General features: G+C 36.1%; 3 protein-coding genes and 1 pseudogene across 3 annotated transcripts; all 4 read left to right on the top strand.

The window, feature by feature from the left end:
* The first annotated feature begins 16,699 nt into the window (after positions 1 to 16,699).
* Positions 16,700 to 17,665, top strand: LOC138420498 (olfactory receptor 52N4-like). The gene has a single exon (XM_069553737.1). It carries the CDS (start codon positions 16,700 to 16,702, stop codon positions 17,663 to 17,665), a length of 966 nt encoding a protein of 321 aa, XP_069409838.1.
* Positions 17,666 to 34,251: 16,586 nt separating this feature from the next.
* On the top strand, positions 34,252 to 35,202 carry LOC138420996 (putative olfactory receptor 56B2). The gene has a single exon (XM_069554731.1). The coding sequence runs from the start codon at positions 34,252 to 34,254 to the stop codon at positions 35,200 to 35,202; it is 951 nt and encodes a 316-aa protein (XP_069410832.1).
* Positions 35,203 to 45,681: 10,479 nt separating this feature from the next.
* LOC138420994 (olfactory receptor 52N4-like) lies at positions 45,682 to 46,667 on the top strand (annotated as a pseudogene).
* Positions 46,668 to 47,542: 875 nt separating this feature from the next.
* LOC138420993 (putative olfactory receptor 56B2) lies at positions 47,543 to 59,825 on the top strand. The gene is made up of 2 exons (XM_069554729.1): positions 47,543 to 47,546; positions 58,861 to 59,825. Exons 1-2 carry the CDS (start codon positions 47,543 to 47,545, stop codon positions 59,823 to 59,825), a joined length of 969 nt encoding a protein of 322 aa, XP_069410830.1.
* Positions 59,826 to 72,089: the final 12,264 nt, after the last annotated feature.

The following is a 72,089-nucleotide window of genomic DNA, read 5'->3' as shown; positions in this document are numbered from 1 at the left end:
GTTGGACTTTGAAGAAAGCTGAGCACTGAAGAATTGATGCTTTTGAACTGTGGTGATGGAGAAGACTCTTGAGAGTCCCTTGGACTGCAAGGAGATTCAACCAGGCCATTCTGAAGGAGATTAGCCCTGGGATTTCTTTGGAGGGAATGATGCTGAAACTCCAGTACTTTCGCCACCTCATGTGAAGAGTTGACTCATTGGAAAAGACTCTGATGCTGGAAGGGATTGGGGGCAGGAGGAAAAGGGGACGACAGAGGATGAGATGGCTGGATGGCATCACTGACTCGATGGATGTGAGTCTGAGTGAACTCCGGGTGTTGGTGATGGACAGGGAGGCCTGGCGTGCTGCGATTCATGGGGTCGCAAAGAGTTGGACATGACTGAGCTACTAAACTGACTGAACTGACTGAACGTGACACTTTTGAGGCGAGACTACGCTCAAACTGAAACATGTACGGCAGTCAGGTGTGCTGCGTGTATAGGTGTGCTCAGTCGCTTCAGTCGTGCCTGACTCTCTGCAACCCCAGGGACTACACTGTCCATGGAATTCTCCAGGCAAGAACACTGGCTTGGGATCCCATTTTTTACTCCAGGTTATCTTCCTGGCCAGAGATCTAACCCAGGTCTCACACACTGCAGGCAGATTCTTTACCATCTGACCTACCAGGTATATGTAGGACCTAATGTACTCTTACATTGTCAAGCTGTTAGCTGTGGTTTTCAAAATCATGATGTTACTCTAGCTCTAAATATTGAAGTAACTTGGTAGCAACACATTACTTCAAAATAAAGGATTTATGTAATAAAGAAAAGAAAGTCAAGCACATGCATTAAATATGTAATGTGCATTTATTCTATACAAATGTCGACTCTTGAGACTGGAAATCAGAGGGTTTCTTCTGGTTTTAGGAAGCAGAATCTCCCTTAAACCAACATCAGCCACAAGTATGTGACTTAGGAGGGTACAGTGGCTTATCACAGAAGCCAGGGAGAAAGTGAAACTGGGTTTCCGAACACAGAAGTTTGAATTCCCGTATTAAGTATTTTATGCCTTTGAGCAGCATGGTCTCTTACCTTCTCTGTGCCTATGGGAGAGACATCGAAAGAGAACTAGCCCAATTTTCTCTTCATATAGGTCAGTTTTCTCTACTTCTCTATGAATATGGCTAGGCATACATTCAGGTTCTAGATTCTGAAGCACACACAAATTTAAGAATCCACTTAAAAATTAACCGCAAAATAAATATTTACTTAGAATTAAGAAAGAATTAATAACACAAATTTAATAGCTGTAATTTCACATATACTACAGAATCCTGAAAAATATAATTACCAGGTAAATATCAATAACAAAATTTAGATATAGATTTTACTGCTATAATTTCATGCTTAGAGAGTAGTTGTAGAAGTAAAACAAGTTCTGCATATTGTTTCACAGATTTCCCAATAGGTCGCATTTTGCACCAATTTTTTTTAAAAATTTTCTCTCTTTCCATTTGTATATGTGTATATTTATATACTATTTTTTTTCTGAGCAGTTTTGAAGTAAGTTGGAGAGACTATGACTGTTTACTTTTACAAATTTTAGTATGTATTTCTAAGAATAAAGACATTTACTTGTATAACCATAACACATACAACAGAATCAGGTAAATTATGCTGATACTTTACAATAATCTAATCTACAGTACACATCCAAATTTTGTCAATGGTTTTTATGATGGCATTTGTACCAAATCTTTCTAGGTTTGGGATAAAATCCAAACATTTCAGTTGATTGCTCTATGTTTTCATTTTGATAAAAGATTTCCTCACCTTACTTTGGATCTTTATATTTTATAAGAGATATGGTTCGCATTTGCAAAACATCCCTAGGTTTGGGATTGACTGGTGTTTTCTCATAATTAGTGTGGTGGCCTTGGACATGTGCCTTCAAGAGAAGCTGATTTGTGTCGCCCTGTTGATGACAGCTGACTGCTGAACCTTGGAACGTGCCATGACACTCACACCAAGATCGTGCTTCCCTTGGCTGTTCCAAGACAAGACTGAACAAAGTACAGGAACTTTAGCTAGGTCCTTCCTGCCAAAAGTGGGGCTTTATTAATGATCCGACTTTGCTTGTGGACTCCCTTGTAGCCTGGCTGAGACATTCTCAGAGCTGCACTAAAGATCTAAAGTACCTAAAAATAGTGATTGTCCCTATCCTGCTGCTGCTATGTCGCTTCAGTCGTGTCCGACTCTGTGCGACCCGATAGACGGCAGCACACCAGGATCGCCCGTCCCTGGGATTCTCTGGGCAAGAATCCTGGAGTGGGTTGCCATTTCCTTCTCCAATGCATGGAAGTGAAAAGTGAAAGTGAAGTCGCTCGGTCGTGTCGAACTCGTATCGATCCCATGGACTGTAGCCTACCAGGCTCCTCCATCCATGGAACTTTCTAGGCAAGAGTACTGGAGTGGGGTGCCATTGCCTTGTCCCTATCCTATTTTGGTTTAATTCTCCAGTCTAGCCCTTGCAGAAAGAAAGATAGATCCGGGAGAATGGCTGTAGGATACTGAAAGTTCGATCAAGCAGCTGCCGCGGTTGCAGTTGCAGGCTCTGAGATTGTATCTATGTTAGAACAGGTTAATAAAGTCCAAGTTTCGATATGCAGCAACTGATCTGGTAAATGAATTATTTACTAATTTACTTAAAAATTGGGGGGAATCAGGAATAGTAATGATTCAAGTGGAAAATGCAACTGTACTCCTTTAAAGCTTTCTCCAGGGTTGGAAAAGTTTGTATTATTTTATAAGTTTAGTACATTCTTGGTGATTTCGTGTGTACTTGTTCTATCCATAACAGAAAGAGGAAATTGAAATTTTCATTTGTATTTTTGGATTCGTCTATTTTTCTGGCAGATCTGTGTTTTTATTCCATGTATTCTGAATTTCTCTTATTAGACTCATAAGCATTATGAAATTGACCTTCTTTATCCCCTTGGTAAAATTATTTCCTCTAAGAGTATTTGATATTAAAATAGTCACTTCAGCTATCTTTTGACTAGTGTTGTTGTTGCTGTTTAGTTGCTAAGTCATGTCTGACTCTTTGTGACTCCATGGACTGTATCCTGCTGGGCTCCTCTGTCCATGGGATTTCTCAGGAAAGAATATTGGAGAGGGTTGCCATTTCCTTCTCTAGGGAGTCCTTTCATTCCAGGGATCAAACCTGCATCTCCTGCTTGGCAGGCAGACTCTTTACCACTGCACTACCTAGTAAGCCCTTTTGCCTAGTGCTAGCATTGTGTAACTTTTTTCATCCTTTAACTTTTAACCTATTTGTGTCTTTTTACTTCAACATTACCATTACTATTAAAAATGATTATTGAAATGGTTAACTTTAGTCTATCATCTTTTACTTGCTTTTTTATTTATCATGTGTTCTTTGCTACCTTTGCTTCTTATTTTTTTGCCTTCTTGAGGATTAAATAACTATCATGATTGCTATTTTCTAGCTTAACACAGTTGCAAGAAGAAATAAACAGAAAAACTAATAGTGGAAGATGTGAATACACTATTTTTTTCCAAGACAAATCAAGAGTATACACAAAAAGTAAGCCTAATAAATGACATATTTATGGACATATACCCCAATAACAGACAATATTCATTCTTCTCAGGGGCATGTGAAAAATTAACAAAATATCATGCTTTTGTAAAGGAGATTACACAATACCATCAGCAAGCCCTGTAGAGAGAAATAAAACAAGCAACTCTCATCACAGTTTATCAAAACTAGTAATAAAAAGTTTTAAAATAGCATTTTTCATAAGTAACCAAGTGCATAATTAAATGACAATAAGACAACACTTTCTTCTCAAATTGGCACATAATTTTTGGAATGGAAGAGGAGGACTCCAATACAAAACAGGAATTTGTCTTGAGGAAATAATCAGATCAGACATGTAAAAGTTTCACATATGGGTCTATTTCTATAGTGTTTAAAAGGATCTATAGTATGAGATTAGGGTATCTTTAAGTAAATTATGAACTTTTATTCAATTATAATAATTCTGAAGGGAACGGCAAGCCACTTCAGTATTCTTGCCTTGAGAACCCCATGAACAGTATGAAAAGGCAAAAAGATAGGATACCGAAAGAGGAACTCCCCAGGTCATTAGGTGCCCAATATGCTACTGGAGATCAGTGGATAAATAACTCCAGAAAGAATGAAGGGATGGAGCCAAAGCAAAAACAATACCCAGTTGTGGATATGATTGGTGATAGAAGCAAGATCTGATGCTGTAAAGAGCAATATTGCACAGGAACCTGGAATGTCAGGTCCATGAATCAAGGCAAATTGGAAGTGGTCAAACAAGAGATGGCAAGAGTGATCATCGACATTCTAGGAATCAGTGAACTAAAATGGACTGGAATGGGTGAATTTGACTCAAATGACCATTATATCTACTACTGTGGACAGGAATCCCTCAGAAGAAATGGAGTAGCCATCATGGTCAGCAAAGAGTCCGAATTGCAGTACTTGGATGCAATCTGAAAAATGACAGAATGATCTCTGTTCATTTCCAAGGCAAACCATTCAATATCACAGTAATCCAAATCTATGCCCCAACCAGTAATGCTGAAGAAACTGAAGTTGAATGGTTTTATGAAGACCTACAAGATCTTGTAGAACTAACACCCAAAAAAGATGTCATTTTCATTATAGGGGACTGGAATGCAAAAGTAGGAAGTCAAGAAACACCTGGAGTAACAGGCAAATTCAGCCTTGGAATGCGGAATGAAGGAGGGGAAAGACTAATAGAGTTTTGCCAGGAAAATGCACTGATCATAGCAAACACCCTCTTCCAACAACACAAGAGAAGACTCTACACATGGACATCACCAGATGGCCAACACCGAAATCAGATTGATTATATTCTTTGCAGCCAAAGATGGAGAAGCTCTATACAGTCAACAAAATCAAGACCAGCAGCTGACTGTGGCTCAGATCATGAACTCCTTATTACCAAATTCAGACCCAAATTGAAGAAAATAGGGAAAACCGCTAGACCATTCAAGTGTGACCTCAATCAAATCCCTTATGATTATACAGTGGAAGTGAGAAATAAATTTAAGGGCCTAGATCTGATAGATAGAGTGCCTGATGAACTATGGAATGAGTTTCGTGACATTGTACAGGAGACAGGGATCAAGACCATCCCCATGGAAAAGAGATGCAAAAAAGAAAAATGGCTGTGTGAGGAGGCCTTCCAAATAGCTGTGAAAAGAAGAGAGGTTAAAAGCAAATGAGAAAAGGGAAGATATAAGCATCTGAATGCAGATTTCCAAAGAATAGCAAGGAGAGATAAGAAAGCCTTCTTCAGCGATCAATGCAAAAAAATAGAGGAAAAGAACAAAATGGGAAAGACTAGAGATCTCCCCAAGAAAATTAGAGATACCAAGGGAACATTTCATGCAAAGATGGGCTTGATTAAGGACAAAAATGGTATGGACCTAACAGAAGCAGAAGATATTAAGAAGAGGTGGCAAGAATACACAGAAGAACTGTACAGAAAAGATCTTCATGAACCAGATGATCATGATGATGTGATCACTAATCTAAAGCCAGACATCTTGGAATGTGAAGTGAAGTGGGCCTTAGAAAGCACCACTACGAATAAAGCTAGTGGAGGTCATGGAATTCCAGTTGAGCTATTTCAAATCCCGAAAGATGATGCTGTGAAAGTGCTGCACTCAACATGCCAGCAAATTTGGAAAACTCAGCAGTGGTCACAGGATGGGAAAAGGTCAGTTTTCATTCCAATTCCAAGGAAAGGCAATGCCAAAGAATGCTCAAACTACCACTCAATTGCACTCATCTCACATGCTAGTAAAGTAAAGCTCAAAATTCTCCAAGCCAGGCTTCAGCAGTACGTGAACTGTGAACTTCCTAATGTTCAAGCTGGTTTTAGAAAAGGCACAGGAACCAGAGATCAAATTGCCAACATCTGCTGGATCATGGAAAAAGCAAGAGAGTTCCAGAAAAACATCTATTTGTGCTTTATTGACTATGCCAAAGCCTTTGACTGTGTGGATCACAATAAACTGTGGAAAATTCTGAAAGAGATGGAAATACCAGACCACCTAACCTGCCTCTTGAGAAATCTGTATGCAGGTCAGGAAGCAACAGTTAGAACTGGGCATGGAACAACAGACTGGTTCCAAATAGGAAAAGGAGTACGTCAAGGCTGTATATTGTCACCCTGCTTATTTAACTTCTATGCAGAGTACATTATGAGAAACACTGGACTGGAAGTAACACAAGCTGGAATCAAGGTTGCTGGAAGAAATATCAAGAACCTCAGATATGCAGATGACACCACCCTTATAGCAGAAAGTGAAGAGGAACTAAAAAGCCTCTTGATGAAAGTGAAAGAGGAGAGTGAAAAAGTTGGCTTAAATCTCAACACTCAGAAAATGAAGATCATGGCATCCGGTCCCATCACTTCATGGCAAATAGATGGGGAAACAGTGTCAGACTTTATCTTTTGGGCTCCACAATCACTGCAGATGGTGCTTGCAGCCATGAAATTAAAAGACGCTTACTCCTTGGAAGAAAAGTTATGACCAACCTAGATAGCATATTCAGAAGCAGAGACATTACTTTGCCGACTAAGGTCCATCTAGTCAAGGTTATGGTTTTCCTGTGGTCATGTATGGATAGGAGAGTTGGACTGTGAAGAAGGCTGAGCGCTGAAGAATTGATGTTTTTGAACTGTGGTGTTGGAGAAGACTCTTGAGAGTCCCTTGGACTGCAAGGAGATCCAACCAGTCCATTCTGAAAGAGATCAACCCTGGGATTTCTTTGGAAGAAATGATGCTAAAGCTAAAGCTCCAGTACTTTGACCACCTCATGCAAAGAGTTGACTCATTGGAAAAGACTCTGATGCTGGGAGGGATTGGGGACAGGAGGAGAAGGGGATGACCGAGGATGAGATGGCTGGATGACATCATGAACTCGATGGATGTGAGTCTGAGTGAACTCTGGGAGATGGTGATGGACAGAGTGGCCTGGCGTGGTGCGATTCATGGGGTCGCATAGAGTTGGACATGACTGAGAGACTGAACTGAACTGAACTGATGAAAATGGACTCATAAATGTTAAATAAAAATACCAGTCTGTACTGTTGCATACTATGATTTTTTTATTAAAATATAGATAATAAATATATATATAATTATATTGTATACACCTATTTTTTATTTTATTTTTTTTACTTTCTTTTTTTAAAATTTTTATTTTTACCCTATTTTACTTTACAATACTGTATTGGTTTTGCCATACATTGACATGAATCCACCACAGGTGTACATGCGTTCCCAAACATGAACCCCCTCCCACCTCCTTCCTCACAACATCCCTCTGGGTCATCCCCGTGCACCAGCCCCAAGCATGCTGTATCCTGCATCGGACATAGACTGCCGATTCGATTCTTGCATGATAGTATACATGTTTCAATGCCATTCTCCCAAATCATCCCACCCTCTCCCTCTCCCTCTGAGTCCAAAAGTCCGTTATACACATCTGTGTCTTTTTTGCTGTCTTGCATACAGGGTCGTCATTGCCATCTTTCTAAATTCCATATATATGTGTTAGTATACTGTATTGGTGTTTTCCTTTCTGGCTTACTTCACTCTGTATAATCGGCTCCAGTTTCATCCATCTCATCAGAACTGATTCAAATGTATTCTTTTTAATGGCTGAATAATACTCCATTGTGTATATGTACCACAGCTTTCTTATCCATTCATCTGCTGACGGACATCTAGGTTGTTTCCATGTCCTGGCTATTATAAACAGTGCTGCGATGAGCATTGGGGTACATGTGTCTCTTTCAATTCTGGTTTCCTCCACCTATTTTTTTAAATCAGGATAAAATACATATGAAGTTTCCTCTAAGTTGTAGACTATGGGTGCTTTTTAATATCTTTTTAAAATACCTTCTGTTTTTCCAAATTATTCAATATATGTTGACATTATTTTTATTATCTATTTTAAGCAGATAAAAATTGAATCAGTTATCTTTAAAATTACTGCTATTACCATGATTATTTTCCTAAAGATATATATTAATCTAATTTTTCCTAACTTAATATGTAAGTATAATATGCTTAAACTGTCCAAGACTTTATTTTCTAGACCACCATAATGTTTATCACTTCCCTTACTTGAAAGTAAACTTTATAAACCAGGGGTCATGCTCATAGACTTCCTAGCTTAGCTTAAAGAGTAGAAAATTCTCAATAAGCATTATTAAATGGGGAGATGAACTAATGCATGAATAAAAGAAGAAATGTTAACAAATAAATCAAGGTATGAATGAGAGAGAGTCGATACTCAATTGCTCTTGATATGTTTTCCAAAGGGCAGTGGGTAAAAGGGAAATATTGCTTGCTGTTTAGTGACTAAGCTGTGTAAGACTCTTTTGTGACTGCAGGACTGTAGCCCACGAGGGTCCTCTGTCCGTAGAACTTCATGGTCAAGAATACTGGGGTGGGTTGCCATTTCGTCCTCCAGGGGAACTGCCCGGCCCAAGAATTAAACCCATGTCTCCTGTGTCTCCTCCATTGCAGGCTATTCTTTACTGCTGAGTCACCAGGAAAACCCCAAAGGCAAATATACATTTGAGACAAAATATTTAAAAGAAAATATTTAATCCTAGTTTTCATTAAAATAACTTGTGTTTGCTTTCAATCTCTCCCCTAAGAAATATACATGTTAATGCACAAACACACATATATGAGAGTATTCACATATTTGTGTATCATTATTTCAGCACTAAAAGTGGAAAGTGTTTACTCTGTTTCTTCCTCCTATAGAGGATGTTTTGATTCCTACATCAACACTTGTGTCTTGATACTCTGAAATATCCCTTTGGGACATTTAACACACATTTTCCTTTAAAGGCTCAGTTTGATAGTACAGATAGCAAGGAAGCAAAAGTTTGCTTGCTATGCAAGCACATTTATTCTAAGATTTGAATTTTTTTTAACCAAGACCCTGAATACCTGGGCCAGATTGCCTTCAGGTCACTGTTTTGCTGTGAAAGCAAAGCACAAGGTAATTAATAAATACAAAGGAAAGAATAATGGCAGGATTACTTTTCTTTCTTTTTTTCTTGTAGGCAGTAAGACAAAGTGGAGAAGGACTATGGATGTGTAGCTATTGCTTATTATTTTTCCAGAAATAAATCTTTGATTCTAGTCACACAATTTTAAGGCAGAAGTGTTGTATGATATTGGACATTCTTGAAAATATGCATTTCCCCAAGTGTAACATTGTGGTTATGATTATTTCTATTATTTCTCTATCCAAAGAGAAATTAGAAGCAAATCACTCCCGTGACAAAGAGAAATAGGAAAATAGTTAGAAAAATGGTTCTCAATCATTAGTCTGACGGTAAAAAATGCTTTTGTTTTTCCCTGATTCTTTTCTTATTCCTCAAAATCATAATATAATATGCCTTGATTATATACTACAGAGACAGACCTATGACTTTTGTTTCACTGATTTTGGATAGAAAAAATTACATGGAGTAAAGAACCCTCAAATGAAAAGAAAAATATGAATCCAAGGATTAAACATGGTCTAATGAAGATAGGCAATAGATATATCAAAGTAATATTTTATAAGTGGCCATAGTCCTGTGTTTGTATTATTATTCCAGTAACTCTGATCACACCCCAGTATCCTATTTTTCTTCAACACAAGTAATTATTCTTTCTGCAGAGAAATTATTAAGGCACCAAACTGACATTGTTCATTCTTGTCAAGAGACCCTTTTACTCTAAGAGAAGTTGCGATATTGCATTGTGCACTATTTACAAGGCAATATACAGTTCAAGGTTTTTCATTCACTATGGCAGCAAATCTGGAGGACCTAGCAGTGGCCACAGAGCTGGAAAAGGTCAATCCTCATCCCGATTCCCAAAAAGGGCAGTACCAAAGAATGTGCTAACCATTGGACAATCACACTCATCTCTCATGCTAATAAGGACATGCATAAAATCTTGCAGGCTAGGCTTCAGCATTATGAGAACCAAGAACTTCCAGATGTCAAAGCTAGGTTTAGAAAAGGAAGAGGAACTAGAGACCAAATTGTCGACATTTGCTGGATTATAGAGAAAGCAAGGGAATTTCAGAAAAAGAATCTATCTCTGTTTCATTGACTATGCCAAAGCCTTTGACTGTGTGGATCATGACAAAGTGTGGAAAGTCTTAGAGAGATGAGAATACTAGACCATATTCCTTGTCTCCTGATAAACCTGTATGCAGGTCAAGAAGGAAGAGTTAGAACCCTGTATGGAACAACTGATTGGTTTAAGATCCAGAAAGGAGTACGATAGGACTGTCTGCTGTCACCCTGTTTGTTTAACCTGTATGCTGAGGATATCATGTGAAATACTGGGCTGGATCAGTTACAGGCTAGAATCAAGACAGAGGGAGAAACATCAACAACCTCAGATATGCGAATGATACCAGTCTAATGGCAGAAAGTAAAGAGGAACTAAAGAAGCTCTTGATGAGGGTGAAGGAGGAGAGTGAAAGAGCCAGCTTAGGACTAAATATTAAAAAACTAAGATTGTGGTATCCAGACCCATTAACTGCATGGCAAACAGAGGGGGAAAGGTGGAAGTACTGACAGATTTCCTCTTCTTGGGCTCCAAAATCACTGTGGATGGTGGCTGCAGCCATGAAGTCAGAAGATGATTGCTTCTTGGCAGGAAAGTGATGACAAACCTAGACAGTGTGTTGAAAAGCAGAGACATTACTGTGCTGACAAAGGTCCATATAGCCATAGCTCTGGGCTTCCCAGTGGTCATGTACGGTTGTGAGAGCTGGGCTATAAAGAAGGCAGAACTCCAAAGAATTGATGCCTTCGAACTGTGGTGCTAGAAAAGACTCCTGAAAGTCCCTTGGGCAGCAAGGAGATCAAACCAGTCAATCTTAAGGGAGATGATCAACCCTGAATAGTCAATGGAAGGACTGATACTGAAGTTGAAACTCTAGTATTTGTTCATCTGATGCGAACAGACAACTCACTGGAAAAGTCCCTGATGCTGGGAAAGATCAAAGGCAGAAGAAGAGGGCTTCAGAGGATGAGAAGGCTGTATGACATCGTTGATGCAATGAACATGAACTTGGGCAAACTCCAGGTGATGGTGAGGGACAGGGAGGCCTGGAGTGCTGCAGCCCATGGGATTGCAAATAGCTGGACGCAACTGGGTGGCTAAACAACAATACAGTTCAAAGCAGGTATTGAATATCACAGTTAAGAGAAACAAGAAAGGAATAAAAATCCTATTTTTCAGTTAATTAGAATTATGTCAAAATTGATAGATGGTTTAAGTAATTTATCTTTATTGACCAAACCAATATATTTGTTCTGTGTCTGTCATCTTATTCTTACCACTCTGTATTTTGTTTCCCTACTTTATCAAGGAAATTTTTATTCATGTATCTTTCTAGTAATCTTTTTTTAAAAATTAATTTTTATTACAGCATAGTTGATTTACAATATTGTGTTAGTTTCACATGTATAGCAAAGTGAATCAGCTCTACGTATACTTATATACACTCTTTTTTAGATTCTTTTCTCATATAGGTCATTAGAGAGTATTAAGTAGAGTTCTCTGTGCTATACAAAAATTTCATATCAGTTATCTTATATATAATATCTGTATATTTCAATCTTAATTTCCCAGTTTATCCCTCCCCTCCTTTTCCCCTTGGTAACCATGTTTGTTTCCTATATGTGTGACTCTAGAGATCTTGCAGAAGATGCTTTGTATTTTGTATTCTACTAGTTTATTTTATGCATTCCAAGTAATACTAATTAGATTATAACTTAAAAATTTTCAAAGTCAAACATAAAATGTCATTCATTTATTTATTTCTTCTTTCATCCATCTGTTTGAAAAGTTATCTTATATGTATCAGGTGGTTGTTAGATACCGGGGGTTTTAATGTAAATACAAACTGTCCTTTTTTAAAAATATACAAACTGTCCTTAACATAATTCAGTAAAATAATTTTACTGAATTGTGGAGGATTCCCACTACGAATTGATTTTTATAGCACCATGAGTTAAATCCAATGAAAATAATTATTATTTGAATAAATCAGTTCCTTGCCTCTAATTATGGCAGTTTATAACTATATTATTTTAAGATTATTTATAGAATGTTTCACTACTGTCACATTCAACAGGCATTCAATTCTTTCTGAAGAATTTTTTTTTAATGAATATGAATTAACTGTATTTGATGAGGGTTGGAAGATGAGCACCAAGATGGCAGAGAACCACATATCACAAAGCAGAGGATATCAGTGTGATATGAACAGAAAACAGCAGGCAGCATCCTGCGGCAGTCAGTATAGCTGTCTTAGATTTTGAAATGACACACACACACACACAAAAAGAAATGACACAAGAAGTCCTTGAAGGGCATGTGTATCAATATATGCAACCTGTGTTTCTTTTTTTCCCAAAGCTCTAACAAATCTAATCTGTCATTTCTTGGTGGCACTTTCTGAGGCAAAATTTTAAAGTGATTATATTCCCTGTAGATAATGACATTGAAATAGCCACATTTATTAATGGAAGGTAGAATGAATATTCTCTCCAATGGAACGCAGTAAAGGATTCATTTAGTGGCACCCAATGGTTTTCTAGAGCATTAATTTTTGTAAGCATTCTAAAATTGCTGTCAGTCTGAAAAAAATTTACAAATATTCAACACACAAAATGTGGTAGCATGTTTCAGTATGCTCCTTCAATGTTCTCTTCAATATGATTTTATGATTTTAGCAGCATAATGTACACATGAAATTTTCACAATTTCATCTTGATTTTTTACAACAGGAAACCCATTTCTCTCACAACTAGATCAAGAAAGATAATATTCCCAGCATGTCACTAGACCCCTCCTCCTCATGCTTCTTTTCACTCATTCACACCTGGGAAAAACACTCTTCTATGTTAATAGCACTTATTTCTTTGATCCACTTTTGTATTTAATGTAAATGGTGTTAAATATTACATTCTATTTTGTCTGCTGCTGCTGCTGCTGCTGCTGCTAAGTCGCTTCAGTCGTGTCCGACTCTGTGCCACCCCATAGACGGCAGCCCACTGGGCTCCCCCATTCCTGGGGTTCTCCAGGCAAGAACACTGGAGTGGGTTGCCATTTCCTTCTCCAATGCATGAAAGTGAAAAGTGAAAGTGAAGTGGCTCAGTCGTGTCCGACTGATAGCGACCCCATGCACTGCAGCCTACCAGGCTCCTCTGTCCATGGGATTTTCCAGGCAAGAGTACTGGAGTGGGGTGCCTTTGCCTTCTCCACTATTTTGTCTAGTTTTCAAAATTGAGTTTGTGAGATTTATATTTTTCATATTGTGCATGTAGTTATAGGTTGTGCATTGTCATCAAGTTTCACTGCGGGGACACACCAAAATTTATTTACCCATTCTGATATCAATAGAAATTTAGATATCTTCCAGATTTAGATTACTAATATATTACAAATAATATTGGAATAATCATTCAATTAATAGTTGATATGTTCTGGCAAAAATATGTACACATTTTTAGTTGGAATGGATGTGATGGCTATATGTACACTCACCATCAAGACATGCCAAAATTATTTCAAACTTACACTAGTACCAGTAGTGTATGAGAATTCCAGTCATTCCACGTCCTCACCAATACTTGGTATCTTTTATGCTTTTTCATTTTAACTATCTGGTTTGGTATGTGTTTCTATGCCATGAGACATTCAAATTGCATTCATTCTCCAAATTATTATAAAAATTGGTGACATGTTTACTGTCACTCTTTCCCTCTTTTGTGAAATATACATTTTATGTAATTTGTCCCTCCCTCCTTTTCTTATTGCTATTGTAAGAGTATTTTAGATATTTTGAATATTCATTTTTGTTGAACTTATATGTTGCAAATATCTTCTCCTAGTCTGTGGCTCATTTTTCATACTTTCAGCAGTGTTTTTTAATTTAAAAAATTAATTTTAACTTAATTCACTCTGTCATTTTTCTGTGGGTAGCACCTTTTGTGGTCTATTCCAGATATTAAAGAAGATATGTATATTGCATTTCACATTTAACTCTACATTAAAAAAAAAATGTTGTATGAACAAAATGTGTATCTTTTCCCACAATGTATATCCAACTGATCCAGTAATACTTATAGAAAATGGTGTATTTTCTCCCAATCTATAGTGTTTCCTTTGCCATAAATTAAATGGCTTAATATGTATTTCAGAATTTGGTTTCTGGGCTCTGTATTTCTTATAATAGTATTTTTAACCACATTTAAAAGGATGAGTAATTTGTTTTTTAAGGAAGTTATGGAAATTATCCTCATGCATATCTTTAAGAAATGGAAAGATAAGGTTAAAATCTATATATTTCTCCTCTATAATGCTCTTCTTGTACTACCTGATCTTGGAAAAATTGAGATGTAATAAATCTCAAGGAGATTAAGTGAACTACAAAAATCAATTATAGAATCCAATTTTCTATCCTATAGATTGGTGGGATTTCCATTATGATAGTTGGCCTTGTTTCTATGAAAAATCAGATAAACTGTTTCATATTCTGGTAATTATAGGGTTATTAAGAAGGTGTTTAATAGAAACCATTTTTTTTCCTTGGGAAATTGGCCACAGAATTATTTTCATTCTACTAAATATAAAGCTTACATACAATTTTGGTGATCTAGAGCCCACTGGCTAAATTATTATCTGTTGTTTGCAATCAGCCTTAGGCTTGCATGAAGCTCATTTTTCTTACCTGTTTAGCAGACACTACAATAGAATTAAATTTTTTCCTTCCTTCTTCTGACCTAACTCCTAGACACTGCAGACAGTATTTCTTAAGGGAGGGGTAGGAGAGGATTCTAGCTTCTTCAGTTTCCAATGCTTTCTAAGCACCATGAAGTTAACTAATGGCTCTCTGGATATTTATGAATTATTTATCACTTATTATTTAGCATCAATGAAGTTCTTATTATCTGCTAATTGCAGGATTTTTTGTGGTTTACTTCCTGGCCAAGCATCTGAATTATCACTTGTCCCCTCTACCCCAGTGACTTCTCATAAACTTGATCATTTGATTTCCACACTTTTGAATATTGATTCTTTTCTCTGGAATTCCTTTTATTAAATGTGTTTCCTTTACAGCATGTTTTCCCTTCTGAATAGGTACCAAACACCTTCTCTTCAACATAGCCTTTCTTTATAATCACCAATTCCTCCTTCAACATCCCATCAACAACAATAAACATCCACTTTAATAGTCTAGTGCTCATTTAGGAGGTTGCACATACTTTTATTTTAATTTTTATTACATTTACTGTGATAAATAGTATGCATCTTTGTCCATTAACTCTGATGTCTTTAATGAGTGAAACTCTTGTATTCCACATTGTCACATTTTAGATATATATGAGAAATTAAAAAAATTAATGAAATGATGAGGTAGCATTTACTTATCTCAAATACTTAAATTGAAAATGAGATTTATCCATAAGCATGGAATTTGGAATTAATTGATTTGCTCTTTGATGAGAAATATATTTGATGTGTGGTAAGAAATATCAAATGTAAAGTTGCATTTATTTATATTGTCTCCTACTAGAACTTGACTAACATGTGTTCCATTGTGAAATATATGAAAATGTAAATTCGAAAGATGAGAGACAACCAATGAGAAAACAATAAAAATTGGAGATTTATTGAATGATAAATATTATTAGAGAAACAAGCATAATCAAGGCAAAGTACATGAATTCTTTTAGTAAAGTATAATAGTGTGAAACTAGTTTGCTTTGTTTTTGCTACAGACACCAGATAATCTCAGAGGACAATGTTTAAAGGTAAAGTAGAAAGATTGGTAGAAAAACATAATTAAAAAAGGATTCATTACTATTGATATATTTATGCATCCTAAACAAGATTAACCACTTACAACCTATTACTGAAAGCTTATTCTGATTAGAAATTAAAAGCATTCTAATAAATGCACATAGACCATGATAAGAAAAGGCAAAAATGAGTCAATTTAAATGTGAAAAAAGAAATCAAAATTTTTCTGATTTGTGAGACCTTGATATCCATTGAGAAATGCATAATTTAATATTTACAAAAGGTTTCAAACAGTGCCTTAATAATTAAATATCAACGATCAGCTATTAAACAAGAATAAGGATTTTTAAAGTCTTCATATCTTTTGGTTCATGGGTATAGTGACCAAAGCACACTAGGATATCGTTCACAGGGAGATCTATATATTTATTAACAAATGAAGTTTTCTATCCAAAATCTCTTTAGAGAAGATATAACAGAGTTACTTTTTATTATAAATCTATGAGGATGAAAAACTAGTTTCAGAAAACAATTTTGAATCAATGTCTGTGATGTGAGCTTGAATTGCTTAATAAAAATTTGTTGAGTGAATAAATGAACTAGTCAATAAACAAACAGAAGACAAACTCACTATCACTCAGGAAAGTTGACTGTTTGATCAAATAAACTACAGAATTTTAAAACACAGAAAAAGAGAAAGTAACCATAAACTATGTTTTCTCTTGTCTTTATCTTACTCTAGGAAAAGTCACATAAAGTTTAAGTCTATTTGATTATGCTAATGCTGAATAAAACGGAGCGGGTCCCACCCTCATTCATTCTGAATGGAATCCCAGGACTGGAAGAGGTGCATATTTGGATTTCCTTCCCATTCTGCTCCATGTATGTTGTAGCTATGGCAGGGAATTGTGGCCTCCTCTACCTCATCTACTGTGAGGACTCCTTGCACAAACCTATGTATTACTTCTTGGCCATGCTTTCCCTAACGGATCATGTCATATGCTCTAGCACAGTCCCTAAAGCCCTCTCCATCTTCTGGCTTCATCTCAAGAAAATCAGCTTTGATGGATGCCTGATCCAGATGTTCTTCATCCACACCTTCACAGGGATGGAGTCTGGGGTGCTCATGCTCATGGCCCTGGACCGCTACGTGGCCATCTGCTACCCGCTGCGCTACTCAACTATCCTCACAAATCCCGTCATTGCAAAGGCGGGTCTGTCCACCTTTCTCAGAGGGGTGTTGCTCATCATTCCCTTCCCTTTCCTCACCAAGCGCCTGCCCTACTGCAGAGGCAACGTAATCCCCCACACTTACTGTGACCACATGTCTGTGGCCAAGTTGTCTTGTGGAAATATCAAGGTCAATGCCATCTATGGTCTGATTGTTGCCCTCCTGATTGGGGGTTTTGACATCCTGTGCATCACAGTCTCCTACACCATGATCCTGAGGGCAGTGGTCAGCCTCTCCTCAGCAGAAGCTCGGCGGAAGGCCTTCAGCACCTGCACGGCTCACATCTGTGCTATAGTTTTCTCCTACAGCCCAGCCTTCTTCTCCTTCTTTTCCCATCGCTTTGGGGGCCATACAATCCCTCCCTCTTGTCACATCATTATAGCTAATATTTACCTACTGTTGCCTCCAACTATGAATCCTGTTGTGTATGGGGTGAAAACCAAGCAGATAAGAGACTGTGTTTCAGGAATCCTTTCAGGTTCTAAGAATACCAAATCCCACAACATATGAGTGGGCATTCCCAGGAAAGAAAAGAGAAAGATGAGTTTGAGTTACCTGTTTAGGTGGGAATTGGCAAAATCTTTGCAAGTTCTATTTTGGCCACTAAAATGGGACTTATCTAGTAGTAAGTGCATCTCCAAATGCATGTCCTGTCATGAGAATCTCAGTATCACCTGCACACCCAGCAATCTTTCTATGAATTTCTTATTTCTCATTGCTGTGAAAGATTAGTCTAATAACTAACCCAAGTTTTCTTGAACATAAACAAATTAGACCATTTTTCATAAAAAAGTGAATAAAATGGGAGGAAATGATTTTGTTTTAAACAGTGAATTTAATAACTAGATAGCCAGTTGTGACTTTCCCCTGAAAATATATACTCTCTACTTTTAATCACTAACAAAATATCTCTTTCTTTTCAAGGAACAGGTAGAGAGTATCCTATGATGAATTTTAAGTTTCTGGGAATTTTATTAGAATCTCACTTTATACTGAATAGGTCTCTCTTAGCCAGACTACACACACTATTATACTACAGACTAATCTGGTGTTCATTTTCCTTTGAAACTGTATTTGAAAACACACAATCTGGAAGGTGAGGTAGATAAATCTAAGCAAATCTACTAAATAGCATAACTTATTTTTATAAGAATGGCATGAGATTGGATCAAGATTGACTTTTTTCATCTCATCTCCAATTGTTAAACTAATAAAAAGAAATATTTCAGATAATTAAAATTCTGATAAACAAGTGAGGGACTATCATTAAGATTATGCCAAATTAATAAGCAAGTGAGGGACTAAAGGAAATGGCACTTTTTATTAGTTTTTTCAGAACTTACTCAATTATATATGAGAAGTTTAGAGTAATCTGAATCTACTTTTATCTCTCTTTTCAACTGAAAAAAAAAAGCACACATTGTCTCTCCCCAATTCAGTTAATCACACACACAAAATTGCATTGAATTATTTAATTGCTTTTCTCTACTATCTTGTAAAATCCTACAGAACAACTCTATCCCCTAAACTGCAATTATCCTCCCTGTATCATCCCATTTCTCTGTTCACCTTGACCTCAAAACTTCTAAAGCGAGTTTTCAACATTCTCTCCAGTTTTCCCCCTCAAATTGAAATCAGTCTTTCCCTAGTTTTTCTTTCTGTCATCGCTTCCATTAACTGAAATTGCTTCTGTCAGTCTCACTAAGGACTTCCACAATAACAAATAAAGTTATTTATGGGTTCATATATCTACTACTGCAGGCAAGAATCCCTTAGAAGAAATGGAGTAGCCATCATGGTCAACAGAAGAGTCCAAAATGCAGTATTTGGATGCAATCTCAAAAACGACAGAATGATCTCTGTTCATTTCTAAGGCAAACCATTCAATATTACAGTAATCCAAGTCTATGCCCCAGCCAGTAATGCTGAAGAAGCTGAAGTTGAATGGTTCTATGAAGACCTACAAGACCCTTTAGAATTAACACCCCAAAAAGATGTCCTTTTCATTATAGGGGACTGGAATGCAAAAGTAGGAAGTCAAGAAACACCTGGAGTAACAGGCAAATTCAGCCTTGGAATGCAGAATGCAGCAGGGCAAAGACTAATAGAGTTTTGTCAAGAAAATGCACTGGTCATAGCAAACACCCTCTTCCAACAACATAAGAGAAGACTCTACACATGGACATCACCAGATGGTCAACAATGAAATCAGATTGATTATATTCTTTGCAGCCAAAGATGGAGAAGCTCTATACAGTCAACAAAAACAAGACCAGGAGCTGACTGTGGCTCAGATCATGAACTCCTCATTACCAAATTCAGACTGAAATAGAAGGAAACAGGGAAAACCGCTAGACCATTCAGATATGACCTCAATCAAATCCCTTATGATTATACAGTGAAAGTGAGAAATAGATTTAAGGGCCTAGATCTGACAGATAGAGTGCCTGATGAGCTATGGAATGAGGTTCGTGACATTGCACAGGAGACAGGGATGAAGACCATCCCCATGGAAAAGAAAAAAAAGCAAAATGGCTGTCTGAGGAGGCCTTCCAAATAGCTGTGAAAAGAAGAGAAGTGAAAAGCCAAGGAAAAGAGGAAAGATATAAGCATCTGAATGCAGATTTCCAAAGAATAGCAAGAAGAGATAAGAAAGCCTTCTTCAGGCTTTCAATGCAAAGAAATAGAGGAAAAGAACAGAACGGGAAAGACTAGAGATCTCTTCAAGAAAATTAGATACCAAGGGAAAATTTCATGCAAAGATGGGCTCAATAAAGGACAGAAATGGTATGGACCTAACAGAAGCAGAAAATATTAAGAAGAGATGGCAAGAATACACAGAAGAACTGTACAAAAAGGATCTTCACGACCCATATAATCACGATGGTGTGATCACTCATCTAGAGCCAGACATCCTGGAATGTGAAGTCAAGTGGGCCTTAGAAAGCATCATTAACAACAAAGCTATTGGAGGTGATGGAATTCCAGGAGAGCTGTTTCAAATCCTGAAAATGATGCTGTGAAAGTGCTGCAGTCAATATGCCAGCAAATGTGGAAAACTCAGCAGTGTCCACAGGACTGGAAAAGGTCAGTTTTCATTCCAATCCAAAGAAAGGCAATGCCAAAGAATGCTCAACTACTGCTCAATTGCACTCATATGACATGCTAGTACAGTAATGCTCAAAATTCTCCAAGCCAGGCTTCAACAATACGTGGACCGAAACTCCCTGATGTTCAAGCTAGTTTTAGAAAAGGCAGAGGAACCAGAGATCAAATTGCCAACATCCGCTGGATCATGGAAAAAGCAAGAGAGTTCTAGAAAAAACATCTATTTCTGCTTTATTGACTATGCCAAAGCCTTTGACTGTGTGGATCACAATAAACTGTGGAAAATTCTGAAAGAGATGGGAATACCAGACCACCTGACCTGTCTCTTGAGAAACCTATATGCAGGTCAGGAAGCAACAGTTAGAATTGGTCATGGAACAACAGACTGGTTCCAAACAGGAAAAGGAGTACACCAAGGCTGTATATTGTCACCCTGATTATTTAACTTATATGCAGGGTACATCATGAGAAACACTGGACTGGAAGAAACACAAGCTGGAATCAAGCTTGCCGGGAGAAATATCAAGAACCTCATATATGCAGATGACACCACCCTTATGGCAGAAAATGAAGAGGAGCTAAAAAGCCTCTTGATAAAAGTGAAAGAGGAGAGTGAAAAAGTTGGCCTAAAGCTCAACATTCAGAAAACGAAGATCATGTATCTGGTTCCATCACTTCATGGGAAATAGATGTGGAAACAGTGTCAGACTTGATTTTTGGGGGCTCCAAAATCACTGTAGATGGTGACTGCAGCCATGAAATTAAAAGACACTTACTCCTTGGAAGAAAAGTTATGACCAACCTAGAGAGCATATTCAAAAGCAGAGACATTACTTTTCCAACAAAGGTCCGTCTAGTCAAGGGAATGGTTTTTCCAGTGGTCATGTATGGATGTGAGTTGGACTGTGAAGGAGGCTGAGCACCAAAGAATTGATGCTTTTGAACTGTGGTGTTGGAGAAGACTGTTGAGAGTCCCTTGGACTGCAAGGAGATCCAACCAGTCCATTCTGAAGGAGATCAGCCCTGGGATTCCTTTGGAAGGAATGATGTTAAAGCTAAAACTCCAGTACTTTGGCCACCTCATGCGAAGAGTTGACTCATTGGAAAAGACTCTGATGCTGGGGGGAGTTGGGGGCAGGAGGAGAAGGGATCAACAGAGGATGAGATGCCTGGATGGCATCACCAACTCAATGCACATGAGTTTGGGTGAACTCTGGGAGTTGGTAATGGACAGGGAGGCCTGGCGTGCTGTAATTCTTGGGGTCACAAAGAGTTGGACATGACTGAGCGACTAGACTGAACTGAACTGATAAGTGTTCTGAATGCTAGATCCTTTTCAGATCTGTAATTTGCATGTATTTTCTTCTATTCTTTGATTTGTCTTTTTCTTGCTACTATTCTTTGATATAAAATCCTGTTTGCTTTTTAATTTTGATAAAGTTTAATTTATTTTTTTTCTTTTTTGTCCTCAAGCAATATTTTTATATCTAATTAGCTACTGCCAAATATAAGGTCATGAAATTTTACCTCTCTTTTTTTGTCTAATTGGTTTATTGTTTTAGCTTATATTTAAGTATTTGATCTAGTGTAATTTTTTGTATGTGGTGTGAGGTCAATGTCCAAATTCATTCTCTTGCATGTGGAGATCCTGCCACCCCAGCATTATCTGTTGGAGACAATACTTGCCTCATTAAAAGGTCTTGGGGCTAGAGTCTAACAAATATACCTTAGATGTATGAGTTTATTTCTATACTTTTAATTCTATACCATAAGTGCCTATCATCATGCCAATATTGCATCTTTTTTCTTATCATGGCTTTGTACTAAGTTTTAGAATTAGGACGTGTGAGTCATCCAATTTTGTTCTGTTTTCATATTGTTTCAGCAATTTACATTTTGTTGAAACTGTAGGAATTGCATTGAATCTATAGATATTTTGGATAATATTGTCATTTTAATAATATTAAGTTTTATAATTCATGAACATGGGAAGTCTTTCCATTTAGATAGGTTTTTTTTAACTTTTTTAATAATTTTTTTGTCGTTGGTGTATAAATTTTATGCTTCCTTAGTATAAAAGACATTACCCCATTACATTACCTCTTTTACATATAAACATACAGTCATTTCTCTAATAATGAGTGATATTTAGCATCTTTTCATATGTTTATAGCCATCTATATCTCCTTTGGAGAAAGGTCTGTTTAGGTCTTCTGCCTATTTTTGATTGAGCTATTTGTTTTCCTGATGTTGAACTGTATGGACTGCTTATATATTCTGGAGATTAATCATTTGTCAGTTGTTTCTTTTGCAATTATTTTCTCACTTTCTGAGGGTTGTCTTTTAATCTGGTTTATTGTTTCCTTTGCTGTTCAGAAGCTTTTAAGTTTAATTAAATCCCTTTTGTATATTTTCGTTTTTATTTCCATTATTCTAGGATGTGGGTCATAGAGGATCTTGCTCTGATTATGTTAAAAAGTGTACTGCCTATGTTTTCTTCCAAGCTCTTTATAGTTTCTGGCCTTATATTTAAATATGTTCTATTTTCATTCTATTACATGTAGCTATCCAGTTTTCCCAGCACTACTTATTTAAAAGGTTGTCTTTTCTCCATTTTATATACTTGCCTCCTTTGTCAAAGATAAGATGCCCATAGGTGCATCTGCTCCAATGATTTTGGCTGGGAAATCCTGTGGACAAAGGAGCCTGGCGGGGTATAGTCCATGGGATCTCTAACAGTCAGACACAACTTAGCAGCTAAACAACAGCAACAAACAAATCAAGCTTTAGGTCAAAGACCATTCATCTTTCCTTTTTGTAAAAAATCCTGATCCCCTCCAAAATTTTGCTTAGTTGCCATTTCCTGACTACTTCTTTATTACTTTAGGTTTATAGTAACACAATATGTCTTTGAAAAGCACTCTTATGAAGTAGTTTTCCATGTATTGCTTTGCTATTTTCAAAACAAGTCACTTTTTACAATCCCTAAACTGTCTTCCTTTGATGTGAATATGTGCATGCCAAGTTGCTTCAGTTGTGTCCAATTCTTAAAGACCCTGTGGACTGTACCTTGCCATGCTCCTCTGTCCATGTATTTGATGTGAATACATAAAGGTAAAATGGGATGTAGCTAGGAAATACAATAAGGAACATTTGAAACCTTAGGTTTATTCACTATTTTAAACTATGCTAAATGCTGATATAATCTTATGATGACTAGCAGTTTACTTTGGGAAGAATATTTAACAAAAAAGTGTAAATATGATGCCAAATATGAGGCATCATAAAAATGAGAAGGCTTAATCCAGCATTCACATATATGGTATGATTTCCACTGTCCTTCTACTATTCACTGTCAAGAATGCTGACAACCAGTCATATATTCTTACAGGAATAAATTGGTGGATTATATTCAGGAAAAAGTGAAAGTCCCTGAGAGAAGATCACTTCCAACTAAGGATTACTACAATGAAGAAAAGAACACTCCAAGTAAATGTTATCAGTAGATGAATCTCAGTAATTGCATAGCTTCAAATCCACTTTCTAAAGGCTTTTGATTAGTGTCAGGTAACAGTAAACCACTGCAAGACTTTTAAGAAAGAGTTCCAAAATTAAAAAACAAAGCATGCTACTAAAATAAATGATTGAAACTTAGAAGTTATAACAATATATGATGCAACATACATATGTATATAAATACATAACTTTTATTTACCTTTCTTGGTTATGTTAAAAGTAAATGAAATATTATTACATGGTTTAAGATTAAGTCCACCAAGTCCATATTAATATTTTTTCCTGTAGATAGTATAATTTTGAACCATCTAGTATTAAAATATCATGCCTTTATATCATGTATTTAATATTTTAAAATTTCAAAGAAAAGATAACAGCTAGAAAAAGATCACAAAATATTCTTTGTTCAGTTTTTAAATTAAAATATTAATAAAAGATGAAATCAAGTATGCCTTAGATATGGTATCAGTGATTTTAACAGGTTGTCTGTCAAAACATTTATCTCAGCTTCATTGTTTTATATTTTGATGTCTGCTTTATTGAGTATAGTGTGACTGTCTGGACTCCTCCAAGAAGAAAAACTCTGTCCAAATAAGGGAAAGTTGCTTAAAACCAGAATCAACTGGATTCAAAAATAGAAATTTCCCAACCATGTTTGTATATTTCATAGTTGCTGCTGCTGCTAAGTCACTTGGCATTAAATAGCTTATCAGTATTTGCAGAAGTCAGCTTTCTCACAAAAAAATTATATACTAACCTACCTCATATATTTTAACAAAAATTAAATGATATTCATAAGTATTTCACAAATGTTCATGTATTTGACAAAAATAGTTGTTGGGTTTTTTTTAATATATAGGTGTGTGTTAACTTAAAATGTTACCCCAGGCCTTTGTATGTTTAATGACGTGTTTTATATCTTTATAAATAGACAAAGAACTCAAACAGAGATATCTCTAAAGAAGATGTGGATGGCCAACAAATACATGAAAAGATTTCAACATAACTAAATTCAAATCAAAACCACAAAGATAATAATGTATAACCTAAAAAGCTTTTTTCATAAATAGTGCAGATATTGGCAATTTTGTGGAAACATTAGAGTTATTGTACATTGCTGCAGGGTATGTAAAAAGTCACATAGGAGCTGTGGAAAACAGTTTAGCAATTACTTGTTTTGAACACAGTTACTATATGACTCAGAAAATCAACCCTTAAGCTTATAACCAGACAATTGGACACAAATGTAAAAACAACTTATACACAAATGTTTATCCTATCAGTATTAAATTTAAAAAGCAGAAAGAAGCCAAATATCATTGAGTGAATGTTAGTTGAGCGAATAAACAGAACTAAGCATATCTGTATCAGGCATTTTTAGTCATTCATAAAATTATGAAATACTGGTACATGCTCTTACGTATATGACATTTGAAAACACTATGCTAAATTTAAAAAGAAACACAAAAATGGCCACATGTTGTCTGACTTCAATTACATGAAATCTCCAAAACAGGTAATCATTAAACCAAAAGGCAAATTTGTTTTGGCAAGAACTAGATGGACAGGCCAAGAAGAAGTGACTGATAAATGGCTACAGATAGTTCCTTTGTAACAATGGAAATGTTCTGAAATTATATAGTACTGATGTTTGTGCAACATTTTGAATGTACTAAAAGGCAATCAATTGCACATTTTTAAGTGATTTAAGTAGTTATTTTATAGCATGTGAATTTCACTTCAATCAAAAATGATTTATCATTTTTATATTTCAGTATAAAAACATTACACCATCTCTGTCTGTCTGTCTATCTCTCTCTCTCTATATATATATATAGTTAAGATCATTTTAACTATTTATCAAATAGCAGCACTTTAAAATTGTAGAATTTATGTTTCAATACGGTATTATTCAAACTTTTTATCAAATATATATATAGAAAATGCATATTAGACAATCTGTCAACAGTTACCTCTAGATTATAGAAATTAAAGGGTTTGATTTATCTATTTCTAAAATCATTTTTTCCAATTAATAAGAAATATAGGAATCAATTTTAATATATAATTAATGAAAACAACTAGAATCAGTTGTGTATCATTATTATTTTTTATATCACCACCATCATTATTATCCCAAAAACTGGGCATCAAAATATTACTAGCATAATTAGTTTGAACTATTGACTGAAGTTCTTCAATGTTCATCATTTTCCTTACTTGAAAGAAAACTGAAAGGATAAAAGGATATGGCAAAACCAATACAGTATTGTAAAGCAAAATAAAGTAAAAATAAAAATAAAGATTAAGATTAAACCTCTCTTAAATTAGAATTTTACATAATTTTAGTGAAACTGTGAACAAGCCTCATATCTAATATCTGATTTGTATCTTAATTAATGTTAATAAAGACATAGATTAATTCTAAAAAAAAAGGATATAGGAATGTGTGTGTGATTAAAACTTTCTGAACACACAAGGAAACAAGCAGAACTCTTTAATAAATATTAAATCTATAATATTTATTAAAATTAGGTTGCATTCATTCTCATTTTCCTGTACACATTCCTCACATTCAAGCACACGAATTAGATATGTTCAGATAAATTTGTTCTTCACGTGTTATCTCATAGACTGTGGGTGGAAACTCCCACTCTTCCTTCTCAAATAGAATTCCCATACCAGCACCTGTATTTCAAGTGCTTTGCAAGACCCTCTTGGGATATATGTCATATTTCTAAAAATATTCAGTTCAACAGTACTAATATCAAGGGATTTAGAATTTGAGGACTGTGAACGTACATATGTTGTAGATCCATGATTCTTTTTTTTTTTTCGGCCAGAATCCTGAACACTTGGACCAGATTGCATTCAGCTCATTGTTTTGCTATCCAGAAACTAAGGTAATAAAGGACATGGAAAAGTGAGAGTGAAGGCAGATTTTTTTTTTTCACTCTATAGGCAGTGAAAGTGGCTTCCCAGGTGGTGCAAGTGGTAAGAATATGCCTGCTAATACAGGAGACTAAAAAGTTGCGGATTGTATTCCAGGGTAGGGAAGATCCCCTGGAGAAGGAAATGGCAACCCACTCCAGTATTTGTTGCTTGAAAATTCCACGGACAGAGGAGCCTGGCAGGCCACAGTCCGTCAGGTTGCCCCAAGTGGGACATAACTGAGCGCACACACACACACACACACACATAGGCAGTGAAAAATGTAGAGAGGGCTTTTGAATGTATATGAATTGATTATTATATCTACATAACTTCAGGTGTGATTCCATCTACCCATTTGAAGAGAGGAATATTATGAAATACTGCATTTTCATGGCAAAATATTTATTTCTCCAATTCTCAGGTTGCAATACAGTGTAACTTTCCATGATTATTATGAATAATTATTCTAAGAAAATAGGATCCTTTGATTCTATTATGGTGGATGTCAGATATGAATCATCCACATGGCTAGAAGAGATAGGAAAATAGCAAGAGAATGGTTCTTGATCACGGTCACAACATATCTGCTCTTCACCTATCCCCCCACTGCTCTCAGAATAAGAATCTGATTTCTTTTCTTTATTTCTAGAGACACTTATTTGTGACTGCATTTCGTCCAGAATGGGGCTTCCCCCAAAGCTCAATAGGTAAGGAATCTGACTACAATGCAGGAAATACAGGAGACGCAGGTTTGATCCTTGGGTCAGGAAGATCCTCGGGAGAAGGAACTGGCAACCCACTTCCCTGGTGGCTCAGACAGTAAAGTGTCTACCCGCAATGCGGGAAATCCGGGTTCGATCCCTGGGTTGGCAAAATCTCCTGGAGAAAGAAATGGCAACCCACTCCAGTACTCTTGGCAACCCACTCCAGTACTCTTGCCTGGAAAATTCCGTGGACTGAGGAGCCTAATAGGCTACCGTCCATGGGGTCACAAAGAGTCCTCATGACTGAGCAACTTCACTTTCACTTTTCTAGTATTCTTGCCTGAAAAATCCCATGGACAGAGGAGTCTGGCGGGCTACAGTCCAAAGGGTGGCAAAGAGTTGGACACGATTGAGCAACTAAACACGCACATACACACAACCTTGGGTAATGGTTTCTTCGGCTTTCTGCCTCACAATAATTCCTTGTGCTATGCATTTCATCCATATTAGACAGGAAAACATACTTTGAGGAACAAACTTTATGTTAGGAAAAGAACATGGGATGTAAAATTTAGGACTAATTAGTGAGGAAACAAACATTTTCTATGGAGTTTAGAAGTGGGAATTCTCAACATGTGCTATGATAATCGAGCTTCCTGGGTGGCTCAGTGGTAAAGAATTCACCTTCAATTCAGGAGCCACAGGAGACACGATGTCTATCCCTGGGTTGGGAAGATCCCCTGGAGGAGGGCCTGGCAACCCACTTCAGCATTCTTGTCTGGAGAATCCCATAGACAGAGGAGCCTGGCAGGCTATAATGTGATCGAAAAGAGTTGGACACGACTGAGCGACTGAACTGAACTGAACTGAGACTATGATAATTGTACATATAAACAAGTAGTCATATTCTTGTGTTAATGTAACAACTTTGATACACTAGTCTCCGATAGAATAATATGAGCCCATTTTACTTGCAGAAAATTAAGTTATAATGTATGGAAATAATTCAAATTTTGTTTGGAAAACATCTAATATAAGTATGGTTCAGTTCAGTTCAGTCACTCAGTCATGTCCGACTCTTTGCAACCCCATGAATCGCAGCACGCCAGGCTTCCCTGTCCATCACCAACTCCCGGAGTTCACTCAGACTCGCATCCATTGAGTTAGTGATGCCATCCAGCCATCTCATCCTCTGTCGTCCCCTTCTTCTCCTGCCCCCAATCCCTCCCAGCATCAAAGTCTTTTCCAATGAGTCAACTCTCCACATGAGGTGGCCAAAGTACTGGAGTTTCAGCTTTAGCATCATTCCTTCCAAAGAAATCCCAGGGCTGATCTCCTTTAGAATGGACTGGTTGGATCTCCTTGCAGTCCAAGGGACTCTCAAGAGCCTTCTCCAACACCACAGTCCAAAAGTATCAATTCTTCGGTGCTCAGCCTTCTTCACAGTCCAACTCTTACATCCATAGATGAGTATGGTTGATACTACAATATTTGATGTGAGCTTGGATCATTAACTAGGGAGTTTTACAAATGTTTTGCAAATGGTACCTAAACTTTAATGTAAAATAAAACCAGTTTTAGTAATCAATCTTCAGTTTAGTTCAGTCGCTCAGTCGTGTCCAACTCTTTGCGACCCCATGAATCGCAGCAGGCCAGGCCTCCCTGTCCATCACCAACTCCCGGAGTTCACTCAAACTCAGACCTAACAAAAAACCATGAAGGATATAAATAGGATACTTATTTCATATTTAGAACCTATATCCTTAAGAATAGAGCACAAGCAACCTCAGAGATATAGTTGCTGTTCTCAATTTATCAGTTTCTATGCTAATTTCTCAACCTCCTTTTGTTACACATACACATAGAGTTAACAGTTAATCGTTTAAATGTTTTGAGAGGAAGAAATGCATAATGATCCTATTTTTTCAGCAATTCTGAAAATCTGTATACACAAGTTAATTATTTATAAGACTACATTTCAAAGTTTATTTTGTTCTACAGTAATCAGTTAAATATATGTAATTATACATATATGAGTTATTACAGTTTTGTTTCTTATTGAAAAATTTAAAAGAAATGTGGAAAGTATAATGGCATACAAACATTAGGAACAAATTTACAAGCCTCATGAGAAAGAAACTTGACAATTTCGGTATATATGGAAACACCTTCTTATATGGTAAACTCATGTTAGTCTTTGTCAATAATGAAAATTCCAAGACTTTTGTTAGCCTTGCGACGGTTAGCTTAAGTCCTTTGCTGTTAAACAGGATATTGAGAATCAGTTAATAATTTGTGATTGCTTTAAATTTGTGACTTAATAATTTGTGATTGCTTTAAATTCCCAACTTTTAAGTTTTCTACCATGTATTAATCAAATGAACATGATAATTTCAATATATTCTATTATTTTGCTTGTGGCCAATCATAAGGAACATGGGAATGAAACAATTTGGTGCACTAAGATTTAATTACTGTGTGTAAAATGTGTCATCTATTATTTTATGAAAGTTAAAGTGTTAGTCACTCAGTCGTGTCCGACTCTTTTGTGATTCCATGGACTGTAGCCTGCCAAGCTCCTCTGTCCATGGAATTCTCCAGGCAAGAATACTGCAGTGGTTTGCCATTTCCTTTTATGAAGGTGATCTTACTCCATATACTTGTTTGAGTTTCTATTTTGCCTGTTATAATATGTCTTCCTTATTTGGGAGTATGTGTTTGGTGTATTAGTATAACTTTTCCTTCCAAATATCTTGTGCATTTTCAGTTTACTGTTTTCTTTGCAGTCTCTTTTGGTGATTCATATTTATACATATATATTTCATTGCATAAGTCATGTCTAATTTCTTGATGACCCCATGGACCTAGCCTTCCAGGCTCCTTTGTCCATAGGATCTCCCAGGCAAGAATACTGAAGTGGTTGTCATTTCTTTCTCCAGGGTTTTTCCTGACCCAGGGATGGAATTCACATCTCTTGCATTAGCAGGCTGGCCCTTTACCACTGAGTCACCAGGGCTAATCATGGAGGTTTATACATATATATTTTATTGCATAAACACTTGCATATAATCAATGTAAAATATGGTTAACATGTAGCATTGTCTAACTGACTGAACTTAATTTACAAATCTAACATACTTGTTTTGACTGTTGACTATTTTGTTCCATGCTCCTTTGATTTTTTTTTTAATGTTTTGCAATGGGGAATATTTTTTTTAGGAATTTAAGTTTTCTGTTGAATTATGAAATAGAAACTATAGTTCTTTCTTCTGATGTTTCCTCTTATACCTTCAAAAAATAATGTTTAAAATACAGTGTAATAATTCCTAAAGTCTTACAAAATCTGAATCATTTATTCATTAACCTCTTCATTCACTCAACAATATTTATTGATATCAAATATGTGCACATTGTCTTGGCAGACAATGCAAATATTAACATAAATACGTATGTCTAAGCACTCAGATTTTGGCTAAAATCTGGTGAATTCATGTTATTGATACTTTTATAATATTGTGATGTTAAATGAGAAACACATTTTAATCAACAGCCAGATATACACCATACCTACAATGCCTGCATCTTTTGTAGTTATATTAAGAAAATTCAAAGGACAGCTCCCTGTCTTCTCTGACAGAGAGCTGAGTATTCTTTTTTTAAATTTTTGTTTATTTTTGAGTCTGCTGGATCTTCATTCCTGCAAGGGTTTTTCTCTAGTTGCGATGAGCAGGGCTGCCCTCTAGATGCAGTGCTCAGGTTTCTCACTGCTGTGGCTCCTCTTGTTATTTTTACAGCACAGGCTCTAGAGCACAGGCTCTACAGTTGTGACACAGAAGCTTAGCTGCTCTGCAGCATGTGGGATCTTCCCTGATCAGGGACTGAACTCGTGTCTCCTGCATTGGCAGGTGGTTTCCCTACCACAGAGCCACCAGGAAAGTTCACAGCTGAGTATTCTTAAAGAATGTGATATTTGAAGTTGGATTTGGTTGTGGTTGGGTACAAAATAGAATATAATATTGCAGAATTACAAAGCAAAAAATCTTGGTGAAAGTGAGTAGAAAAGCAAACAACTACAGAAGAAAGAAAGAAGGGAAAACACTGATCTAGCAGAATTCTAACCATGCATTAAATGTAACATCATTTGTCTTTTCCTCTTTGAAAATTCCCTGGATCTTTTCCAAATTTTTACTCATATCTGTATGGCTCTTTTCTAAAAAATGTGAAAGTCCCTGGTTGGGAGAGGGGTACCCATGACCTAGGAAAGTCAACAGTGAAGTAAAGAGGACCCTACAGGAGCACACAAAGTAAATCCTACCAAGTAATGATATCCACTTATCATCTGCAGTTACAAATCAGTTTTCCAAAGACTTTCTTTACTAAGTGTGAATTAATAGTCAAAGAATGTATTACATTTGATAAATAGTTCCAATGTTAATAATAAAAAACAATGAGAACTATAAAATAAAATATTGAAATTTAGAGCTAATTAAACTGGACATGGAACAACAGACTGGTTTCAAATAGGAAAAGGAGTACGTCAAGGTTGTATATTGTCACCCTGCTTATTTAACTTCTATGCAGAGTACATCATGAGAAACTCTGTGCTGGAAGAAGCACAAACTGGAATCAAGATTGCCGGGAAAAATATCAAGAACCTCAGATACACAGATGACCCCACCCTTATGGCAGAAAGTGAAGAGGAACTAAAAAGTCTCTTGATGAAAGTGGAAGAGGAGAGTGGAAAAGTTGGCTTAAAGCTCAACATTCAGAAAACGAAGATAATGGCATCTGATCCGATCACTTCATGGGAAATAGATGGCAAAACAGTGGAAACAGTGTCAGACTTTATTTTTTGAGCTCCAAAGTCACTGTAGACGGTGATTGGTGAAGATGAAGTTGCTCAGTCATGTCCACCTCTTTGCGACATCATAGATTGTAGGCTACCAGGCTCCTCCATCCATGGGATTTTCCAGGCAAGAGTACTGGAGTGGGTTGCCATTTCCTCCTCCAGAAGATCTTCCCAACCCAGGGATCAAACTCGGGTCTCCCACATTGTAGGCAGACACTTTACCATCTGAGCCATGGTGATTGCAGCCATGAAATTAAAAGATGCCTACTCCTTGGAAGGAAAGTTATAACCAACCTAGATAGCATATTAAAAAGCAGAGATATTATATTGCCATCAAAGATCCGTCTAGTCAAGGCTATGGTTTTTCCAGTGGTCATGTATGGATGTGAGAGTTGGACTGTGAAGAAAGCTGAGCACTGAAGAATTGATGCTCTTGAACTGTGGTGCTGGAGAAGACTCTTGTGAATCCCTTAGACTGCAAGGAGATCCAACCAGTCCATCTTAAAGGAGACCAGTCCTGGGTGTTCATTGGAAGGACTGCTGCTGAGGCTGAAACTCCAATACTTTGGCCACCTCATGCGAAGAGTTGACTCATTGGAAAAGACTCTGATGCTGGGACGGGTTGGGGGCAGGAGGAGAAGGGGACAACAGAGGATGAGATGGCTGGATGGCATCACTGACTTGATGCACATGAGTTTGGGTGAACTCCAGGAGTTTGTGATGAACAGGAAGGCCTGGTGTGCTGTGATTCATGGGGTCACAAAGAATCAAAAATGACTGAGTGACTGGACTGAACTGAAAATAACATATATGAAGCAGAATATTTGCATAAATATATATCTTATTTAGTCTACCATTTTTTATTTTGTTATAAGTATAATGAATATCTTTACTTCCTTTGAGATGAATATATTTATCAGGTGTGTGTATCCTTACTGGTTTTTTTTTTTTTGTAGATACTACAGTTACCAACCACAGCGTTTTTCAAATCCTGATAATACATGCCAAAAATTTAACATATTGAAAGGAAACAAATAAGTAGCAATATTTAGGAGAAACAGATTACACAAACCTCAGTTTTTATATTAAAATGAACAAATGATTAAATTTTAAAAATTTGATAAATACAAAGTAATTTAATTGAGTAATTCATTTCAAACAATTTTTCTGAAGGTAAGTTTTAATTATCTGTTTTACTCTTATAGTATGACTATCTGGAGTGCTCCAGAAATCGAAAGTATGTCAAGTAGAGGAAAATTACTGAAAACCAGAAACAACTGCTTTTACATTATGCTGAGATACCTCAATTATTTTTCTTTTATTTTGTTACATGATTTCATATAGGTGATTAGCAATTTTGATATCAGTTTACTCACTAAAACAAGTGTATGATAAATTACTTCATATATTTTAATTAAAGTGAATAATACTCATGATTATTTCACAAAATCTCATGACCTAGAAAAAAGTTTTTTTTAAATTATCAATACCATATAATGTAGTGTTACCTAAATATCTCCATACTCAAAAATCTTTACACTCATGCTGCTGCTACACTCATACTATATATTAATATTAAGTCTCTAATAATCCAACACTTTAGTAAAATCAACTTTAAGATGCCAGGCTGTGAAATTAGAGGGCTTTCATTTTGTCCAAATTCTATGATCTCCAGGCTGAAGATAGTGACCAAGGTTCCAATTTTCACTAATATTTTTTCCTCAGTCTTGAGAAGGACAAAACAATATGAACTGCCTTATGGTATGAAGTTTGTGTCTTGATTAAGCCAACAGGTAATGTTACAAAAGTTCCTGTTTAACTAGAAATATCCAATACATATTAGTGCTGGGATGAGAAGAGAAAAGACAATGACTCTGTACCACCACTACCACCAAGAATATCATGAACCTGAATAACTCCTTTTCAAACACTGTCAGAAAAATTATTAAGAATAGTAACCTTGCATATTTTTCCTCTTAGTGAAGATGTTCCAGGATCTCAGAGATTCCAACAGCTCAAAGTTCCAGGTCTCTGAGTTCATTCTGTTGGGATTCCCAGGCATTCACAGCTGGCAACACTGGATATCCCTGCCCCTGGCTCTGCTCTACCTCTTAGCTCTCAGTGCCAATATCCTTATCCTGATCATCATCAATAAGGAGGCAACACTGCACCAGCCCATGTACCATTTCCTGGGCATCCTGGCCGTGGTAGATATGGGCATGCCTACCAACATCATGCCCAAGATTTTGGCGATCTTGTGGTTCAATGCTAAGTCTATCAGTCTCCCTGAGTGCTTTCTGCAAATGTATGCCATACATACATTTATGCTTATGGAATCAGGCATCTTTGTCTGCATGGCTATAGATAGATATGTAGCCATTTGTCGACCGCTACACTATCCATCAATAATCAACAAATCTTTTGTGGTCAAAGCCACTGTATTCATGACACTCAGAAACAGTCTGTCTTCTATCCCTGTGCCTGTGTTGGCTGCTCAGAGACACTACTGCTCAAAAAACCAAATCAAGCACTGTCTGTGTTCTACTCTTGGAGTCACTAGCCTATCCTGTGATGACAAGAGAATCAACAGTGTCTATCAGTTACTTCTGGCCTGGACACTCATGGGAAGTGACTTGGGTTTGATTATTATATCCTATGTTCTAATTCTTCACTCTGTGCTGAAACTGCACTCAGCAGAAGCTGCATCCAAGGCCTTAAGTACTTGCACTTCCCACCTTATCCTAATCCTTTTTTTCTATACAATTCTTATTGTCCTTTCTGTCACCCATGGTGCAACAAAGACAGTTCCCCTCATCCCAGTTCTACTCAATGTACTTGAAAATGTTATTCCTCCTGCCCTCAACCCCATGGTCTATGCACTCAAGAACAAGGACCTGAGACATGGCTTATATAAGTTCCTTAAGCTGAATTACTAAGGCAGCTAACTTGGAGAGGATGCTCACCTTTGTAATATCCCCACATATATGTTCATTATATCCTCCTAGGATTGTAGATGGAAGAAGAACTAAGAAACATTGACATTTTTTGGTTGATTTAAGTAGTCTATTGCAACTAATGATGCTTCCAAAAAAGCAGTAAAAGTAATATTTGGAACCATGTTTTTCAAGAAATTTCTCTGTTATCCAAAATGATGATTCTCTCAAAAATCCAAAGGAAAGAGAAGCAGAATAAATATTTTATTTTCTTACCTAGTTGCCCTGGCTAAAACTTCCAGACAATGTGGTTAAATCAGATACCTGCCATTCTATTCTTTTTAATTAGAGCCTTTAAACCATGTACATTTGATATAATTACTGATAGGGTAGAACTTCCTCCTACTATTTGTTTATTGGATTTATGATGTGCAATTATCTTTTTTAAAAAAATCAAAGACTTGAACGGACATTTCTCTCAAGAAGATGTACGGCTGAGTAATACTCCATTGTGTATATGTACCAAAGCTTTCTTATCCATTCATCTGCTGATGGACATCTAGGTTGTTTCCATGTCCTGGCTATTATAAACAGTGCTGCGATGAACATTGGGGTACATGTGTCTCTTTCAATTCTGGTTTCCTCGGTGTGTATGCCCAGAAGTGGGATTGCTGGGTCATAAGGTAGTTCTATTTGCAATTTTTTAAGGAATCTCCACACTGTTCTCCATAGTGGCTGTACTAGTTTGCATTCCCACCAACAGTGTAGGAGGGTTCCCTTTTCTCCACACCCTCTCCAGCATTTATTGCTTGCAGATTTTTGGATCGCAGCCATTCTGACTGGTGTGAAGTGGTACCTCATTGTGGTTTTGATTTGCATTTCTCTAATAATGAGTGATGTTGAGCATCTTTTCATGTGTTTGTTAGCCATCCGTATGTCTTCTTTGGAGAAATGTCTATTTAGTTCTTTGGCCCATTAAAACTGGAGCCAATTATACAGAGTGAAGTAAGCCAGAAAGAAAAACACCAATACAGTATACTAACACATATATATGGAATTTAGGAAGATGGCAATGATGACCCTGTATGCAAGACAGGGAAAGAGACACAGATGTGTATAATGGACTTTTGGACTCAGAGGGAGAGGGAGAGGGTGGGATGATTTGGGAGAATGACATTCTAACATGTATACTATCATGTGAATTGAATCGCCAGTCTATGTCTGACGCAGGATGCAGCATGCTTGGGGCTGGTGCATGGGGATGACCCAGAAAGATGTTCTGGGGAGGGAGGTGGGAGGGGGGTTCATGTTTGGGCATGCATGTAAGAATTAAAGATTTTAAAATTTAAAAAATAAAAAACTAAAAATTAAAAAAAAAAAAAAAAAGAAGATGTACGATCACCAACAAGCACATGAAAAGTGTTCAATATATGCACTCAAGAAGAGGGAGGTCAGTCAGGGCTTATATAAGTTTCTTAACCTAGACAACAAGAGCAATTAATATGGAGAAGGTGGTCATTTTCCCAAACATATATCCATCGTATTTTCTGAGATTTTGAAATGGCAAAAGAGATAAAAACGCTGACACTGACAGTTTTTCAGTTAGCATACGGAATTTGTTGGCCACCTCATGCGAAGAGTTGACTCATTAGAAAAGACCCTGATGCTGGGAGGGATTGGGGGCAGGAGGAGAAGGGAACGACAGAGGATGAGTGGCTGGATGGCATCACTGACCCAATGGATGTGAGTCTGAGTGAACTCTGGGAGTTGGTGATGGACAGGGAGGCCTGGCGTGCTGCGATTCATGGGGTCACAAAGAGTCGGACACAATTGAGTGACTGAACTCAACTGAACTGAAGGAATTTGTGGTGGAAAATGAAACTTCAAAAAAAGTAGTGGAACTAATATTTGTAATCTTAGTTGTCAAGAAAGATCTTCATTTAAAGCAGAATAACACACCGATTCTCATTACTTCAAGGAATTTGCAAGTGGAATATGCATTACTTTTCCAGACAAAAATGAAGAGACATAATTAAACTACATATCTGACAGTCCTTTCTTTTTAATTAGAGAATTGAATCCAGGTTCAATTTATATAGCTTCTGATAGCACAGGATTTACTTCAGCCATTTGTGCATTTGCATCCTAATGCATTTTATATCTTTTTAAATGGACAAATAACTTGAATTGGTATTTCAATAAAGAAGATGTACAAAGCCTACAAGCATATGAAAAGATACTCAACATTATTTTTCATTAAACAAATTCAAATCAAAACTGCAAAAGAGACCACTATTTCCCCTAAAAGGATTTTTTAGTTGGTTTTTTTTTTTTTTGTAAAATGAAATTAGCAAGTGTTGGTGATTTTAACATATCAGGGTCCTAGTACATTGCTTTAGAAATATAAAATCATGCAGGAGCTGTGGAAAACAGTTCTGGCAGTTAGAAAGACACATTTGCTGTGTAACTCAAGAATTCAACACTTAAGTGTCTACCCAAAATATTGGAAAGCTTGTATGAAAAAAGACCTTGTATATTCATATTCATAGTAGCACTACTAGCAAAAAGCTAGAAAGAACACTTCATCTATTGAAAGTTAAAACAAAACTATATATATATATATATGTATACAAGGAGTTATTAATCATTCATATAAAATGAAGTACTAATATATACTGTTATGCACATGCTGTCAAGGATGTGGAAAAAGAAAACACCCTGCATTGTTGGTGGGAATATAAACTGGTACAGCCATCATGAGAAACAGTAAGGATGCTCCTCAGAAAACTAAAAATAAAATTGCCATATTATTCAGCAGTCCAATGCCTGGTCACACAGCCACACAAAACTTGCATTCAAGAAGATACAGGCACAAATATGTTCTTAGCAACACCATTCACAATAGCCGAGACTATTTTACGTACTTCTGGGAAACACCCAAAATAGAACCAATCTAAATGTTCATCAACAGATGTATGGATAAAGGAGATGTGGTACGTATATGTAATGGAGTGCTATTCAGCCATAAAAAGAACAGAACAATATCACTTCTAGCAACACAGGTGGACCCAGAGATTGTCATACTGAATGAAGTAAGTCAGACAGAGAAAGACAAATCATACAATATCACTTACATGTGGAATCTAAAAAAGTGGTTAAAATGAACTTATTTGCAAAAGGGAAATAGATTCATAGATATAGAATACAAATGTATGGTTTACTGGAGAGACCAAATAGGGGGAAAGATTGAATGGAGATTAAGTTTAGCTGGGTTTAGCAGATGTAAACTATTATATATGGAATGAAAAAGCAACAAGGTCCTACTGTATAGCACAGAGAATTATATGCAGTATCCTATGATAAATAATAATGGGAATGAATATTTTGAAATGTATATATATGTATGACTGAATTCCTTTTCTATATAGCAGAAATCAATACAACTTTATAAATCAACTATACTTCAATCAAAATAAATTAAAATTATATGCTGTTATGGAGATGAAATTTGAAAGCATCATGTTAAGGGAAAAAGCCCAACATAAATGGTTAAGAATTCTATGATTTCTTTTATATGATATATTCAGAATAGGTAAGCTCATTGAATCAGAATGCAAATTATTTATTGACAGGAGCTGGAAAACCGGGGCAATAAGTGACTGATTTCCTTTTGAGGTAACAAAAATGTTTTGGAACTATATACTGCTGATATTTGCACAGCCCTGAATTTACTTTTCAAAGAGTAAAATAGTTAATTTAATAGTATGTGAATTTCACCTCAATAAAAAATTATGAAGTAAAAAAACACTGTGCTAAAAGTTTTCTCCTACATATAAACTTGTATCATTTTTCTGCAAAATAACATATAAATCTAAGAATGCTGCTACTGCTACTGCTGCTAAGTCACTTCAGTCGTGTCCGACTCTGTGCGACCCCATAGACAGCAGCTCACCAGGCTCCGCCGTCCGCCCTCCAGAACACTGGAGTGGGTTGCCATTTCCTTCTCCAATGCACGAAAGTGAAAGTCAAAGTGAAGTCCTCCAGTCGTGTCCGACCCTCAGCGACCCCATGGACTGCAGCCTACCAGGCTTCTCCATCCGTGGGATTTTCCAGGCAAGTGTACTGGAGTGGGGTGCCATTGCCTTTTCTGGTAAATCTAAGAATGGGAAATCATTAAATAAATTGTGTAAATATGTATGATGTACTTTCATTTAGTCATAATTTTGCTGAATTGCCCTGCTGTAAATGTCCATTTAAACTTGAAGAACTTTTGTTTTAATATGACATTGTCAAACTTTTTTCAAAAATACATATAACAAATGACCCAGAGAGATGGTATGGGGATGGAGGTTGGAGAGGGTTCAGGATTGGGAACACGTGTACACCCGTGGCAGATTCATGTTGATGTATGGCAAAAACAATACAATATTGTAAATTAAAAAAGATAAAATAAAATAAAATTTTAAAAAATAATAAAAAAGGGAAAAAAAGTTTGACATATATACCTTATCATGTGTAAAATAGATAACTAGCTGGAAACTGCTATATAACACAAGGAGCCCAGCCTGCCCTCTGTGACAACCAACAGGGCTTGAAATGGATAGAGGGGAGGGAGGCTTGAGAGGAAGTGTGTGTGTGTATCTATATATATACATATATATGTATATATATGATAATGAATGTATATAAATAATATATATAAAGAATAATGAGTATATCAATAATATATAAAATATAAATAATAATATATAATATAATGTAATAATATATTAAAATATAATATTATATATAAAATAATAACTAATTCACATTGGTATATGCCAGAGGCAACCACAACATTGTAAAGCAATTATCCTTGAATATAAAAAAAGGAAAAATGTATCTGTTTAATAAGTCTGATCTGGTGAAGTTCCTCAGTGTCATAAATTCATCATCAATGTCACTTGAAAGAAAAATAAGCAAATAAAGGGACATGAAAATATATGTGATTGAGAGTAAATTAAAAGTTCTCAAAACATTGTAAATATCTTCAGCTTGTGTCCTTGAGAAACGTATATGCAGGTCAGGAAGCAACAGTTAGAACTGGACATGGAACAACAGACTGGTTCCAAATAGGAAAAGGAGTACGTCAAGGCTGTATATTGTCACCCTGCTTATTGAACTTATATGCAGAATAGTACATCATGAGAAATGCTGGGCTGGAAGAAGCACAGGCTGGAATCAAGATTGCTGGGAGAAATATCAAGAACCTCAGCTATGCAGATGACACCACCCTTATGGCAGAAAGTGAAGAGGAACTAAACAGCCTCTTGATGAAAGTGAAAGTGGAGAGTGAAAAAGCTGGCTTAAAGCTCAACATTCAGAAAACGAAGATCATGGCATCTGGTCCCATCACTTCATGGGAAATAGTTGGGGTAAGAGTGGAAACAGTGTCAGACTTTATTTTGGGCGGCTCCAAAATCACTGCAGATGGTGATTGCAGCCATGAAATTAAAAGACCCTTACTCCTTAGAAGGAAATTTAAGACCAACCTAGGTAGCATATTCAAAAGCAGAGACATTACTTTGCCAACAAAGGTCCATCTAGTCAAGGCTATGATTTTTCCAGTGGTCATGTATAGATGTGAGAGTTGGACTGTGAAGAAAGCTGAGCGCCGAAGAATTGATGCTTTTGAACTGTGGTGCTGGAGAAGACTCTTGAGAGTCCCTTGGACTACAGGGAGATCCAACCAGTCCATTCTAAAGGAGATGGTATGGGGAGGGAAGTGGGAGGAGGGTTCAGGATGGGGAACAGGTGTACGCCCGTGGCAGATTCACGTTGATGTGTAGCAGAACCAATACAATATTGTAAAGTAATTAGCCTCCAATTAAAATAAATAAATTTAAATTTAAAAAAATAAAGGAGATCAGTCCTGGGTGTTCTTTGGTAGGAATGATGCTTAAGCTGAAATTCCAGTACTTTGGCCACCTCATGTGAAGAGTTGACTCATTGGAAAAGACTCTGATGCTGGGAGGGATTGGGGACAGGAGGAAAAGGGGACGACAGAGGATCAGATGGCTGGATGGCATCACGGACTCAATGTACGTGAGTCTGAGTGAACTCTGGGAGTTGGTGATGGACAGGGAAGCCTGGGGTGCTGCAGTTCATGGGGTCGCAGAGAGTCGGACACAACTGAGTGACTGAACTGAACTGAACTGTGTCCTTAAGGGCCTGACACAGAAAGTAGATAATTCTGTGTATGTTGAAATTAGTAATATTCATTAAACACTACAGTGTTCATTCTATAGCACCTATATATACTTCTTCACACAAAGCAAACAGATGCATATAGATGTGTGTATATGAAATTATTCTCTTATTTATGTCATCTTATAGATGATAAGCAGAGAGCTCGATGCACTCTGGTTCAGGTGTTTAGGGTACTAGTCAAAAGATATCGCGATTCTGCAATATATGCACATGCACAATCCTCAATTTCTTAGTCTTTTGTTATTTATACTATTGAACGTGGAATTTAAAGAAAAGAGCTTCCCTGGTGGCTTAGATGGTAAAACATCTGCTTACAATGTGGGAGACCCGGGTTCGATCCCTGGGTCAGGAAGATCCCCTGGAGAAGGAAGTGGCAACCCACTCTAGTACTCTTCCCTGGAAAATCCCATGGATAGAGGAGTCTCATAGGCTACAGTCCATGGGGTCGCAGAGAGTCAGACATGACTGAGTGACTTCACTTTCACTTTTCATAGATGATAAGAATGTAAACCTTCCGTTTTCCTCCTCAGATAGGAGTTAGTTTAATTCCCATGAACAGTCTGTGTACCTTTAACGCGGTGCATGTGTTCTTGGGCTAAGTTGCACGCATTTTTCAATTTGTTCACAATTTTCCTCTTCTTATATGTGAAGGTTCTGGGAGTACCAAATCCTCAGTGATGTTATTTAGAGAGATGAAAAATAAAACAAATACAAGGAAAATAGATGGGTGTGTGAATGATTGAAATATTCTGTAACTCAAATGCTTTCAATTTGTCTCCCATTATGTCTTCCACAGAAAGAAACAATACTCTGCAATAAATATTAAAGTCATTATTTTTCATTAAAATTTTTTTATTCATTTTCTTTATTTTCATTCCTTGCTACTTATACATGCTCTCACACAATGCACAAATAAACACACATGGAACTATTCACTTATTTACATACTATTCTATGGGTAGTAAGAACTGAAAACTTTCATTACTTTTTAATCTTCCCATAGGAGCAAGCTTGATTCCCACAAGAGCACCTGTGCCTCCAATATTTTGAAATCTCCCCTTGGGATTTGCAACACATATTTTTCCTTAAATGCTCATTTCCATAGTACAGATAACAAAGGATTAAAAAGTTGAGAACTGTGTGCATACATGTGTATGTATGTATATTTGTAGAATTGTGGTGTTTTATGACCAAACGCCTGACCATCTGAAACAGATTGCATTCAGCTTATTGTTTCCTCACCAGAAAACAAGGTATTAAGGGGCATATAAAAGTGAGCATGCAGACAGGATTCTCTTACTTAGTAGGCAGTATGAGGAAGTGGAGAGTTTGGGGATGTATATGAATCGACTGTTAGATTCTTACAACTTGGGATTTGATTCTATCTACCCAGTTGAAGGCAGAAGTGTTGTAAAAGATTGAGCTTTCCTGAAAATGTTTATTTCCTAACAGATTGCAATCCAGTGTAACTTTCCACCATGACTATGAATATCTAGCTATGTTCCTAAACAAATAGGCATCTTTGGTTCTATTGTAGTGGAAGTCAAGTCTAAATCATCCCTCTAACAGGAAGAATGGGAGGATAACTACCGAATGGTCACATTCTTCATCATGGTCACAAAACTCTTGTTTTCTTACCTGCCCTCCTATTCTTCTTAAATGAGAATCTAATTTACATTCTAGAGACAGTATTTGTCACTGTTTTTTATATCTATTTTAGATGGCAAATTTAGTTGGAGGAATTCACTGTCATATTGAGAGAACAAACAGTTATAAACTTGAGGACAGTCTAGTAAGGAAATTAACTGATTATCTATGGAAATTGAGAGTGAGAATAAATGACAGACTATAAAATATTATACTTGATAAGTTCTGGTGTTCATGTATTGATGTTACTATTTATTAATCTTTGTATATTGGTATACTTGCCCACTGACAGGACAGTATAAATCCATTTTCCTTGGAGAACAATTTAGCTTACATTCAAAATCAATGTGAATGTAATTTGGAAAAGGTCTAATTTGTGGTAAATATTTTGTTACTTGGTATAAGCTTCTATCTTTAAGAGTTTGATAAATTTATAGAAAATAAGATATTCTCATATAACAATAGTTGGTTTCATTAATGGCCACTAGAACCATAAAAAGGAAAACACAAGAGACATAAATAGGATATTTCATCTCATATTTAAGAATTATATTCTTAAGAATAGAGCACAGGTAATTTTGGAATATTTATATTCTCAATTTCTGTGTATCTATGTTTTCCCTAGCTTTCCTACTTTTATCAATATTATATGAATTCCCATAATTGAGTTAGTTGATCAAATATATTGAAAGGGACAAATGAGCAGCAATCTTGTTTTTCATCACTTATGACAATTTCATTTATGCTGGCCAAATATTTTTTAAAAATATATTTCAAAATCTAAATTTTTTCCACTCATACGAACATACATATATCTATGGTGTTTGTGTGCATGTGTTTTATGCATATATATGTATATGTACATATATATGTGAATTGTTAGTTTTCTCACTTTTAATAATGCCTGTAAAAGTTATCTGAAAAATATAATGTACACAAAGTAGAACTTTACACCCCTGACAGAAAAAAAAAACTTGATGACAATATTGGTAATCAAGGAAACATATTCTTTTATTATCAACATATATTATTCTTTTGTCTATAATGCAGATTACAAGGTGTCTGTTAGCTTTGCAGTTATTAGCTTATGTCAACACCAGTGATGATACCTAAGGAATGAAGAATCAAATAATAAGCTGAGATATGGTAAACACTGATAACTAAGGGTGCAATGACCAGGTCCCTAGAAGAATATGCAGTAAGTGCTATCAATTGATGAGAGTCACTCGTAACCTGGAGTTTCAAATCACCTTTTTAAAGATTATTTATTAAATGTGAATTGGTAGTCAAAAATTGACAATTAAGAAACATTTCCAAAATAAAAGATAAAAAACAAAGTAAGCTATAAAAATAAATCATTAAAACTTTGAAGTTTGAAATAACATTCAAGGAGCAATATAGTACCTTCCCAACCCAGGGATTGAACCCAGGTCTACTCTCATTGTGGGAAGATTCTTTACCAGCTGAGCCACAAGGGAAGCCCATGAGTACTACAGTAGGTAGTCTATCCCTTCCCCAGCAGATTTTCGCAACCCAGGACTTGAACAGGGTTCTGCTACATTGCAGGCAGATTCTTTACCAAATTATCAGGGCACTATTTTTTCTAACACACATTTCTCTGTCAAAATTTAGAAGAAATAAATCATAAAAAAAGAGGTCAGAGAGGGCTCAGTTTTGGAACTGAACACACAGCAACTCAGACATGTAGAAGTCTCATCTACATAGTGCCTCCATTTAATCAATTATAAAGTGCAGATTAATTTAAAAATACTTTCTGGACTTGTGAGGATTAATGAGTTAATATTTGTAAAGTTTAGTACAGCAGAAATATAACCCTTTAAAATCAATAACAATAAACACAACATTGTCTTTTTTTAAAGTGTAAATTTATTTATTTTAATTGGAGGTTCATTACTTTACAATATTGTATTGGTTTTGCCATACATCAACATGAATCCGCCACAGGTATACACGTGTTCCCTATCCTGAATGCTTGGGGCTGGTGCACTGAGACGACCCAGAGGGATGGTACGGGGAGGGAGGCGGGGGCGGGGGGGGGTGGTCAGGATGGGAAAACAACGTTATCTTGTGTCAGGTCATATGAGAAGTGATCAACAAAGTTTGCCTTAAGAAAATACTCATCAGAATACGTGTATCACAATTAACATTTAAATAAGATATTCTAACAAAACCTTATTAGAAAGATCTCAATACAATTGTCTTTAATTATAAATTTATGAAGATTTAATCCATGCCATTTTTTGTTCAAAATAATATGGAAACAATATATGTGACAGAACTTGGGACATAGTGACTGCTAAATAACTGTTTGTTGAATGAATTGATAAACTGAACTAACATAGAACACATACTTGGTTTTAACTCATTTAAGTATTCTACTGCATTTAAAAATTTGATCATTTGATTTTAAAATGCACATTTGGCTGAAGGAAGTCGAGAGTGAAAGAGAGAATACAACTAAGATTTTTCACACTTTCCACCTCTAATCCTGAAGGATTGGAAAACAGAAAACAAAGAAACCCACGAAAATCCTACTAGCTGCTTAATGATTATACCAACTTGATCATGAGAATTCTGAATCAAACAGACTTGACACCAGCTTCATTCATTCTTACTGGAATCCCAGGCCTGGAGGACAGGCATTTCTGGATTTCTTTGCCATTCTGCACAATGTATGTTGTGGCTGTGGTTGGTAATTGTGGACTCTTTTTGCTATGAGGATTCCTTGCACAGGTCCATGTATTACTTTTTGGCCATACTTTCTCTAACTGACCTTGTCATGTTCACTACTACAATTCCTAAAGCCCTCTGCATTTTCTGGTTCCATCTTAAAGAAATCAGCTTTGATGAATGCCTAGTCCAGATGTTCTTCATCTATGCCTTCACAGGGATGGAGTCTGGGGTGCTTATGCTTATGGCCTTAGACCGCTATGTGGCCATCTGCTACCCTCTGCGCTACTCAACTATCCTCACCAATCCTATTATTGCAAAGGCAGGGCTTGTCACTTTCCTGAGAGGTGTGTTGCTTGTCATTCCCTTGACTTTCATCATCAAAAGACTACCCTATTGCAGAGGCAATATCATACACCATACCTACTGTGACCACATGGCTGTAGCCAAGTTATCTTGTGGAAATATCAAGATCAATGTCATCTATGGTCTGATGGTTGCCCTCCTGATAGGGGGTTTTGACATCTTGTGCATCTCAGTCTCCTACACAATGATCCTCTGCACGGTGGTCAGCCTCTCCTCAGCAGAAGCTCGGTGGAAGCCTTCAGCACCTGCACTGCCCACATCTGTGCTATAGTTTTCTCCTATATCCCAGCCTTCTTTTGTTTCTTTTCCCACCGCTTTGGGGGTCACAGCATTCCTCCATCATCATTGTGGCCAATATTTATTTGCTCTTGCCTCCCACCATGAACCCTATCATCTATGGAGTGAAAACCAAGCAGATACGAGACTGTGTCATAAGGATCCTTTTAGGTTCTAAGGATACTAAATCCCACAGCATATTAAAGGGCTATATATATCAGCTAAGGGAAAAGAAATGAATGGAAAGAGGAGCAAGGGAAAGAGAAAGGAGGAGGAGAGGGAAGAAAATCCAGGGGAGAAAATAGAAGGAAAGGGGTATTTCGGTTGGCAATATAGTCAGGGCCTAATAATCCCTTCCTGAGAGCACCATTTTGGCCATGATACCAGGGTCCAGCCCCGGTTGGATCCAGGGTATCCTCAGGGGGATGGCGTCGGCGTCTGAAAAAGATTAATTAGAGATCTAGAGAGAGATAAGGAAGGAACGCTACAGTTCAGTTAAGAAAATAGAGGAGAGAAAGAGGCTGATATTCCTTGGTTTATGCAAAAAGCCAATAAAGCGCCAGACACGGAACTTGCTCTGTTCACATAGGCCACAGGTGCCCTCTCCATCTCCTGAAGGAGTGAAGACGCAGAGCGCCTTCCCAGTCAGGTCTTAGAAGCCCAGGCAAAAAAGTGAATGCAGAGAGCCCCTGAGCTCCAAGAGATCAGCCTGAAAAAGAGATAAAGGGAGAAAGAAAGCACGACACGGTGAGACCAAGCATCATTGAGCGAGGCCCAAACTTTATTTTCTAGGGGGGCTTATATACCTTGAGCTGTACATAGAAATACAGAGGTCTCAGGTGATTTACATCATCTTCTGGCCAGAAGGCCTGCTAACATTTTTATGACCCTTTCTGATAATGATTAGTCAACCAGAAAACTTATTTTCTCCAAAGGTGATTATTCTAAAGTCAGGCGCCACCCTCAGAAAGCACTAGAAAAGGTTACATTCCCATAGGTTAAGGGTGAAGTGGGCTATAACATGGAAAGAATTTCTGATGTGGTTAAATCAAAGGCTACAGCTAATTTTTCCACATACCAACTGTACTAATTAATGTATGTTCTCAAAAACATAATGGGTAAGGGATATGGAAACTTAGCAGCAAATATTGGCTCAACAATGAAACCCTCCACCAGTACTATTCTACTAATTTCTTAACTCCCCATAAGACTATATTTTTAGAATATTATAGGCTTCCTGTGCCTCTCACAGTTGGGAGGCCATAAACAATCACATGCGTAACTGCAGGAGCCTGAACAAACCTGTCAGGTTACTTAGAAAATCATCAGAGGGGTTTGGATTGGAACACTCTTATTATGCCCAGGAGAATTATTAACTAAAGCTCTAAGTTGTTTTCTTCAGAGAAAGGTGGTCGGGGATAGCCCTTGTTAATGTCAGAAGAGTGTAGTATAGCAGACAGTAAACAGACAGATTTTGGTTTCGGGGTAGATGCTCAGGCAGAGGACCCCTTGAGACCTGATCTGCCTTGCCTTGTCAGGCTCTTCCGCATGACCCTGTCATGGGTGGGATCTCCCTTGCTGGCTCCCGGCATCATGACATAGAAGAGTGTTGACTACTGCATTCCCAGTAAATGTCTCCAGAATCTCAACATTGTGGCATGGGCACCATACTTTCTAAGTGTTTTCATCTCCTAACCCTTGGAAGGGCTCGTCTCGTCATTAACCAATATCTCCATGAACAAAAACATCAAAGAATGTTGAGACAATTGAGGGAAAGAAAATCAGCTTCAATGATTGTCTGATGGAAAGAGATCATCTGCCACCAGATTCCACTTTATCCTATATCCAAATAGGGACTGGAATTTCCAGTTTGAAGGCTATTGTTATTTTCCACTGGAAAATATATTCTGTATTTTGCTTATCATTATCAACATTCCTCTATTTTCAATGTTGTCATTCTGATGGAAGAACTAGGAAGTATACATGAGGTCATTAATTTAATGAAGTCAAAGTCTCTGGATTTCTAATTTAGAAATATATTATTCACCTGACAGCATTCTTTTTTTGTGGATCTCAAATAAAACTTCTTCCCCACAGACTGGTGGGATCTGCAGGTTTATTCAAGATGGTCTTCAAAACTACATAGTCTGGAGAGACAACATAATCTGTTAAGCAAAGTAAGAAACATAATGATAAATGTTATTTTATCAGCACAGGATAAGAGAGGGAAAAAGTACTTATTTTGTGTCTTCTTTCCATCTGAGAATGAAATCTACATTCTCTTTAAATTTTTCACAAATTAATAATTAGAAGAGAGACAAAATAAAATAGTACTTTTACATTAATATTACAGAAGTAATGTAAGTTAAATAGAATAAAGAGAAACTCAGTTTTTACTCTGATCCCTCTCTAACCAACTAACAAGAAAACACATTTCTTCCTTTGATTCAATTTATGTGAACTCATTACATTTTATTTAATTTTGCCCAGTTTTTCCCTACTACTTCCATTTTAAAATCATTCCAAAAAATCACCCCACCTCTTAAAATAGAATCTTTTCTCACTTTTAAGAATAAGACTTCTGTAATGAATTGTCAACATTCACTTTTTCCTCTTTCTCAAAACAAAGCCAGCTTTGGTATCTGCTTTCCTACTCATCACCTGGAATTACTTTAGTGACTTCACCATTGCCTTCCAGCTTGAATTGAATAAATTATGTTCCATTCTCATCCAATATTACCTCTCAGAAATATTGAACATAATTCATTCATTCCTGATGCCTACAAATACATTTTGTTTTTACCTCAGAAACATTAAAAATGTAATGTTTTCTTCAACATTCACAATCACCAGTATATGGAGTGGCTTTGGATATCTTGGCCTTGCTCTTTTCTCTTAAGCTTTTTTGTTTTGTTTTGTTTTGTTTTAACGTGGACCATTTTAAAGTCTTCATTGAATGTGTTACACTATTTCTCTTTTATGCTTTTTTTTTTTTACTCCAATGTATGTGCAATCATAGCTTCCAGATTATGGATCAAATTTGCACCCCCCCCCCCACCGAATATTGGAAGGTAAAGTCTTAACAACTGGCTGTCAGGGAAGTCCTTCTTTGCCTTGCTTTTGACATTAATAAGATGAAGTCTGAAAACTCCTTGTTAAGTATGATACAACTTGGGCTTTTCAGTACACATCTTTTATTTAATCAAAAAGTTTTCCTGTTTTTAAAATTGTTTTTATTATAATTTGACATAGAAAGTTATAAAATGATTTTCCATAGTTTCTATGAATATTGGATAATTATATGATTTTTTATCCTTTTTTAATACTGTAAAGAAATATTTAACTTTGCTAAATTAAATCAAAAGTGTATCATTGGAATAAACATTCTTTGATTATACGGTTTTAGAGCACTGTTACTGGTTAAGTTTTGTTTATAAATTTTAATATAAATTTATGAAGAAACTACATCCATAACTTTGTTTCTATTGCTATATATTACTTGTACAGTATGCACCTTTGACCTTACAAGTGCCTTGCAAATAAATTGTACGTCTTTCCTATTTTACTATATCTGGTCATACTTTGTATAATTCAAGAATTAAGAAACTTGTTCTTCTTCAGTAAAGAGAAACAATATAGATCCATTGTTTTTGACAGCATACTTACTTGTTAGGGGAATACAGTGGATTGGAGAGATTTGAATAGGAGGTTGATTTCTTTAATAAGTTTTCCTTGCTTATGTTTTAATTCTTTTGTGTTATTTTTTGTTTTCAAGTTTGTTAGCATATAGTATTTGTAATGTAAACATTATTTTAAGTTGAGTACATGCTATTCGTTTCTAATAATCTTTGAAGGTCTGAATTTGGTTTAATTGTATCTCATTTCTAATTTCCCCTTAGTCAATTTTCTTACAAGAAATATATCTATTTGAATATTTTAAGTAACTTTTTGTTTTCCTTAATGTATATTTCATAGTTTTTCTTATTTTAATTGCATGAATTTCTGCTCTTGTTTATTTTCTTGTTTTGAGTTTACTTACTTGCTCTTTGTTTGGACTTTGTATCAAATATTTTCTTTATTATTGCTAATTCTCTTTTGATAGAGGTTATAAAGCTAAAAATAGAGAAAACTTCTTTGGATATATGCTTTAGACATATGATATTTTATCATGGAGTTCTTCAAATATTATTAATTTTTATAAATGTTTTTTCTCAAAAGTTAGTTGCATTATATTTTAGACTCTCCTCTAATTCTTCCTTTGTTATTAAGTTTCAGCTTTATTATAGCTAGATAATGTATTTTATTGAGAAGGTTTTTTGAGGGATTCAGATGTTATTTGGAACCCGATATACATTTACTTATAAGTTACACGTTTATTACACATCTTCCGGTCTTGTTAATAGATGTTATGTTCTCTTTGCTTGCTGTGGAATTTCATATCTGTTCACTGTTTATCCTTGCTAATCATGTTATTCATGGCTTTTTTTTTTCTTTTGCATCTTTCAAGTCTAAGGTCTAAACTCTGTAAAAAGTTTCTCCAATTACTATATCATTAAAATCATTATTTCTTTAAGCATTTTTAACTATATGTTTTTCTCTCCAACTAAAATGTAGGGCTTCCCTGGTGACTCAGTTGGTAAAGAATCTGCTTGTAGTGCAGGAGGCCACCTGCAATGTAGGAGACCTGGGTTTGATCCCTGGATCGGGACGATCCCCCGAAAAAGAAAATGGCAATCCATTCCAGAATTCTTGCTTGGGAAATACCATGGATGGAGGAGCTTGGTGGTCTACAGTCCATGGGGTAGCAAGCATCAGACATGTCTGACTCTTTGCTCGGACAGAGTCTGAGCAAAATGTAATGAATGTCCCTAAAGGCAGAAAATTTTTCCTTCTTATTCAGTGTAACTACTGGGTCAGTTTATGTATGAATTTGGAATAGGCCTCAAAATAGGATTATGTTTGATTAATAGTGATTCTGATATAGTCTTGGCATTGTCCTTTGTAGAGATAAGATGAATGGAAAATGATAAGCACATGAATTCCAAGTTCAGTTCTACCACATACTGAGTGATGTCAGGCTTTGCTGATTTGTGCATGATTGTGTATGGCTGGTTGGGGTAGGACTCAGGTGAATGATTGAACTCTTCTTGCAGAGTTACCCAGAGAGAAAAAGCTACTCTGCAGCCTATCAGAGAGTTAGGGTACACTCTTTCTTCTCATTACTCAATGGAGATCAGACAATGTAAGTTAAGTGCAACATGGTGCAAGAATTTCAAGTCTGTTTTCAGGTAGTTTGTCATTTACTTATACTGAAAGCTCACCAAGCCAATTACTTTTGGATGCTCTTCTTTCATTTAAAATTGGACTGTTTCTAGAGGGACAAATTGAGAAAGAATCCCTCTGCAATTTCTGTATATATAAAATTAAAGTACATACACAAGGAGGAAGAGATGTCACATTCCACTTTTCCTTCAAAATTTTTTTTCAAAAGGCTTTCTATAAAAAGAAAGCTATTCTAAAACATAGATATTTCAACACATTTATGCTTGTTTTAATAAAAGTCCATTAAACTCAAATTAGGAAGTTAGCTAAATGACAAGACTTTAATACTTATCCCTCATTACAACATTCTCCTGGGTTTGACTATGTCAGTCTGACTTGGCCTTTAAAACTCCAGGGGATTGGCTTTCTTTCCATCACAGTAGGCCCCTTGAGTTTAACTCCATCTGTCTTAAAATCTAGAATCTATCTGTATTAGTTGTAAGCCAGTTGCTAGTATACTGAAATTCGACTATACCCAATACAAGTTGAGTACAATACTCCCTACTTAAGATGAGTCAAGTACAGTACCCCCACTGTAAGTACATTGTTGGGGCCAGAGCCAGTCTTTTCATCTTTTGCAGCAATTTGGGGTTGTCTTATAGAAGGATTCATTTGTGGTGGGAGTATCTGCATAATAATCCTTCAATGTCTCTATAGAAATTATGAAGTGCAGTCTGTGTGAAATTAACCTAAATATCGAAATATGTTATTGACCTTAACATGTCAAAATATTAGAATTTTCCATAATCACTATGTCATGATATATAAAAAAATTATGGTAAAGTGTATTAATACCAACACTCTTTAGAGTCATATCCGGTGTTTTCTTAATTTTATTACTTTTCATCTGTAAAATTTTTCATGAAATTTTCCAAGCCCACATTTTAGCTGGCTGTATCTGAAGTCATCATGCCCCAATTCCACTGAGTTTCTGTGGATAATCATGCACTTGTTTTTCTTACCTTTTTGACTTCTAAGAAATATCATGGTATCAGACCTTGAAGGGTACTGTCTTGACTGAGGAAACAGATATTTAGGACCCCATTTAAATTGACTATATAAATATTTAATTGTCATTCTGCCTTAAAAGTATTTTAACTAAGGATTTTAATATAATTTAATTCTTCTCCCAACCCCTGTAGCTAGAAATGACTATTATTTTATAGATTAGAACAGAGGATCCTAGAGGCTTAATCAATTTTTCAAGTTCATAGGACCACATAGAGCTACATTTTCATCCAAAATGTTTGAATTTTTGCTGAACTGAAAGAATAACACATTCAAGAGTTTAATTGAAAGGACATAATTTCTCCTACTCTCTGGGCAAGATGTAATATTAATATTTAGCACGTATCAGTGGATAAATAAACATAATCCAGTTTAAGAATACATTACACAGTTGTTCCAAACCATTTTTCATGTTTAAAAAGCTTTGTCCTAAAATTTTTTTGGTATTTTCATCTAGGTCATTACACTTTCTAAGCTGCAAGCTGGGAGTGTGTGTGTATGTTCTTACAAATCCATTACTTTTAGATCTCAATTATATTGAATAGGAATTGAGATGATGGGCACCCCATGGAATTCTCCAGGCCAGAATACTGGAGTGGGTAGTCTTCTCCAGGGGACCTTCCCAATCCAAGGATCGAACCAAGGTCCCCTGCATTGCAGGTGGATTTCTTACCAGCTGAGCCACAAGGGAAGCCCAAGAATATTTGGAGTGCGTTGCCTATCCCATCTCCAGCATATCTTCTTGACCCAGGAATTGAACCAGAATCTCTCGCATCGCAGGCAGATTCTTGACCAACTGAGTCATCAGGGAAGCCCTGTTCCTTAAATAGGTAATTTTAAAATTTTGCTGTTTAGTGCATATTACAAAAGTTCCCTTTTCGCCTGGTTTAAATTTAATTTGTAAGAATAAATAGATAAAATCAAACATCTCACTGATATATCTTGCCACATTGATTTTTCATTTAAGATTTAAAATGTTTTTTTAATACACTTTATATTTTAGAGCAATTTAGTTCACAGAAAAATTTAGTAGAAAGCAGTTTCTCAAAAAATTAAAACTAAGTTTACCATATAATCCAGCAATTCCATCTTTGAATATATATCCAAAATAATTGTAAACAAGGTCTTGAATACATATTTGTACACCCATGTTTATAGCAGCATTATCCACAATAGCTAAAGCATAGAAGCATCCCCTGTCCATCAATCAATAAACGGATAATAGAAATGTGTTATACACACAAAATACACACACACACACACACACACACACGATGGAATGTTATTTATCCTTAAAAAGGGAGGGAATTCTGTAATGTGCTACAAAAAGGATAAAACTTGAGGACATAATGCCAGTAAGAAAAAGACAAATGCTCTGTGATTTCCACTCTGATATTTTGAAGGGTCAAAATCATAAAGATAAAAAATGTAATGGTAGTTTCTAGGGGATTTGAGGAGGAAAGAAAGTAGAGTTATTTTTTGACAGGTACAGAATTTCAGTTTTACAAGATGAAAAGAGTCAGGAGATGAATGATGGTAATGGTTATAGAAGGGAAATATATCTAATGGCACTGTACCCTTAAAAATAGTTAAGATAATAAATCTTGTTTTATGCCTATTTGGGGATTTCTCTGGTGGCTCAGATGGTAAAGATTCTGCCTGCAATGCAACCCTGGGTCTGGAAGATGCCCTGGAGAAGGGAATGTCTACTCACTCCAGTTTTCTTGCCTGGGAAACCCATGGACAGAGTAGCTGCAGTCCCAGGGGTTGCAACGAGTCAGACTCAAGAGTAGGACATGACTGATCAACTAACACTTTCACTTCTACGTCTATTTTACCCCCTTCCCCCCCAAAATGAGTGAAGACATAAAAATATCCAATATACCTTTTACACCCTACATAATTTTCCCTTAATTTTTTAATGTAGTGAATTACAACTAATAAAATATTTTTGTTAGTTAAAAATAATTTTTTAAAATATTACGACTTTAAAATACTTTACAAACCCTAAATGTTCAATCTTGAGTCATAAAATGATTCATTTCATTATATAGCATTATAAAATTATTTTTACATGCCATGTCCCAGTTTTTTATCTTTGTTTTCAAATGAATACTTTCTTAGTATTTTATGACTCTCTAATAAAATCTTTCATTTCTTAGAGATTTCTTGTTAAATTTTTTAAAAATTCCAGTAGTTTATCATTTTATTCTTATTCTGTTTTCTCTCTTTATATTGAAGTTTGTTGCTATTGTTTAGTCACCAAGTCGTGTCTGACTCTTTTGTGACCCCATGGACTGTAGCCTGCCAGGCTCCTAGGTCTATGGGATTTCCCAGGCAAGAATTTTGGAGTGAGTTGCCATATCCTTTTCAGGGGAATCTTCCCGATCCAGGGATGAAACCCGCATCTCCTGTATTGGTAGGCAATTCTTTACCACGGAGCCACCAAGGAAGTCCATACTGAAGTTAGTTATTTTAATTCCTATATTAAGTAATTATTCTAAAGCACAAACATTTTTGTTTGTAATATACTCATTTAGGTTATAGATGTGTTAGATATCAGTTTAACTATATCTCAAGTTTTGTTTCTCATCGTTTTACTATTCATTACCTTTTGTGATTTTCATTATTATTTACATTTGATCCATTTATTATTTCATATTGTTACTAAATCTTTTCATATATATGCATTTATAACACTTTGTCTCTTTTATGGTATCGATTTTTTAAAAAAGTTTGATTTGTGATCTTTATTATGTTAATTCTTTTTTTTTTCAAATTTTTATTGGAGTATAGTTGATTTACAATGTTCTGTTAGCTTCAGGTGTACAGCAAACTGAATCAGTTATACGTATATATAAAAGCGTTAGCGTGCAGTGGTGTCTGACTCTTTGCCACCCCATGGATTGGAGCCTACCAGGCTCCTCTGTCCCTGGAATTTTACAGGCAAGAATACTGGAGTAGTTTGCCATTTCCTCCTCCAGGGTATCTTCCCAACTCAGGTATCAAAACTACATCTTTCCTGAGTCTCCTGCATTGGCAGGTGGGTTCTTTAGCATTAACCCCACATGGGACAATACTAGATATGTGTATCCATTCTTTTTCAGATTTTTTTCCCAGTGGGTTATTAGAGATCATTGAGTAGAGTTCTCTGTGCTTTGAGCAGGTACTTGTTAGTTGTCTGTTTTATATATAGCGCTGTACTATCTTAGTCGTTCAGTCATGTCCGACTCCTTGGGACGCTATGGACTGTAGCCCACCAGGCTCCCAAGTTTGTGTGGAATCTCCAGGCAAGAATACTAGAGTGGGTTACCATGCCCTCTTCCAGGGGATCTTCACAACCCAGGGATCAAACCCAGGTCTCCCACATTGCAGGAGGATTCTTTACCATCTGAGCCACCAGGGAAGCCCAAGAATACTGGAGTGGGTATATCCTTTCTCCAGGATATCTTCCTGACCCAGGAATTAAACCAGGGTCTCCTGCATTGCAGGCAGATTCTTTACCAGCTGAGCCACCAGGGAAGCCCTTATATATAATATGTGTATTTTAATTCCAATCTCTCCATTTATTCCTTCCACCTACATTCCCCTTTTAAGTGCCTATAAAGCTTGATTTCAAGATCTTTGAGTCTGTCTCTGTCTTGTAAATATATATCCATTCTTTTTTACTTCTCATTTATAATTAGAACATGGCTTACTTTTATGCTTAAAATGCTCTGTAATCTCATATTTTTTCATGTAGGTTTATACATAAATTTTTTGGTACAAAATTGCTGTTAGTGCTGTCAAATCTATATCATTGCCCATTTAGGATTCATTTTAAGAAATAGTAATATTTTAAAATTTCTTACTGTAATTTTGACTTTTTAATTCTCTACTTGTATTTCTTTCAGGTTAAAGTTATATGTTTAGATTCAGGCAAGGCACAAGTATTATATTGTTTCGTTGAAGCCTTCCTCTCATCATTGTGTAGCTATCATTTTAATTGAATTATTTTCTCTAAATTATCCAATGTTGATATCACTAAATAGTTTTACTTAATAAGAATATTTTTTCATTCTATATATTTGTTTTCAAACTTTATATCTTAAGTGATATTTAAAATAAATACTACATAACTTTTTAAAATTTAACCTCAGAAAGCCTATTTTAATCAACAAGCATACTCCATAGCAATTATTGTGTTTAGAGATATGTGTGAGTTGTCTTTTTTGTGTTTTTTCTAATATTCATGGTTTTATTCTTGACTTCATTTGGCTTTGTTAAAATATTCATTATTTCTTCTAACCCTTGATTGTTTGACATGATTATTTCTGCTCCCCCCACCCTACCATTGTTCTTTTACATATTTAACATATTCACCTGCCAACGGCTCTAACCTCCTCTTGAATAATACAAAAAATCATGGACATGTAAACTATATAAGCCTCCTTCAGTATTTATTAACATAACTAATATATACTGAGTGCCTGTTCAGTGCCAGTCTCTCAAAATAAACCAGTAATATAAATGGCAAATACATCATGCCTTGGTTTCTTCAGGAGATATGTATACTAACTTAATGATCTAGGCTTTAATACACATCTTTTTTTCTTTCTTTAGACAATAAAAACAGGCTTTCTAATTGCTCATTTTAGTAAAGTGAAAGCTATTTCATTGCTCTAAATTGATGAAGCAATCTCACTATTAAGAACCCATATATCATGCTTGAGATCATTTTCCTGTTCAGATTTGGGTGTTAAAAAGCCAGATGGAAGTCATTGTAACATTTGCCTATAGAGTATCTCTCTAGATTACTATGGGATCTTGACAGTTTTAGAAAGATGTATTAAATTTATCCCTTCATTTCAAACTCAAATATTTTTGATCTGATGTTTAGAATATTTAGTAAAACACTGTTTGCTGTATTTCATTAAGAATTAAAAACTTATAGTTCCATCTTCTTTAGTTTCCAGAATCTGTTATGTTTTGAATAGAACAGAATGCCATTATCTGGGTTAAGCTAAATATACCACCAAGTTTACATCAACACTGTTCCTCTGTTTAAACTATAACTTTCAACAAAATTTTAAAAATATCCTTTATTTATATCTTTAATATATGAAATTCTTAAAAGAAAGTAAATAATAATTAACACATCTGGTATAAATACATAGTAACAGTATTGTTTCAATTTTAAAATAACGCTAATTAAATACCATATGTAGGAAGGGTATTAGATACAGAGTTACTTGATTTTAGCGGAACTTCTGAAAAAATATTTACCTCAAACTCACTAGTTTGGTTAGTTTCTTTTATTTGTTTTTATGTCTGCTTTAATGGTTATAATATGAATGTCTGCAGTACTCTAAGAAGCAAATAGATGTTGGAATAGGGAAAAATTACTCAAAAGAAGAGACAACTGGGTTTAAACATACTAAGATTTCCAAGCCATTTTTCTCTCTTTCATGGTTGCTTCGTTTTACACAGAATGTTAACATTTTAGACATGGTTTTCCTTGCTATAAAACAGATATGCTACATGAACTCATTTATTTTAATTCAAAGTAATGACATTTCTGACTACTTTATAATCTCTCAAATCCTCGAAAAGTAGGTTTATAAAAAATTTTATTATATATAGCCTAATATTTTATCTACAATGACTACATGCATAAAATCCACTACTCTGAGTCTATGTATTTGGTCTCTCAAGAAGACAACCCATTAGCAAAGTCAGTCAAGAAACAGACTAATTTCAGAGGACTTTCATCTTGTCCAACTTCCATGACTTACAAGACTGAAGATCATGACAAGGTCCTGATTTCCTTTAATGTTCTATTCTTCTACTATGAGAAGGTGGAAAAATATGACTTGCCTTTATATCATTTTTCTGATCATTAGCCCAAGTTGACAATAAAGAATGTGTTACCACAGTTCCTGTTTCATTACAAATGTCCAAGAAATGTTAGTGCTATAATGAGAATAATAAAGATAATGAATTCTCCTTTGATGTTCTTTGATATTATAATATCTTTGATATTATGAACCTGGATAATGCCTTTTTAAATATTGTCAGTCAGAGAAATTATTAAGAAAAGTAACTCTCTACTTTGTCACTTAGTGAAGTTCCAGGATCTCAGCAACTCCAACAGCTCAAAGTTCCAGGTCTCTGAGTTCATTCTTTTGGGATTCCCAGGCATTCACAGCTGGCAACACTGGCTATCGCTGCCCCTGGCTCTGCTCTACCTCTTAGCTCTCAGCGCCAACATCCTTATCCTGATCATTATCAATAAGGAGGCAACATTGCACCAGCCTATGTATTATTTCCTGGGCATCCTGGCTGTGGTAGACATGGGTCTGGCTACCACCATCATGCCCAAGATTTTGGCAATCTTGTGGTTTAATGCAAAAGCCATCAGTTTCCTTTGGTGCTTTATACAGATGTATGCTATACACTGTTTTGTGGCCATGGAATCAGGCATCTTTGTTTGCATGGCTATAGATAGATATGTAGCCATTTGTCGACCACTACACTATCCATCGATAATTACTGGCTCCTTTGTGGTCAAAGCAACTGTGTTCATGGCACTCAGAAATAGCCTGACTACTATCCCAATTCCTGTGTTTGCAGCTCAGAGACAGTACTGCTCAAAGAACCAAATTGAGCACTGTCTTTGCTCAAATCTTGGAGTCACTAGCCTATCTTGTGATGATGACAAGACAGTCAAGAGTATCTACCAGCTACTTCTGGCCTGGACACTCATGGGAAGTGATTTGGGTTTGATTATTTTATCATATGCATTGATACTTCAATCTGTATTGAAGTTGAACTCAGCAGAAGCTGCATCCAAGGCCTTAAGTACCTGCACTTCCCACCTCATCCTAATTCTTTTCTTCTACACAGTCATTATTGTCATTTCTATCACCCACAGTGCAGCAATGACAGTTCCCCTCATCCCAGTTCTACTCAATGTACTCCATAATGTTATTCCTCCTGCCCTCAATCCCATGGTCTATGCACTCAAGAACAAGGAGCTCAGGCAGGGCTTATATAAAGTTCTTAAACTGTACTTCAAAGGCAACTAACTTGGAGAGGATGCTCACCTTTGAAATTTTCCTACATCTGTGTTCATTACATTCTTCAGGACTGCAGATGACAGAGAACTAAGGAATTCTAACTGTTTTTGATTAATATAAGGAATCACATGCAATTAATGAAATTTCAAAAAAGGCGGTGAAACTAATACTTTATCATGTTTGTCAAGAAAAGCCTTCATTCAAAAGAAAAAAAAAATGAATAATAGCACAATTATGCAGATTGAATCAAGGAAGCCAGGGTGAGACAAATAGAATATACATTTCATTTTTGTATCTTGCTGCCCTGACTAGAAATTCTGGACAATGTTACATAGGGATGGTTAGAGTAGATATCTGACAATCTTTTCTTTTTAATGAGAGTGTGTAACCCATGGACAGGGAGGCCTTGCATGCTGCGATTCATGGGGTTACAAAGAGTTGGACACGACTGAGCGACTGAACTGAACTGAACTGAACCCATGTACATTTCATGCAGTTACTAACAGAGTACAACTTTAGGTATTTGCATCTTTGCTTTCTAATGTGTCTTCTATTCTTCAAATGGAAAATGGACTCCAATAGACATTTCTATAAAGATGTGCAACATCCAACAAACTTATGAAAAGTTGCTGAGCATCACTGAATTCAAATCAAACCACAAGATGCCACTGTATAAAATAAAATGGCTGTATTTTTCAATTTAACAGAGATTGGCAATTTTCTGGAAACATTAGACTTCTTGTGTATACTGCTGCTGCTGCTAAGTCACTTCAGTCGTGTCCAACTCTGTGCGACCCCATAGATGGCAGCCCACCAGGCTCCCTCATCCCTGGGATTCTCCAGGCAAGAACACTGGAGTGGGTTGCCATTTCCTTCTCCAATGAAAGTGAAAAGTGAAAGAGAAGTCGCTCAGGCGTGTCCAACTCCTAGCGACCCCATGGACTGCAGCCCACCAGGCTCCTCCGTCCATGGGATTTTCCAGGCAAGAGTACTGGCGTGGGGTGCCGTTGCTTTCTCCGTCTTATATATACTAGAGGGTATGTAAAAATCACATTGAGCTGTGAGAAACTTAGACAATTACACAAAGTTTGAAACACAATTACTATATGACAGAAGTTCAACTCCTAAGTATATAATCAGAATAACTTAATACAAGAGTAGCAATAAAATTTATACACAAATGTTCATAGCATCATTATTAGTGAAAAATTGGAAAGAATTTAAATAGTCACCATTTGTTTAATGGATAAACAAAGTGAAGCATACCCATAGTGAGGATTATTATTCATTCATGAAAGGATGAAGTACAGATGTATGACCTTTCACAGATGAACTTTGAAATCACTATGGTAATTTTAAAAAAGCAAACACTAAAGGCTACTGCAATATGATTTCAATTACATCAAATCAATTACTGAATCAAAAAACATATTAGATGTTGGAAGGGATCAGAGGAATAGATCAATAGGTAGTGACTGATTAATGGTTATGGAGTTTTCTTTTCATGCAACTGAAATGTCCTGAAATCAGATATTGGTGATGATTCACACCATTTTAAAAGTACTAAAAGGCACTTAGTATTACATTTCAGAGGTTTAAATGATAACCATTTATGGCTTGTGTATTCCTGTGGCACTCTGTTCCTTTTTGGTGATCCAATGGATGTTGGCTGTTTGATCTATGTTCTTCTGTCTTTTCTAAGTCCAGCTTGAACATCTGGAAGTTCACAGTTGATGTGCTGTTGAAGCCCGAGTTAGAGAATTTTGTATTTTATGTTAATTGGGTCCAATTTTGCTAGTGGCTGAGGTCACTTTGGGTAAATGATTAGTTTTCACGTGTATGTGTTCTTGCTGTCTTACTTGCTGTTTTCCTGTGGTACTCAGTGTAAGGATCTAGACTCTGGGGAGAATTTGGTCATCCTTGTCATCGTGGCCAGTTAAGCAATGGATACAGACTACTGTATGGACCTAGAAATTCTAGATCCATAGGAAAAATGAAAATTCATACCCAGATATCATGTGTCTACTTAATAGAGAAGCCTCATATAGATAGAGGGTGTCTTGTTTGCCTGCTGCTGCTGCTTATAAGTTGCTTCAGTCATGTCCGACTCTGTGTGACCCCATAGATGGCAGCCCACCAGGCTCCCCCGTCCCTGGGATTCTCTAGGCAGGAACGCTGGAGTGGGTTGCCATTTCCTTCTCCAATGCATGAAAGTGAAAAGTGAAAGTGAAGTTGCTCAGTTGTGTCTGACTTTGCAACCCATGGACTGCAGCCCACCAGACTTTCCCATCCATGGGATTTTCCAGGCAAGAGTACTGGAGTGGGGTGCCATCACCTTCTCCACTTGTTTGCCTAGATAGCACTAAATCCAATAATGTGTTCCCATTTAGCTATTTTTCTTTAATGTATATTTGGCTATTATTCCTTGTGTAAGAACTCTTAATGGCAGAAATTGTGAGGTGGATTTAATTCAAGCACTGTAATGCTTCCTGGAACCACCACCCCCACTCTGTACCCCAAGTGTCTGGACTGATACTTCAACAACAGAAATGAACCAAATTATTGTTTGAAATCTAATGTCAGTGTTAAGAATGAAAAGTCCACCACTATTGAATTCAAATAGTTTAGAATCTAACTAGGTTCTCCATCTACATCCTTTTGTTAAGACAGATTACAAACTAATAAAATAGTCTCTGATTATCCTTGCTTTCTTGAGCCCTTGTATAATTATATGATTTTGACTGTGGGTAGGATTTATACTTTCTTTTAGCCAGTAGAATGTGGCAGAGATAGTGGGGCATGACTTCTGTGCTTATGTCACATAGGATCTAGCTTTAATAAAATAAGCTGCCATGTTGCGCAGGCCCACACTGCAAAGAACTGAGGGTTGTCTCCAGCCAACAATCAACTAGAAACTCAGTGCTGACTTCTCTAGCCAACCACTAGCAAGAAACACAGTTCCTCAATCCAACAGATTGTGAGGAACTAACTGAATTCTGCCAACAGCTACGTGATCTTGAAAGCATATTCTTCTCCAGTGGATCCTCAAAAGAGACCCTGGCCCTGACAACCTCTTGAATACAGCCTTGCAGAGGACTCAGCTCAGCTGTGCCCAGACTCTGGACTTACAGAAACTATGAGATAAACACTTTTAAGCTACTGCATTTGTGGTAAATTGTTACGAAGTGATAAATAACTTCTACTTAAAAGCTGAAAAAAAATCTGCTTTGGTTGTCCTTTGTTTTACTATCTCTGATTGCCAGTGAATGTAAAAACATTAAAACACAGAGTGGCATTTACTTCTGCCCTGAGTGATAAAAAAAAAAAAAAAAGATAAAGTGTAACAAACTCTCTGTGAAAATTTTCCTCCTGTTTCAATCTCTATATATACACACAATTAAATTATTAATTAAATTGTGTAAATATATATGATGCACGTTCATTTAATCATAAAATTCCTGAACAATCATTATTTAAATTAAGTATCATATTCTGTAAATTAAAATAGAAGACTTTATGTTTCAAAATTGTTTTATCAAAATATTGTCTCAACATATACAGAAAATGCATATATAGAAATGAGGGGAGAATAAATATAGGTATGTATGTATAACTGAGTTCCTTCACTGTCCACCTAAAACTACCAGGTCAGGAAGCAACAGTTAGAACTGGACATGGAACAACAGACTGGTTCCAAATAGGAAAAGGAGTACGTCGAGGCTGTATATTGTCACCCTGCTTATTGAACTTATATGCAGAGTACATCATGAGAAACGCTGGACTGGAAGAAACACAAGCTGGAATCAAGATTGCTGGGAGAAATATCAATAACCTCAGATATGCAGATGACACCACTCTTATGGTGGAAAGTGAAGAGGAGCTAAAAAGCCTCTTGATGAAAGTGAAAGAGGAGAGCAAAAAAGTTGGCTTAAAGCTCAACATTCAGAAAACAAAGATCATGGCATCTGGTCCCATCACTTCATGGGAAATAGATGGGGAAACAGTGGAAACAGTGTCAGACTTCATTTTTTTGGGCTCCAAAATCACTGCAGATGGTGACTGCAGCCATGAAATTAAAAGATGCTTACTCCTTGGAAGAAAAGTTATGATCAACCTAGATAGTATATTCAAAAGCAGAGACATTACTTTGCTGACTAAGGTCCATCTAGTCAAGGCTATGGTTTTTCCTTTGGTCATGTATGGATGTGAGAGTTGGACTGTGAAGAAAGCTGAGCACCGAAGAATTGATGCGTTTGAACTGTGGTGTTGGAGAAGACTCTTGAGAGTCCCTTGGACTGCAAGGAGATCCACCCAGTCCATTCTGAAGGAGATCAGCCCTGGGATTTCTTTGGAAGGAATGATGCTAAGGCTGAAGCTCCAGTACTTTGGCCACCTCATGCGAAGAGTTGACTTATTGGAAAAGACTCTGATGTTGGGAGGGATTGGGGGCAGGAGGAGAAGGGGACGACCCAGGATGAGATGGCTGGATGGCGTCATGGACTCGATGGACGTGAATCTGAGTGAACTCCGGGAGATGGTGATGGACAGGGAGGCCTGGAGTGCTGCGATTCATGGGGTAGCAAAGAGTCGGACACGACTGAGCGACTGAACTGAACTGAACTGAACTGATACTCCAATACAAAATATTTTTGATGTTAAAAAAAATTTAACAAGAAATATATCCGAAGTTGCCTGTATGTTATATAATTTGAATGTGAATGAGTGTCAAATAAACCTTCTGAAATATCATTAGTACTTTTAACTTCTGTCTTACATATCCTTACAAGGAAAGAAAAAAACACTTCAATAAATTTCAAAGTATCTAATATTCATTAAAGCTAAATTGTGTTCATGCTCACTCCCCCATATATAAGACTTGTATGCCAGCATGCAGATATAAATACATACAGATAAATTTATTCTCTAACTTGTGTGTCACTTTATAAATGGTAAGAATGGAAAGCTTTCACTTCTTTTCCTTCTCCAATAGGTGTTAGCTTAAATCCAATGCCAGCACCTGTATCACAAGTGCTTTACAATATTCCATTGGGATACATAATACATTTGAAAATATATTTAGTTCAAAGGTACAAATATCAAGAGATTTAGTAGTTGAGGACTGTGAAAGTACATATAGTATAGAATCATGACCTTTTTTTTTTACTAATATCCTGAACACCTGGACCAGATTGCATTCAGCCCACTGTTTTGCTTCAGAAACTAAGGTATGCAAAAGCAGGAATAGAAACAGGGTTTTTGCTTAGGCAGAAGATAATTTTTGGATGTACATTAATTGATTAACTTCACAGGACTGAAGGTTTGATTCCATCTACCCATTAGAAGGCAGAAGCAAATATTGGACTTAAATCGAAAAATGTTTATTTCTCCAATTCACAGATTGCAATGTAGTGTAATTTTCCATGATTATTATGAATATGTAGCTCTTTTTCAAAGTAAATAGGAATCCAAATCTGTAGTGGTAAATATCAAGCTAGAATCACCCTCATGACCAGAGCAATGGGACTACAGCAGGAGGGTTCTTGAGCATGATCACAACACTTGCCATTCACCTACCTTCCATTGCTCCCCAGAAAAGAATCTCTTTCACTTACTTTATTTCTAGAGATACATATTTGTGACTGCATTTAATCCATTTTAGACAGGGAAACCTACTCAGAGAAATAAACCTCGTGTTTGAAAAAGAACATGGGATGTAAAATTGAGGACCAACTAGTGAGGAAGCAAACATTTTCTATGGAGTTTAGAAATGGGAATAGTCAACGGGTGACAATAATTGTACTTATAATAAGTAACCATGTTCTTGAGTTGATGTAAAAACTTAATACACTTGTCTCCTACAGAATAATATGAGCCCATTTTCCTTGTAGAAAAATTAAGCTATAATGTATTGAAATCATTTTAAATTTATTTTGGAAAAACCTAACATAATTATGGTCGGTACTACAATATTTGGTGTAAGTTTGGATTTTAACTGAGTGTTTTTGCAAATGGGACCTATACTTCTCATGTAACAATAAATCCAGTTTCAATAATTAACACTAGAACTATCAAAAGGAAATATGAATGACAAAATAGATACTTAGCTCATATTAGGAGCTATATCCTTAGGAGCAGAGCAGAAGTGAACTCAGTCATGTTTGCTATTCTCGATTTGTGGGTATCTATGATTTCCCTACTTACTTCTTTTGCTTGGACATATATAGTTAAGAGTTGACTATTCACAATATTGTAAAGCAATTCTCCTCCAATTAAAAGAAAAGAGTTGACTATTCAAATATATTGAGAGGAAGAAATGAGTAACAATACTATTTTTTCAACAACTATTAAAATCTGTATATACTAGTCAAATAGGTATCAATAATACATTTCACAGTCTATTCTATTCCATAATAATCAATTATAATGTGTGAAAATATATTTGTAACTGCGTGTATATATATATATATATATATATATGAATTGTTACAGTTTTGTTCATTAATGACAACTTTCAAAGAAATGTGGAAAATATAACTGAATAGAAACGTTAGGAGCAAACTTACAAACCTGATAAGAAATAAATCTGATAACAATTTTGGTATGTAAGGAAACACATTCTTATAAACTCATATGATTCTTTGTCAAAAATCCTAATTGCAAGGCCTTTGTTAAGCTTCAAGATTATTAGTTTCAGTCAAAATCAGTGTTGCTAAATAGGAATGCTGCTGCTGCTGCTAAGTTGCTTCAGTTGTGTCCAACTCTGTGCGACCCTACGGACAGCAGCCCACCAGGCTCCTCTGTCCACGGGATTCTCTAGGCAAAAATACTGGAGTGGGTTGCCATTTCCTTCTCCAAGGCATGCATGCATGTTAAGTCACTTCACTCGTGTCCAACTCTGTGCAACGCTAAGGACAGCACCCCACCAGGCTCCTCTGTCTGCAGAATTCTCCAGGCAAGAACCCTGGAGTGGGCTGCCATTTCCTTCTCCAGATAGGAATGAGGTTCAATTAATGTTATGATTGCATTAAGTGAGTTCCCCACCTTTAATATTTGCATTGTATGGGGACTTCCCTGGTGGCTCAGACAGTAAAAAATCTGCTTGCAGTGAAGGAGACCCAAGTTTGATTTCTGGGTCGGGAAGATCCCCTGGAGAAGGGCATGGCAACCCACTCCAGTATTCTTGCCTGGAGAACCCCATGGACAGAGGAGCCTGTCCAGCTACAGTCCGTGGGGTCACAAAGAGTCAGACACGGCTGAGTGACTAACGCACTAACTCACTTGCCACCTTTAAATTTTCTACCATGTACTGATAAAGTGAACAAAATAATTTCAATTTATTCTTCTATTTTGCTTGTGGGCAGCAACAAGAGACAGAGAAATTAAGCAACTTGATACAATGAGGTTAAACTGCTGTGTGTAAAGTATCTCATCTATTGTTTCATGAAGTTGATCTTGGTCCACTATTTATTGAGTTGGCCAAAAAGTTGGTTCAGGTAGTGCATATATTATTCAATACAGCTCTGGATGAATATGAAAAATGTGTCTTTTATTTTTACTTAAAACCAAATGAATTCTTTGGCCAACTCAATACTAGTTTGGATTTCTATTTTGTATTTTGTAATATTTCTTCCTTAATTTGTGGGTATGTTTTTAGTGTATTCATGTAATTTTTAATTAGTATAAATTTTGTTTCCAAAAATTTTGAGCATTTTCAGTTTATTATTTTCTTTGCACTGTCCTTATGATTCATATATATATGTACATATATATATATATATACATTTTATTGCATAAATATTTGCATATAATCAAGGGCTTCCCAGGTGGCACTAGTGGTAAAGAACCTGCCTGCCACTGCAGGAGACCTGAGATGCAGTTTTGATCCCTGAGTCAGAAAGATCTGGAGAAAATGGCATGGCAACCCACTCCAGTAGTCCTACATGGAGAATCCCATGGACTGAGGAAGCTCGCAGGCTACAGTTCACAGGGCCGCAGAGTTGACACGACTGAAGCGACTTGGCTTGTGTGCATGCAGTGTAAAATGCCACCAATTTGTAGTGTTGTTTTACCAACTGAACTTTATTTCTAAATCCAGCTATCTGTTTTGACTGCTGCCTCATTTGTTACCTTCTTTTTGAAATTCTTTTGTTATCTATTTTGTGATGAGGAATTTTTTTAGATTTAAGTTTTCTCTTGTCTTACAAAGTAGAATTTATACTTCTGTTTCTTCCTTTTATACTTTGAAAAAATAATATTTAAATACATGTTTAAATACTTAGAATGGCATTGAGACTTGTATATTATCATATGTGAAATGGATTGCCAGTCCAGATTTGATGCCATGATACAGGGTGCTTGGGGCTGGTGTGCTAGGATGACCCAGAGGCATGGGATGGGGAGAGAGGTGGAAGGGGGGTTCAGGATGGGGAACACATGTACACCCATGGCAGATTCATGTCAATGAATGGCAAAACCAAGAAAATATTGTAAAGTAATTAGCCTCCAACAATAAATTAATTAATTAATTCTAAAAAATAAAAAAGAAATTATGTTTTGTACTATGTAAGTATAAATATAATTCAAAAATCCTTAAAACTCTGAGATAAATTAATTACTGATTAATCATTTGGTAGCTAGATTTTTTAAAAATTGAATTTTAAAACATTGATTAATAAAAGCATAATTTTAAGTTCAAATAAATAAATACTTAGAGTGGAGTGCAATAGTTCTTAAAGTTTCACGAAATTTGAATCATTAGTTCAGGAATCTATTATTCACTCAAAAAATTATTGATATTTAAAGTGTGACGTGTTGCTATACAATGCAAGTGAGTTAGTCGCTCAGTCATATCCGACTCTTTGTGACCCCATGGACTGTAGCCCAACAGGATCCTCTGTCTGTGGGATTCTCTAGGCAAGAATACTGGAGTGGTTGCCATACCCTTCTCCAGGGCATCTTCCCCACCCAGTAATCAAACTTGGGTCTCTTGCATTTCAGGCAGATTCTTTACTGTCTGAACCACCAGGGAAGTCCCCACACAATGCATCAGTTCAGTTCAGTTGCTCAGTCGTGTCCAACTCTTTGCGACCCCATGAATCACAGCATGGCAGGCCTCCCTGTCCATCACCAACTCCCGGAGTTCACTCAGGCTCATATCCATCGAGTCAGTGATGCCATCCAGCCATCTCATCCTCGGTCGTCCCCTTCTCCTCCTGCCCCCAATCCTTCCCAGCATCAGAGTCTTTTCCAATGAGTCAACTCCTCATATGAGGTGGCCAAAGTACTGGAGCTTCAGCTTTAGCATCATTCCCTCCAAAGAAATCTCAGGGCTGATCTCCTTCAGAGTGGACTGGGTGGATCTCCTTGCAGTCCAAGGGACTCTCAAGAGTCTTCTCCAACACCACAGTTCAAAAGCATCAATTCTTCAGCACTCAGCTTTCTTCACAGTCCAACTCTCACATCCATACATGACCACAGGAAAAACCATAGCCTTGACTAGACGGACCTTTATTGGCAAAGTAATGTCTCTGCTTTTCAATATGCTATCTAGGTTGGTCATAACTTTTCTTCCAAGGAGTAAGCGTCTTTTAATTTCATGGCTGCAGTCACCATCTGCAGTGATTTTGGAGCCCCCCAAAATAAAATCTGACACTGTTTCCACTGTTTCCCCATCTATTTCCCATGATATATAAATATAAATACAATAAGTTCAAATATTAAGATTTTGCTTAAATTCTGGTGGATCCAAGTTGTCAGTTCTTTTTATACTATGATGCTAAATAGTATGATGCTAAAATAGAAAGAGATATTGATCCATTGACAAATATATTCCTTACCTATGATGCCTGCTTCTTTTTTATTTACATCATGTTAAGTAGTTTAAAGAATGATTCCCTGTCCTCTCTGAGATAAAGTTGATATTCCAAAATAAAGTGGTGCTTGAAGTTGCAGTGGTTGTAGGAGGGCACAAAATAAGACAGAAAATTGCAATTAACAAAGCAAAAAATAGCAGTGAACTTGAGGAGAAAGCAGAGCACAGTAACAGAAGAAAAAAACTGATCTAGCATGCCCTAAGACCATTTTCCTTTTCCTTTTTAAATTCTCCAGATATCCTCCAAAATTTTGCTTAGTTTCATTTCTATCTACTCTTATATGACTTCAAGAATGTATAGCACAAGAAAGGTCTTTGAAGGGCACTCTTATTAAGCAGTTCATACTATGTTACTTTACTATTTCCAAAAAAGTTGCTCTTTGCAATATCTAAATTGTCCTCTTTTGTTGTGAATATATAAAGATAAAACAGGGTTGTAGGTAGAAAAATTAACAAGTAACAACTTTATATCCCTGATTCATCCACTATTTTAAACAAAGCTAACTATATTCTTAGTGTATAGTTGGACTGTACTATAAGTATATGTAGTAACATGATGGACAAAGTTTAATTTAACATGTACTGTGTTAATAATTTATGTTATGTTATTTAACATAGTATATGTTAAATTTATTTAACATAGGGAAAAATTTAACATATACTATGGATGCAAATGTATCAGATGTGAAGTCCAAGGATGAGGCATCATTAAAATTGACAAGGTGAATCAAATTTTTATATTTAACTGTGAGATCGCGTCCCTCTACAACTCAATATTAAGAACACGAGAAGCCAATCACATATTTCTCTAGGATGCATATTGGTAGATTATTTTCTGGGAAAAATGCAAATCCCTCAGGGAGAGAATCCACTAGGAAATAAGAATGTCAACAGTGCTATAAAGGAGATCTTACAGGAGCACACAAAGTAAATCCAACCAATTAATGAGACTCTCTCATCATCTGGAGTTTCAAATCAGCTTACTAAGGACTCTTTGTGAATTAATCATCAAAGAACATATGACATTTGAAAAATAGTTCCAACATTAAGATTAAAAACAATGCAAGCTATAAAAATAAACTATTAAAATTTAGATGTTATTAAAATAATATATATATAAAAGAACTGTTATACTTGTCTAAATATATATCTTTTTAAATCTACCTTCATTATCTTATTATAAGCGTAATGGAATGGTATCACTTGGATTAGAATGAATATATTTTCCAGGACTATATTCACACTATTGTTCTGTACATACTATTATTTTGAACCACATTTTTCAACATTTTATGTCCTGATAATACATCCCTAATATTTAACTTATTGAAAGCATATAAAGAAATAAATAATAGACATTTAGGAGAAACAGACCATGAAATCTGTTTCCCCCTTTTCAGTAAAATGTATAAGTGATTAATAAATTTTGATAGATAAGCACTAACAATTCAAGTAATTTGATTTTCAAAATCTTTACCTCAAACTAATATTTTAATGCTTGCTTTATTCTTTATAGTTTGGCTATCTGAGAGTGCTCCAAGAATCAAAACTATAACAAGTAGGAAAAAGTTACTGAAAACCAGAATTAATTGGTTTTGAATAATGAGATATTCCTAAATCACATTTCTTTTTTATTTTTACAGTTTTGGACAAGTCATTAGCAAATTTTGATAAAAGCTTCCTCACTTAAAATGTGCAACTAAATTATTTCATACATTTCAGTTAAAATTAAATGAGACACAATATTATTTAACAAAATCTCAAATCCTTGAAATAAGAGTTATTTTCATTATCATATATTCTGGTCTCTTACTTAAATATCTCCATGCACAGAAATTTCTATATGCATTGCATATATTAAGTTTCTAATAATTCAACAAAACAAATTCAAGAGTGCAGGCTGTGATATCAGAAGGCTACAACTTCTCCAGCTTTCATGACTTATAGGCTGAAGATAATCTCCAAAGTCATGATTTTCTCTTAAGTTCTGTTCCTCACTTATGAGAAGATGAAAACAATACAAACTGACTTATGGTATGAAGTTTATGTTTTGATAAATAATTTAACACATGATGTGTTAAAATAGTTTCTGTTTAATTAGAAATATCCAAGGAATGTTGGATACTTCTAATCTGCCTGCAAAGCAAGAGACCCAGGTTTAATACCCCAGTCATGAAAATCCCCTGGAGAAGTGAATGACTACCCACTCCAGTATTCTTGCCTGGAGAATTCTATGGACAGAGGAGCCTGGTGGGCTACAGTCCATGGGGTCGCAAAGAGTTGGACACGACTGAGTGACTAACACTCTCAAAAACCTTTCACTTCCAAGGAATGTTAATGCTAGAATTAGTGTTTAAAAAGACAATTCCCCTACAACACCTACAAAACCATGAATGTAGCTT

Source organism: Ovis canadensis, chromosome 15, assembly GCF_042477335.2.
Source record: "Ovis canadensis isolate MfBH-ARS-UI-01 breed Bighorn chromosome 15, ARS-UI_OviCan_v2, whole genome shotgun sequence".
In the NCBI taxonomy this organism is placed as follows: Eukaryota; Metazoa; Chordata; class Mammalia; order Artiodactyla; family Bovidae; genus Ovis; species Ovis canadensis.
This window is presented reverse-complemented; position numbering and strand designations above follow the sequence as displayed.

Coding starts and splice junctions, on each gene's coding strand:
- LOC138420498 (XM_069553737.1), top strand. CDS start 16,700: ATGCTAATGCTGAATAAAACGGAGCGGGTCCCACCCTCATTCATTCTG.
- LOC138420996 (XM_069554731.1), top strand. CDS start 34,252: ATGTTCCAGGATCTCAGAGATTCCAACAGCTCAAAGTTCCAGGTCTCT.